At 48.7% G+C, this 71,741-nt stretch overlaps 1 protein-coding gene across 1 annotated transcript; it reads right to left on the bottom strand.

Annotated features, from left to right (window-relative positions):
• Positions 1-28,130: 28,130 nt before the first annotated feature.
• Positions 28,131-55,999, bottom strand: LOC128948612 (serine/threonine-protein kinase pim-1-like; the record flags this gene model as incomplete). Its single annotated transcript, XM_054293384.1, has 5 exons — positions 55,982-55,999; positions 29,634-29,714; positions 29,460-29,510; positions 28,893-29,259; positions 28,131-28,243 (listed from the first exon to the last, which is right to left on the bottom strand). Coding segments are annotated over exons 1-5 (630 nt in total), but the record flags the coding sequence as incomplete, so codon positions are not given.
• Positions 56,000-71,741: the final 15,742 nt, after the last annotated feature.

The following is a 71,741-nucleotide window of genomic DNA, read 5'->3' as shown; positions in this document are numbered from 1 at the left end:
CCAGACCACCCACTCCCGCCCCCCTAAGGACAAAATCCGGATTTTGAGCCATCGAATTGGGGCCATATTTACGGCGAGAACGGAGTGGGTGGTCACTCCACTCCAGTGCTCTTTGCCCCTTCTGCAACCGGGGAGCCAGGTTTCAAGCAATAAGCCAGGCGGCCTTTACCAAGGAATTTGTTTCACCGAATTTCGTAGGAGTTCATTGGTGACTTGGTTTGGAAAGACAGGAGTCTGCTAAGGAAGGCAGGAGCCTCCCCTGAAATGGAGAATGTAAACCCTCCCCACCCCTCTGAATTGCTATCAATTTTAAATTAAGGGGCTCTCAGGCAAATATATGGGAGCAGGAAATAACAGTTCTTTAAGGGGGAAAAGAAAAACATTAAAGGATGAAATAAAACAATGCAGTACACCAGAACAACACTGACAGAGTCAGAACCCAACCTGACGCCCTGTGGGTCACAGTGTTGGTGACAGTCCAATTGGAAATGTGGCTGCAGACTTCCTGAAGTATCATTTGTGGTTCTGTTGGAGAAAGTGGGATCTGTAGAGAAGGATGTATTCTTCTTCTGAAGACCCAGTGGTAGAAGAGACAGATGCTGTTCCTCTGGGGAATCCCGTGGAGAAAGCCGTGCCGGTGTCTCAAAAACCTCTGGATTATATCTGGGTAGCAATGCTTGGCTCCTCCCTCTGGGCGGAACATCTCACAATGGGATGTTATAGTTCTTATCAGTCATGCAGTGACATTCAATAGTCTGTTATCAGCAGATGTCCCCTCCCGAGGGAGGTGTGAATGTGGTCACTCAAAGAGAGAGATAAGGCAAACTGCCTACTTGACAAAGGTAATCTGCCATACAGATGGTAATGGAAAACATCTGGCATGCAATCTTCAACATTATCCACCCCTTTTTCTATTTCCATCTGCACCACAAAAAAAAAAAAAAAAAACCAAAACCAACAACAGCAACAACAACAACAACAACAAAATTTCACACAGTTCTCACTTAAGACTAGGTCTCCCTGTTGTACACAATGGCTTTCTCCATCTTTCTGCATTACCCACCAAGTGTAAACAGGTCATTGAGCAAAAACAATTCCATGGATGGTTTTGTCTTTGCCTGTGATGGGATCAATCCAAACAGTCCTTCCTAAAATACCTTTCATGTGTACAACAGGGACTTTATTTCCATCCACTGTGTGCAGGGGTTCAGACTGGGCAGGACCAGCTCAATTTATGGAGCTTCTGGTGTTGACCGTCCAGCTGGCTTTTGCTGAGGTCATTTCCCAATTTCTAAAAGTCCCCCCCCGAGTGCCTTCAGGGTTGTTTTAAGTAGTCTGTTACACTGTTCAACTTTCCCGGCAGCTGGTGCATGATAAGGAATATGATATATTCAATACCATGTACCCTGGCCCAAGCATTGATAAGGCCATTCTTGAAATGGGTCTCATTTTCTGACTCAATTCACTCAGGGGTGACATGTCTCCACAGGATTTGCTTTTCCAGGCCCAGCATGGTGTTCCAGGCAGTGGCGTGAAGCACAGGGTAGGTTTCCAACCATCCAGTGGTGGCTTGCATCATGGTCAGCACGTAGCGCTTGCCCTGGCGTGTCTGGGGCAGTGTGATGGAGTCAATCTGCCAGGCCTCCCCATACTTGTACTTGGACCACCACCCACCTTACCAGAGCAGCTTCACTCGCTTGGCCTGCTTGATGGCAGCACACGTCTCAGTCATGGATAACCTGAGAAATACTGTCCATGGTTAGATCCACCCCTTGGTCTCGTGCCCACTTATAGGTGGCATCTCTACCCTGATGACCTGAGGCATCATGGGCCCATTGAGCTAAGAACAACTCCCCCTTATGTTGCCAATCTAAGTCTATCTTTGACACCTCTATCTTTGCTGCCTGATTTACCTGCTCGTTGTTTCGGTGTTCCTCATTAGCCCGACTCTTGGGAACATGAGCATCCACATGGTGGACTTTCACAGGTAGCTTCTCTAACCGAGCGGCAACGTCTCTCCACTCATCAGCAGCTCAGATGGGTTTTCCCCTAGGCTGCCAGGTAGCTTTTTTCCACCTTTTCAGCCAGCCCCAAAGAGCATTGGCTACCATCCATGGATCAGTATAAAGGTAGAGCTTTGGCCATTTCTCTCTCTCAGCAATGTCCAGGGCCAGCTGAAGAGCTTTGAGTTCTGCAAGTTGACTTGATCCACCCTCTCCTTTGGTAGCTTGTGCAACCTGTCATGTGGGGCTCCATATGGCTGCTTTCCACTTCTGGTTCATGCCTATGATGAGACAGGAACCATCAGTGAAAAGAGCGTAGCGTGTTTCCTCTTGTGGCAGTTGGTTTTAGGGAGGAGCTTCTTCAGCACGTGTCACTGGTCCTTGTTCCTCTTCATCAGTCAGACAAAAGTTCTCACCTTTGGGCCAGTTTGTAATTATTTCCAGAATCCCAGGGCGATTCAGGTTTCCAACACAGGAGCACTGTGTGATAACAGCAATTCATTTACTCCATGTCGTGTCAGTGGCGTGATGGGTGGAAGGAACCTCGCCTTTGAACATCCACCCCAGCCCCGGTAGTCAGGGTGCCAGGAGGAGTTGTGCTTCTGTACCAGTCACCTCTGAGGCAGCCTGGACTCCTTCATAGGCACCCAAGATTTCCTTCTCTGTGGGAGTGGAGTTGGCTTCAGACCCTCTGTACCTTTGACTCCAAAATCCCAGTGGTTGGCCTCGAGTCTCCCCAGGCACCTTCTGCCAAAGGGTCCAGGACAAGCCATGGTTCCCAGCTGCAGAGTAGAGCACATTCTTCACCTCTGCTCCTGTCCTGACTGGGCCAAGGGCAATCACATGAGCGATCTCCTGCTTGATCTGGGCAAAGGCTTGTTGCTGTTCAGGACCCCAGTGGAACTCGTTCCTCTTGCAGGTAAAGAGGGCTCACAATCTGACTGTATTCAGGAATGTGCATTCTCCAAAACCTATGGCACCCAGGAAAGCTTGTGTTTCCATCTTCCTAGCTGGTGGAGACATCGCGGTGATTTTGTTGATGACCTCAGTGGGAATCTGATGCAGTCCGTCTTGGCACTTTACTCCCAGGAACTGGGTCTCTCAGGCCCGTCCCTTGACTTTGTCCTTCTTGATAGCAAAGCTGGCTTCTAGCAGAATCCTGATGATCCTCTCTCCTTTCTCAAATACTTCCATTGCCGTGTTCCCCCACACAATGATGTCATCGATGTACTGCAGGTGCTCTGGAGCCTCACCCTTTTCCAGTGCAGCCTGGATCAGTCCATGGCAGATGGTGGGGCTGTGCTTCCACCCCTGGGGCAGTCGGTTCCAGGTATACTGCACTCCCCTCACAGTGAAAGCAAACTGAGGCCTGCATTCTGCTGCCAAAGGAATGGAGAAAAATGTGTTAGCAATGTCAATGGTGGCAAAGCACTTTGCTGCCTTGGACTCAAGCTTGTACTGGAGTTCCAGCATATCCGGCACAGCAGCGCTAAGTGGTGGAGTCACTTCATTCAAGCCACGATAGTCCACTGTCAATCTCCATTCTTTGTTAGACTTGTGCACAGGCCAAGTGGGGCTGTTGAAGGGTGAGTGGGTCTTGCTGAGCACCCCTTGGCTCTCCAGCTCACGGATCATTTTGTGGATGGGGATCATGGCATCTTGATTCACCTGATACTGCCGGCGATGCACTGTCTAGGTGGCAATTGGTGGTCTTTGCTCTTCCACCTTCAGGAGTCCTACTGCAGACGGGTTTTCTGATAGTTCAGGCAAAGTGTTCAACTGCTTGGTGTTTTCTGCCTCCACAGCAGCTATGCCAAAAGCCCATCTGAGTCCCTTTGGTCTTTGTAATAGCCGTTCAGGAGGAAACCTATGCCCAGAATACACGGGGCCTCTGGGCCAGTCACAATAGGATGTTTTATCCACTCTTTCCCAGTCAGGCTCACCTCAGCTTCTAACAGGGTCAATTGCTGTGATCCCCCCGTCACCCAGGCAATGGAAATAGGTTCTGCCCCCACATGTCCCAATGGTATTAGGGTACACTGTGCACCAGTATCAACTAAAGCATTGTACTTTTGTGGTTCTGATGTGCCCGGCCATCGGATCCACACCATCCAGAAAATCCGGTTTTCCCGTGCCTCTCACTGGCTGGAGGCAGGACCCCTCTAACCCTGGGTATTCATGGTAGAGGTACCTTCCAGTGGATCTGACAGATCATACTCAGCAGCTCGGTCATGGGAGGTTGAGGCTGCCTTCACTTTACTGGAGTTCCCTTGATTTGTGTTTCCCTCCTTGAGCTGACGCACCCGTGCTGCCAGGACAGAAGTGTGTTTTCCATCCCACCTCCCCATGTCTTCCCCATGGTCACGCAGAAAAAACCACAGGTCAGCCCGTGGGGTGTACCCCCCCTCTCTCTAGCTGGGGAACGTTGGGCTCTGACTCTGGGGCCTGTGACTCACAGCAGTGCAATGTGGGAATTGCTCCTCCTCACCTCTTCCCTCACCACCTCCCTCATCTCCTCTTTGATATCCTTAATCACAGCAGAGACATGAGCCTGCATCAGTCCATTGATCATATTTTCATAATTCTTAAGCTTGTTAGCTACAGAACCCACTGTCTCTTGGTTGTTATCAGCATTAATTGTTGCAATAAAGGTGGTGTATTGGGATGGTCCTAGGTTTGCCAGTCTCCACAACATTTGCCCTGTGCACCTGACTTTGTCGGGGTCATTATCATGCTGTCCATCCCTCCCAAAGAGTCCCTCCAATACTGCCACTTCTCTCAGCTGTTGAATCCCTTCCTCAAGGGTCTTCCAGCACATTCTATGGTGCTGGTCCTGCATTCTCTCCCTGTGGACAAACCTCTCTCTGACACTCATTAAAAGCTGCTCCCAGAGGGAAAGAGACCCTGGCTCCTTTACAACAATCTGATTGATACCTGAGTCGTGGGTCAAGGGTCCCAAATTCCTTGCCTCACCATCATCCAGCTGGACGCTTGTACTCATAAGATCTCAGATGCGAAGTAGCCAGGTTGTATAAGCCTCACGTCCCTGTCATACAATGTCTTTGCACAGATTACGGAGACTTTTGTACATCAGGGACTCGGTGATGATCGCAACCTCTGGCTCCCCTGTGGGTTGTGAGGGCCTTCTTTTATCTGGGTGCTCTGCTTTTGTCTTAGATCTCTTTGTTTCTAGAGGGGCAACTGCTGCTGGCTGTGTCTGCCTTTGCAATTCAGCCGGAACCTGGACAGTTGTAACATCTGTGGGTTCTGCTGCCGCACTATTAGACTTTCCCTCTTCAAGGCAGAGGAAGGGCTTCTCACCAGCTGGGGAAGTGTATTCCTTCAGCATCCGGCCCATCTCACGTATCTCCTTCACCAGACCCCCAAGCCAATCTGGGTAGTTCACATCTGGGGTGGGATGTGGGGCAGGGTCAGGCTCTGGGGCAGCAGCATCCCTAGACTCTGGTGGCGTATTAGATTCTGGGGTTGGTGTCAGGGTGGTTATCCAGGTTAGTCACCCCTTCTCTCTAAATCTAAATAGAGCAGGCCTATCAGCAACACCAGCCGCTGTATGACATCATTAATATTTAGAGTGGATCTGAACCCTTCAAAAACTGGTGGGGCGGACCCAAAGAGATGGCTAAAGGGTTGGGAGAAGATTTCACCTGGTGTCATTTCCTTATAGCAGGTGCCATTATTAAAGTAACCTCAAAAACACACTGTTAGTATGTGATAGCTGTGAATCTGTGTGCCTGCTTTCCAGAGGAAGTTAAAAATCCATTAATTGCTCACCTTTTTCACCCATAAAACAAACCGGATAACAGATACAGTAGCCTTGGTTATAGGACCAATGTTTAGATAAGGGCCTATAAATGGGAGAAATACAGCCATGATCACGTGCCACCCAAACCAGGGCCAGCTGGACCACATGGCGTCGCATAATGAGGTTTCTATAGCTACACACAAAAATTAGATTACTCAAGAACTGTTATTCCTTTTTTGTTTCTGTGCCCTCCAGCCGCACGTTAGGCGCCAAAATCTGTCTTGGTTTGGAAAGACAGGAGTCTGCTAAGGAAGGCAAGAGCTTCCCCTGAAATGGAGAATGTAAACCCTCCCCACTCCTCCGAATTGCTATCAATTTTAAATTAAGGGGCTCTCAGGCAAAAATATGGGAGCAGGAAATAACAGTTCTTTAATAGGAAAAAAAAAATAAAATAAACAATGCAGTACACTAGAATAACACTGACAGAGTCAGAACCCAACCTGACACCCTGTGGGTAAGGGTGTTGGTGGCAGTCCAATTGGAAATGTGGCTGATGCCCTCCTGAAGTGTCAGATGTGGTTCTGCTGGAGCAGGGGGGATCTGTAGAGAAGGATGTATTCTTCTTCTGAAGACCCAGTGGTAGAAGAGACAGCTGCTGTTCCTCTGGGGAATCCCGTGGAGAAAGCCGTGCCGGTGTCTCAAAAACCTCTGGATTATATCTGGGTAGCAATGCTTGGCTCCTCCCTCTGGGCGGAACATCTCACAATGGGATGTTATAGTTCTTATCAGTCATGCAGTGACATTCAATAGTCTGTTATCAGCAGATGTCCCCTCCCGAGGGAGGTGTGAATGTGGTCACTCAAAGAGAGAGATAGGCAAACTGCCTACTTGACAAAGGTAATCTGCCATACAGATGGTAATGGAAAACATCTGGCATTGCAATCTTCAACACCAGCGCACACCAGATCTTGGAAGGGAATGTGCTGACACTGAGAAATTGTCAAATGTTAACTTTCTGTGCCAGCAAACTGCTGGAATTATGCTGTGCAGGCATCTGAAAAATTCCAGATCTGGGCACTGGTGGTGTTTGCAAACACAAGATTGGGCTGGTGTAGGCACCAGGTATTTGCCTGGTTTGGCTTTCTTTGCCAGCAAATTGCTGCACTTGGGCTGTGGTGGCACAGGGAAATGTCCAGATCTGGGCATGGGCAGTGCCATCAAATACCAGGTCTGGGTGGTGACAGACTTGGCACCAGGAAATTGCTGTGTTTTGTCTTCTTTTTCCAAAAAATTGCTGCTCCCCTATTGGTGCATCCTGTGTCACCCCACCTTATCTCCAGCCCTGGCTCCCTTCTCCATTGCATCATTTGTGCCCTGACCCCTCCTGCCTTCCTCCAGTTATATACCCTGGCCCCAGTCCTGCTCCTGGCTCTTCGCCTCTGGTTCCCTTCAGCAGATGTTGTGTTCCTGCTTGCTCCTGTTTCCCTCTGCACCCTCACTTCCCCTGGACCCTTGGATTTTCCCTTAGTAAACCCGGCTGGATCTGCTCTGCTAGGAGTCCTCTCGTCCCTCTGCTGAGGCTTTGATTGCACCATCTGGGCTCAGGATCTGCTGGGCTGGGGGAGTTGTCAAGGCAGTCCCAAGTGGAGACGCTTTCAGTGCTGCAGGCACCTGACAGCACCTGCCTGGGGAAGCTGCTCTGGCCACCCGCAGCAACCAATTCCTTTTTCCAAGCAGCAGCTCCCAGTGTCCTCCTCCGAAGCCCAGAGAGAGAGGGAGCAGCTGCCCTCAGCCCTGTCCTTTACCGCATCCCAATTCTCATGGAAAGTCCCCCCTCGGAGAGAAACTCCCAGACAAGAGAAGTGCTACCAGATCCCCTCCTCCCCTGAGCTTGATCACTTCTTTTGTTTCTTAAGGATCCAGTCCATCAGAGCGGTGGTATTGCACTGAGAGCTGGGACACCAGCAGGGGATCACCCCACACTGCCCAGTGTGCACCAGGCTCAACAAGGTCTGCTTCCCCCCTGATTCCACCAGGCCTCTTCCCTTGGATGTGGTTTTGCTGGATAGTGGGTCAGGACAGTGAGAATCTCCTTCATCCATTCATTCACTATTTAGGGCCCTGCAGACACTTCCTCAATTTCTCTCCAAGGTGACCCCACCCACCAATGATGTCACAGCTCTTGTCCATCTGGTCAAGAATCCCCCATGAGGACACTCTGGTGTCTTCTCCAAGGGCACAAAGCAGCAAAACCCCCTAGGAAAATCTTCCCCCTTGGGTCCTGCGCCTCCTTGGGTGAGTTCCAGAGCAAACAGTCAGGGCAGTGGCCTGAAATGTTTTCCCAGCTGAGTCATAAGACTTCTCTGATGGATCCACATTGTCCCTGGGGAAAGAGATGTGCAGAACCCTTCACTAATGCCCTGGAATGTCAAACAGGAATCACAGCCATAGACAGCTCTTCAGAACCACTTCACCGTGGATTTTCCTTCCTGGAAGCCCAAGATGTCTGAATGTCCTCCTGGTGCCTCAGGCCCTGGGTAAACAGGGCTTGTCAGAGATGCTGGCAGGGCACCAACACCCCTCCTCCTCACAGGGCACCTCTGTTACCCCAATTAGCTCTGAGTGGCGTCCTGGGGACAGGTGCCCACTTCCCCATGTGCCTGGGATGGGCACATCCTGCTCGGGGCCAGTGCTGGCCTGGGCCCAGAGCCAGGGCCATGACCCAGGTGCTCTGGGAGGGCTCCATGGCTGCAGGTGTGACAGCATGAGGGGCAGGGCAGGGCATATTCTCCTCTGGACAGTGCTCTGGGCATGGAGCTCGGTCGGGTTTGGCATCTGCGGGGAAAGGGGTATCGGGTTGTGTGGATGTGGGAATTGTCACTGCTGAGCCATTCCCCAGCCCTCAGCCTTGTCTGCAGGTGATCAGCATTGCCCAGTGCTCCCCAGTGTCTGCAGTGCCGGAGATGCCAATCAGCCATCTGATCACATGTCCCTTGTTCCCCTTGTTCTCCCACGTGTTGGGTTTGCAGCCGGGCTCAGCTCTGGGGTGTCCCCCAGGGAAAGCTCTGGGAGGGGAGGGGCAGCAGGAGATGGGGGATCTGGCCCTGGGGGCTGTTGGAGGATGGATTGTGTTGGACTGGGGGTTGTCCCCACAGGGTCCCCAGGTGCCTTTGACTCCCTGCCTGCCCCCCTTGGCCCCCCAGGTGCCTGGGCCCTTCCAGGGGCAGCTGCCCCGTGCAGGAAGCTGGAGGGATGCCGAGCAAGGGGGCTGGATCCGTGCCACAGGTGGGGTGGGATGGACTCTGTGCCAGTGCTGGGCTTGTGGCCAGGGCTGGGGGCTGTGCCAAGCCGGGCTTTGGCCTGGGGGCTGGCAGGGAGGGTGCGGGGAGGAGTCCCGGCAGGGATAAAGGTGCTCCTCACCTGCTGCAGCCTCAGGCAGCGCTGTCCAGAGCGAGAGGAAGATGAAGGTGGCTGTGCTCAGCGTGGCCCTGCTCTTCTCCATCCTCCTCCATCCACAGGCCAAGGTAAGGCACCAGCCAAACGCTGTCCCCACATCCTGCCCTTTCTGGCCTCCCATCCCACCCTTTTGGTCCCTCCTCTGTGTCCCATTCAGGGTCCCCAGCTGCCCTCCCACTGACCATTCCTGAGGCCTTTCCTTTCATGTCCCCCCTCAATCCTTCGCCTTTCTTCCTGGCCATTGCAGAGGGGTCCCCCTGTACAATTCCCTGACTCACCCCCCAATCCCACACCATCTCCCAGTCCTGTTGGTTTTGTCCCCACCTGTCCTCATTCTCCTGTCCCCACCAAGCCCCTCCCTTGCACTCCCATGTCCCTACACCTCAATTCCTTTCTCCTCCCCTGTACCTCACACGCTGCTCCTTCCACACCCCCAGCCCTGTCCCCTGGACTCTCAATGTTTTTGCGTCTCCCCCCACCTCAAACAGATCTTTTTGGAGGCCCTGAATTCCCATCCCTCTGCCTGCACCCTGCTCCCTGCACCCATTTCCCACCCCAGCCCCACAAGGTCCAGTCCGGACCCAGCCTTTGTTCTCCTTTCCAGGCACTCCTGGAAGGAACCCAAGATGATCTGTGGGAGGTGAGTGGGCTGCTGGCATTGGAGGACATCCCCTCAGGGAATTGGGGGGCAGTGCTGTCCCCCCATCCCTTGCTGGAGGGCATCCCCTAAGGGAATTGGGGGGCAGTGCTGTCCCCCCATCCCTTGCTGGCACCGGGGACATCCCAGTGACCAGCGAGGTCTCCTGGTCTCTCTGCAGTTTGATTTAGACAATGTCGCGGTCCTGGAGACACCTGTGGTGGGTACCATGAGTTCTGCCGGTGCCAGACCCTCCCATTGCATGGCCACCACAGCCCAGGCCATCCCAGTGTGTCCCAGCACAGCCCAGTGCACCCCTCCTGACAGCCCAGACAATGCCCTGCCCCAGGGCTCCTCCCCAGTGAAGCCTTTGCCCAGGGCCCTGCTGCATTCCACCCCTGTCACCCCAGGACCCCCTGGATGAGCCAGGACGCAGCCCCTGCCCCAGCTCTGGCTCTTGGCCAGGAGCCCAGTGCTTCTGGGCAGCAGCACAGCAGCTCCTGCACCCCATTGCTGCCACAGCCCCTTCCCCAAGTCCCCCCTGCTCTCCCCTGCCTCCCAGTGCAGCCCGGTGCCCCCATTGTGTCTCTAATGCTGCCTTTTCCCCAGCCCCCTGTGGCTGAAGAGCTGCGGGCTCTCCTGCGGCAGAAGCGCCTGGCTGCCTCTCTGGATGCCTAGGTGAGCCGTGCCTGCAGGGACAGGGCTGGAGACAAAGCCCATCCATGTCCCAGTGGGCTCCAGAGGTCACGTTCTGGGGTTTGTCTTTTAGGGTGTGAAGGACCAGTGTACTTTTTCCTCTGCAGTGGCATGAGGAGATGATCATCACTGGAGAAAACCCCTGAACTCTTTGAGCCCTGGGCCGTTTCCCCTGAAGAATCAATCATCAAGAATCAATAAATCCTTTGAGCAAAGCTTTGCTCTGTGTCCATGTGTGTCCATGGATCTGGATTTCCTCCTTTCCAGTGGTCCAGGGAAGTCAGGCCAGGTCTGGGCTTTGCTACCTTTACACAGTCTGTGCCTTCCCCCAGACAAATGGTGTGTTGGGAGTTGTGCAGAGTCCAGGGGGAGTGGGTTGATGGCGGGGGTGGATGTCCAAGTGGTGAGAAAGGCAGTGGTTCACTGTCAGCATGGTAGGAATGACCTGGGTTTAAAAGAAAAAGAAGTAATTTCAAAGAAACTTTCTTTTACAACATTTCTCCCTGTGAGAAATCACCATTTACTTCTCAATATTTTGAAAGGTCTATTAAAAACTTAATAAAACTTACAACAAAAGGATTAAATAAGGAAAAAGTTACAGCGCTGGGAGCCTCCCCCACTTGGTGGCTGGTAACCACGTGGCTGGCTCATCCACACAATGGCTGCTCTCCCTTTTATATCCTTGCTGTTGCAACAGGCAGCCCTAGCTCCTTCCAAAGGCTGTCTGTTGACTCTTGGTCACTGTCCATTGGTGTAGACTGCTTCCATGGAACTGCATTGGAGGGCAGGTGTTGCTAGGCCGTGCCTCTTAGGAACAATCTGCCCCTCCCCAAATGCCCGGACTACCAATATCAGCCCGGGATAACAATGCTGGGTGGGGGGGACACATTGCAGTAACATAACTATACATCTGTACAACTTCTCTTAACATACTTATCATGTTCACCCTTTAATTGGGAGAGCCAACCATCTCATTACTCATCTCTAACACTGTGGCATTCACATTCTCTGAAAAAATCCCTTTGCCCAGGATTTTTCTCCTGGGAAGCTGAGAAGCCTCAGAGAAAAAGGAAAACAATTCTTATCTCATTTACTTTTCCTGTGTTGTGCTCATGTGCAGAATGTGTTTGGAGATTGTTTACCCACAGGTGATTGTTTGATTGGATTCTGGTGTGAGTTATTTTGACTCATTGGCCAATTATGGCCAAGCTGTGTCGAGACTCTGGAAAGAGATACGAGTTTTCATTATTATCTTTTGAACATTCACTAAGAATCCTTTCTCTGTTCTTCAGTATAGTATAGTATAGTATAGTATAGTATAGTATAGTATAGCATACTTTATTATAAGATAGTATTATAAAGTAATAAATTAGCCTTCTGAGAACATGGAGTTAAATGCATCATTCCTGCCTTCGTTGGGCAACCCTGCAAATAGAATATTACACCCCCAAAATTCTTGATTTACTCAAAAGAATTTAAATGCCAAAAAAATCTTCCTATGTCAAAAGTATGTTGACATTATTTATTGGTCTTGAAATTTGGTTTCCTGGCGGGATGGGGCTGCTGGGTCTACCTGTCTATGGGGCACTGTGGGGCTCTGGGGTTTCCTGGGTGAGGGGCCCTACACGGTCACCTGTAATGCCTGGCCACGGTGGGGTAGAGCCACCGCAGTGTCCTGGAAAAGGGTGAGTGGTTCTACCTGGCTCTTGGGTCATTCTTGGCCGCTGGGTCCATCGGCTCCAGCAGGACTTGGGTGAATTTTGGGGTGGGCCAGGTGGATCAGTTGTCCCCAGCCATCCTGAGAGCTCACCAGTCATGTTCGCTGACTCCAGTTCCAATACTGAAGGAACCACTGGTGCCAGCATCGCCCCAAGGAAGCCTCACAGCAGAACTGGCACAGGGCATTCCCCTGGCAGAGGGGCAGGGAAAATGTCTTGGCCATGAGCAGCAGAATGGCCGGAAAGCCGCTGGTGCAGGAGTTGCCCACCCCAGCAGATTGAAGGCAGGTTTGGGTTGCATTCCTGCTGTCCTGGCAGTGAAATTCTGAGCAGAGGGCACAAAGGTGTCTTCTCCTCGGGGCTCACAGGTGACACCGAGATGCTGTGGGGGAGCTGAGCCCTGCCTGAGGGCAGACTCAGCCCAGCAGGAGCCCCGGACTGACACTGCGATGGACTACACAGCTGGCTCAGGGGTGCTGCGTGCCATGAATGGGGAACAGCTTCCCCTGAAACAGGGAGAGCTGAACCTTGGAGCCACCTGCTCCACAGCTGGAATGGTGTCAGTGTCAGGGAGCAGACTAAAGAGGAGAGGGAGGCCTTTGGTGTGAGATTCTGAGGAAGCTTTACTCATCAGAGGGAACAGGCACCAAAGAGCCTCAAGCACCAGTGTGCTCAGGATTTTATAGAGCACTAGAACTGTGGGTGGGCATGATCGCTGAGCCAATAGGGAATCAGGGAGGGAGGAGCAAAAGGAGGGGAATACATCTCAGGGACCAATGGGATAAGAGGGTGGAGAGGGCAGGTCACATGGGCCAATGGGGCATCATCCATGAGGGGAATTCCCAAGGGGCGGAACCTGCAGGGGAGGGGTTTACAGGAGACTGAGAGGGAAGGGTCCAGAACAGGGGCAGAGTTTACAGGGATGGATAGGGAAGGCAGTGGAATACAAGGTGAGGATTATAATGATTGAAGGGTAAAAGGGGAGGGATATAACCTGGGAATAATCCAGTTTGGGGAAAGACAACATACAGGGGGTGAACTGGAACAGACCATCCAAAAAGCTATGAAATAAAAGGGCACTGCAACAGCGCCCAATATAGAGGGATGCAGGACACGTTTTATGGTGCAAAAAGAAAGGATCGATCCTGTGCTATTTTTATACAGTCTTTTTATAGGCCTTTTCGTAGGGTTTTTTAAGAACATCCCCTGTCTATCCCCAGTTGGTCAGCAACAAGTTGTTACCCAGTATTGACTGGTCACTCAAACCCCTGGTGTGTATGTGCAGGAAAAGTTGTTTGTGAGAGATAGTTTTCATTTTTCTGTCTAAGAGGGAAAATACAGTTTATACGGGTGGCTGGTGTTTATCACAGTCTTACAGCTCTTTTTCAGGGAAAGTAGGTTGTTTTCCACAGTCCTAGAGCTCTTTCTCAGGAAAAACAAGTTGTTTTTCACTGCTCCACAACTCGGTTCTCACAAAGAGTTGTCAGCTTTCTCATGGCTTCTTCCTCTTGCTGGGATTTATTAAAAGGCCTTCAAAGGATTCACCTTGAGCAGGACAAGAGCCCAGTTGAGGCTACACTCAAAATGGATGACTGGTCAGGAGTTTTCACACTTTTATAAGGTTTGGTCCATTTAAATATTGGGGTTAGTTGTCCAGTTACAGCCTCAGATTATGCAGTCCCATCCCCCCGGTTTGCTTTCCGCAATTTGCTGTTGTTTGCACTTTTTGTGCCTGAAGCTGCAACAGTGTCCGGTTCTGGGGCTGGAAAAGGATTGTTTTGTCTGACTACACTGTGAAGAGAACTTGCTAACACTGTGTATGAAGTCCAGAGTTACAGACTAATGCAGTAGAGACTCTGGAAATACGACAGCTAAAACTGAAGGCATCAGCCTGTTCCATGTTCCCTTGGTTCCATGGGGATCCACAGCATCACAATGGCCACTTGTTCCCACGAGATTCCCTGATGTTACCATGGTGTCCTTGGACACACCTGGTCACAACTGACCCATGGTTCCATGAGGTTCCCCAGTGTCACCATAGTCACTATCAGAGGATGGATGAGATCAATGTCCTGAGACACCCTGGGATGAGCTGTCAATCAGTCACACAGTGGGTACAGTGCTAACCCAGCCCTGATTGCCTGTGTGATCAGAAATCCCACCTGGGGAGAGGCCCACAAAGGCCTGGAGGCTTAAAAACATGGAGTGCAAGGTCAGCCCCTGGTATGGACTCCGCCTTCTCCTGGGGTTTGTGTCTCACACACGCTGGAACCCTAGGAGCTGTTAGTCATATGTGTGTCTTTCTATAGAGCTTCTGTCTGTCTCTCTCTCTTTCTTCTCCTTCTAATGCTCTTTATATGGAACATTTTTGGGTACCTCAACAGCTTACGTGTTCATTGATTTCTATGTCAAATGAACTAAGTTAATGAAGTTATTGCTATGATAAGTGTTTTCTTTGTAATTGGATGTTGCATGAAATCCTCTTCCAAAGTTTCTTGGTTTTTTGTACTTTGCCTGTAAAAATTTGTGTAATTCCTGACCTCTTGCAGATATCTGGCTGGTGTTTTCCCTGTGCACCAAACTCGAGTAAAGGTGGCAGGTGAATTTGTGAGTTAGCACGCAAACCCCAAACGGAGCTCCGGGTGCGTGGAGGATCGGGGCAGTGTGAGTCGCACACAATCCCTGGAGTGCGGGGACACGGGTCCCTAGCGGGCTTTAGGGTGCCCCGAGTACAGCAGCAGCACTGAGTAGAGCCAAGAGGGCCCCAGTGCCCAGGGTGGGATGGCAGTGCTGGGGATTCAGTGTGCCGCAGGTCAGGTAGAAACCGTAAACCCACTGGAGGTCCCTGGGGGGATTGGGGTCGCAGGGCAGGGCAGGGTTGGGCTTACAGGGCAGGGCAAGGCTGGACCTGCCCCTTCCTCCACCACATACAAAATGTTTAGAGCCAACAATCTCCTCCAGTCTATCACAACAGGCAATGCTGGAGGTGAAATCCCAATTGTGCCCATGGGCACCTGGCTGAGAAGGATAGTTCTTTCCATAGGAAGGAAAGCACAGAGCCCCAAGATTTGGAAGGCAGGTGAGAGCCGCAGTAGGCCAAGGCCAGCTAGACTTGTCAGTAATTGCAGATTTTGGATTTAGGGAATTTGCAGGTGGAAACCCAGTCTCGACCATGGGCACCTGGAGAAGCAGGACAGTTCTTTCCCATGGGAAGGAGAGCATGGAGCCTTTCCCAATGTTTTGGGGACGGATGAGAGGTGACCCTTGTGAAACTACTGCCAGCCAGACTTATCCTGGCAATATGCCTATGGGAACAATCTCTGGATATAAGGAACTTTGGAGGTGAAATCCCAATTCTGGCCATGGGTGCCTGGAGATAGAAGGATAGTTCTTTTCCATTGGGAAGGAAAGCACAGAGCCCCAGTGTTTCAGCAGCAGATGAGAAGTGGCCCTCAACATGCAAAGGTCACTTGGACCAGTCAGGCAGTCCATGGGAAGCCAAAGCAGCCAGACCTGTTCTGTTTTCCCTTGGTTTTATGGGGCTCCATATTGTCACAATGGTTCCTTGGATCCATGGGGCCCCGCAGTGTCATCATGGTGACTTGATTCCATGGGTTCCAGCAGTGTCACAATGGCCCCTTGATTGCAAGAAGACCTGCAGTGTCACTGGCCCCCAGGTTCAATGGGGTCCCAAAATGTCACAGAGGCCCCCAGGTGTCATAAGGCCCCGCAGTGTCAAAATGGTCCCAAGGATTCCATGAGCCCTTGCAGTGTCACAATGGTCCCAAGGATTCCATGAGCCCTTGCAGTGTCACAATGGTCTCCGTGGTTCCCCAGGCCCCACAATGTCATGTGACTCCTCTGTTCCATGAAGTCTGCAATGTCTCAATGGACCTTTGGACCCTGGGGCTTTGCTGTGTCACAATGGTCTCCTCTGGCTCCACAGTGTCACAATGGACCACTGATGACAGGAGGCCACTCTGTGTCGCCCTGGAGCTTTGGTTCCATGCAGCCCTGCAGTGTCACAATGGTCTCCTTTGGTTGCCCAGTGTCACAATGGACCACTGATGACATGAGACCATGCAGTGTCACAATGGATCTATGGTTCCATGCAGCTCTGCAGTGTCACAAAGGCCTCTTGGTTTCACGCGGCCCCACAATATCACAATGCTCCTCTCAGGGTCACAATGGTCTTACTGGTTCCATGAGGCTTCACAGTCTCACAATGCTTTGCTTATTCCATGGGGCCTCATAGTGTCACAATGGTCTCCATGAGTCCCCTGAGTGTCACAATGGTCTCTGTGATTCCATGGGCCCCTCAGTGTCACAATAGCCCTTTGGTTCCATGAGGCTGTAAAGTGTCTTAATTGTCTTTTCATGGTTCCACGAGGCCTTGCAATGTCACAGTGAACCTTTGGTTCCATGGAGTCCCACAGTGTCACAATGGCTGCCTGGTTCCATGACACCACAAAGTGTCATAATGGTCTCCATGGTTCCATGAGGCCCGGTGGTATCACAATGGACCCTTGGTCCGATGCGGCCTCTCAATGTCACGATGATCCCTACATTCCATGGAGTCACACAGCGTCAGTACAGTCCCCTTGGTTCCATGAGGCCCAGCAATGTCAAAGTGGTCTCCATGACACCATGAGGCATCACATTGCCAAAATGGTCCCTTGGTCTCACAGGGCCTCACAGTGTCACAATGGTCGCTTGGTCTCACAGGGCCCACAGTGTCACAATGGTCCCTTGGTCTCACAGGGCCCCACAGTGTCACAATGGTCCCTTGGTTCCATGGCCCTGTGCTGCTGCATTCCCCCCTCCCCTTCTCAGGCCGCCCTGCCAGCTGAGAAATGCTCCTTGGGCCTCGGCCTTGGCCAACAGCCCCTGGGCTCAGCTCCTCTGCAGCTCATCACAAACACTGCTCCAGCCACTGCTGCTGCCCAACCAGCTCCTGGTTTCTGTAGGAGCAGCCCTGGGAACAGTTTTTGTTTCCTCAGTGGCACAACATCCCTGTTCTCACACTGCCAAAGAAAGCTGTTGTTGCCAAGTGCGGCCAGGATGAACCATTGCTGGGACTGAAGCCCCTCTCTTGGGGCCCTGCAAACAGCGCTCCAAAAGGAGCCCTTGGAGCTCTCCTGGGCCAGCGACTCCCTCTGAGTGAGGCCTCTCCCAGCCGGGAACTCTCCCGTTTGCTGCACTCGGGGATCCTGAACAACGACAGAGCCTGGGCTGATCCCCCAGCTCCTCCAGGCTCAACCCTTTGCCCACTGGGGAGATGCCAAAGGATCCACAGTGAGCATTTCCTGCCCTCAGGGGAATTTCTCACAGGTGCCTTGCACTGACTCTTGGTGTCTGTGTGCACACACGAGTGCCTGTGCTGGGGAAATGTGGCAGAAATGCTGCTCTCTGAGGGGTTGTTGTGCCTTGGATAGCTGAGTCAGTCAGGCCTGTAGGGAAGGTTAAATCACGAGGCCTAAGTTAAATTAAATGCTGCTGAGAGTTTTTCTTTTGCTAAGTGGTTACCTTTAATATAAGTTTTATGTTAAGTTCAATATTGTTAAATGTTATACCTCTGTTAAATTGCGAAGTCATAGGTTTAAGTTAGGTTACATGCTGTTACACTCTGCTCTTTTGCTAAATTGTGAGGTTGAAACTATCAGTTAAGGTTAATGTATAAGTAATGTCCGGTTAAGTTTGAGCTCTGTTAAGCTTTCAGGCCTTGTTCCTTTTATCCTTGCCCTTGCTGTCCTTGTGTCACACACACACAGACAGAGGGACAGTTCTCAGTTAATTTCTGGTTTGATTGCCTGGGTTCTGTTTGGTTTTGTTGTTGCTTTGTTTCCCTGGTGTGCCTGAAGAGTCCAGTGAGGAGCAGAGCGACTCTTGCCAAGGAACTTTGTGCTGCTCTTGGTTAATATTAAGTCTGGTTTTTGCTGCTCCCTTGCTGGGGATTTCTTCAGCGCTCTCAAGCCCTCGTTCGTAACAGGGTGAAGGAGCCCTGGCCCAGGCTCTGGCTCTGGGGGACACAGGGACCCTGCCGGGAGGTCCCTGTCCCCCTGTGCCACCCCCAGGGCCCCGGCCCCCATCCCCGTGTCAGGCTCTGGGGTCGATCTCGTGGAACATCCTCTGGGGGACGCTGTGGGGCCAGGGGTGGGGGGACCCGGGAGGACAGGGGACCCCGCTGTGCACGAGCAGGGTTGGACTGCTCTGGGGGGAGCTGTGAGGGGGGCCGGGGCAGAGTGACCTTCCCAGTGACCTCACACAGCTCCCGTGATGTCACACAGCCCCCATAATGTCACACTGCCCCTGTGATGTCACAGAGCCCCTGTTATGTCACACAGCCTTCTCTGTGATGTGACACTGCCCCTTTGATGTCACAGAGCCAACTCGATGTCACCTTGCGATGTCATACAGCAGTGCTGTGACATCACAGAAGACTGATGTCACAAAGTCACCCTCTGATGTCACAATCTGTTCTGTGATGTCACAGCCTGCTCTATGATGTTCCACAGCCACCAGGTGATGTCACAACCCACTCTCTGATGCCACAGAGCCACCCTCTATGATGGCAGACTGTGTTCTATGGCCTCAGACCCTACTCTGTGATGTCACAGCCAGCTCTGGGATGTCACAGAACCTTCAAGAACCCTCAAGAACTCAGTTCTATTGAAACACTGAAGTTTCTTGTACTTTGAAGAGATCCCTGTAAGGGACACGACAGGGAAAGTGTTCCCAGGCCCCAGGCAGAGCAGAGAACTGCAGGCACTGATGGCAGCTGCGGACAAAGAGAAGCCAAGTCTTGGTGCCCTGGGGCACAGCAGCAGGGTCTGTGTCACCAAGGGCTGGGAGGAGACACCTTGTCCTGAGGCACTGGGGCCTCCTGGCACAGCCCCAGGCTGGGCACTGTCACCCCCTTGTCCTGTCCTCAGCATCTCCCCCTAGCCCACATCCCAGTGGCCTCAAGGATCTGCTGGAAGGAGTCCCTGGGGAGCCTTGCTCAGCAATGGCCCTGGGGGCTCCTGAATGCTCCCTGCAGGGACTGCAGGTTTTTCAAAGGACTTGGAGTTTTGCTTTTGCTTTGGAGTCTCTGAGAGCTTTATGCAGTCATGGCCTCCAATTATGTGTTGTAGTTAGTTCTTAGAGAGGCTTTGTCAGTAACACCACTCAGTGGGGCTCATTAATGCTTCAAAGTACTTCAGTTCTTTCAAGGTACTTGGTGTTTCCCTTTGGATAGACTCTGGGAGATATTTGTCCAATCATGGCCCCAATTATCTGCGTGAATTAGTCCCTGGAGAGCTTTGTACTGACACTCAGTGGGGCTCATTAATGCTTTGAGACACTCAAGGTGCTGAAGGTGCTTTGGATTTTCCTTTCCACACTGAGTGTCTGAGAGGTTTTTGTGCCATCCTGGCCACCAATTCTCTCCTGCAAGGAGTGCATGAGGAGCCTGTGTTGGAGAGGGACCTCAGTGGGAGCCATGAATGCCTGGAGAAACTTGGGGTGTTTCCTCTGCCTTTGACTCCTGGCAAGGTTTGTGCAATCTCCTGCCAGGCCCTGATGTTCAAGGGCTCAGCTCCAAATGCACAGTGAGGCTCATGAGGATCAAGCAAGTCCTGACAAACCCTGGCTCTGCCTTGATTTCCCTCTGCTCCAGTGCAGTTCATTAGGACGGTTTCCTTTGACAGTTATGGAGAAATAGTTCAAAGAGTTTCCAGGAAATATGTAGTCCTATTTTAAAGGGTGTCTTTTATTGCTGTTCCTATTACACAAGAGGTGATTGCAGCATTCAGTGACTGATATTGATCCAGGGACTCTCCTAAGGAGCCCTGGCCTGCTCAGAGAAGCTGTGCCTTGAGCTCTGAGCCAGTGTAGACAACCTTGCTCCACATTCCCCAAGCCCATTGTGTCTCTCCTCACTCACCTGGAACCTGCTTTGCTTGAAGAACTGGCTGCACACAGCCAAAGAGGGATTTTCCTTCTTTGATTTTTGAAGCAATCTAAAACTCCTGAGTTTCCCCATTGCAAACAGACATCCTCCTCAAGTGTGTGCCAAGCCCAAGCTGCCACCAGGAGCACTCCAGACCTGCCCTGGGCCAGCTGTGAGGGTGGATCATCATCCCAACATGCAGTGGTGCCATTGCAAGGGACTGTTGCCATGGACACTGCAATGACCCCACTGCTGGGTTTGGGTGCCATGGCAACCCCCATCAGTTCAGGTTTCCTTGGAAACCAGCCCAAGGAGCCATTTCTGCAGCCAGGTTCCATGGCCACTTGCCTGCAGAGCTGTTGCTGTCCTCAGCAGCCATGGCAACCCTGGGACAAAGCAGTGCCAGGGCTGTTCCAGGTACAATTGCAGTGACACTCCTTGGTGCCACCAGGTGCCATGGCAATGGCCACGGGGACCCGTTCCTTGGTTTGGTGCCATGGCAACCAATGCCCAGAGCCCTTGTGATGGTTGGTGGCCATGGAAAGCTGCCCTGGGCCCTTGCTCAGGGCTGGTGTCAGTGCCCAGAGCCAGAGGGGATCCCTTGCTGGGGGCTGTGCCATGGCCACCTGTCCTGTGCCGCGCTGGCCGCTCAGGCACCAGGAACCAGCAGCCAACGGCACTGCCAGGGCCAAAGGCCAGGTCAGCCAGACAGAAAGGGGCAGGGCTGGGCACTGTTTCCATGGCAACCGGCACTGGGGGGACACCTGGGTCACCTGGCCTGGCAGTTGCCATGGAAACCCCTGGCAGGCACTGAGGGCACAGCCCCTGGCACTGAGACACTGCTGGGCCGGGTGCTGAGCACAGGGCTGAGCACGCAGAGATGGTTTTGTTCTTGCTGAGCTGCAGCACAGCCAAGGCCTGTCCTGCCCCTTGTCCAGCCACGCTGGGGAGGGGCTGGGGCTGCGGAGGAGCTGGGCAGGGACACAGCCAGGACAGGGGACCCCAACTGACCCCGGGGTACCCCAGACCAGAGCACATCATGCTCAGGGTATGAAGGGGGGAACAGGGAGGAAGGGGGGAATTTTGGAGGGAGGGCTTTTGCCTTCCCAGGGAACACTTAGGCAAGAGGGGACCCTGTTTCACCAGTGGGCAGGGTCACTACCAAAGACACAGACACCAACTGAAGGAATTGTGTCATTTATATCATGCACAACTGCAAAGATTTACAAAAGGATAAGCTCAGCAAAGCACATCATCATTAGCAATGAATTACAAAAGAAGCTCAGCAATCCATCATAACCCATCATTACATTTTGCTGACCAATCCCTTGGTGAAAAACCAGAGGTGTTTGTGGCAGACAAAGATTCTGGCTGACTATCAAGGTACATCTTACAGACATCAGCAGTACTTTAGTGATACCGTTCTTCATTCTTTCTTCTCAATCTCATTCCAATTAGGAACAAGAATTCTGTTGTGCATGGAGCTGGCACCTTTTTAATTCCAGAATAATGCCCCCAGGCCCTTTGCTGTTCAGCTTTACCATGCTGTCTGTGGCTAACAAGGCTTGGGGGGGCCCTTTCCCCTCTGGCTGGAAGGGGCCGGGTCCCAGTCCCTGAGGGGCACCCAGGCTCCTGGATGGAATTGCTGTGCAAGTCCCTCAGTGTCACAGCAGCCTTCACATGGAGCCCCGTGGATCAGAGCATTTCCCAAAGGGGCCCTTGGGGCAAACAGGGAGATCTGGTCTGGCAGGATGTGTAAAACCATATCCTGTCAGATCTCCTTGTTCTCACACAGAATCCTTGGATGCAGGGACACATTCCCATTGTTCCTGCCCAGGTTTCAGGACTCAAGAGTTGTCTTTCCCAGGAGTTGCTCCTTCAGCTGCCTTGGGAGGGCCTTTTGGCCTCGGGACCCATACTCTGGCTCCATTATTAGGACTGCTGCACCCAAACCCTTTATTTGCACAAACAGTGGTGATTGGAGGTGGATCTCCTTTTTTCACAATCATTCCTAAAAATGCAGTATCAATAATTGTACTACCCTGTCACAGGGTTGACTAATCCAATCCTGGCACTATTGTTTACAGAATTACTGTAATTTCTCCTTGATATTCTGCATCATTTCCTCCTGCCATGACAGGAACACTTTGCAAGGCCAAGCTCCAAGGGAGCAGTAACCAAAGCAAAGTGTCCTGGAGGAATCTGAATTCCTGTTTCAGAATTGATAGCTGTCATTGGCTTTGAATTTTTCCTAATGAATTCCAGTGCATGAAGGCCCAGCCCTGCAGCCTCTGGGCTGGCCCTGCCAGGGGCCATCACAGCCAGAACAATTTCCCAGGCAGCCCAAGTCTCACTGCCCATGGTTGGATTTGCAAATTGGGGGCAGCCGTGCACAGCCAGGGGGTTCCATTTCCCCAGTGGGCCATTGTGAAGGGCATGGAGCACATCTGGGAGATTGGTTCTCCATGGACAAAGGTTCCCATCTCCTTATTTTTCCAACTGCTCTTTTAACAACCCCTTCACCCGTGCACCCAATCCTGCAGCTTGTGCATAATCTGGTACATGAAAAACCCTGCAGGCAAAATCACAGTATTTTTCACAGGAACAGACAAAGCACCCTGCACCACAGTATCAGAAACCCGTCAAAAATAGCCAATTTTCTCCCTTTCTCCCTTTTTCATTGTATACAATCTCAAAAAGTTGACCACTGACATTAGGGTCCTGGCCAGTCCTGTTCTGTAGGGTATTTAGTGTTACATCCCTGAGCAGCCAAAGCTACCAAATTAGTATTGTCAGCACTATTTCACGTTATTATATAATTTCATAGATAGATAGTGATATAGAAATATAGATAGATACAGACATAAATAAATTTGTATAAATAGATATATTGAGGTCTTATTATACTATAAATACATATATAATTATTATGTATATAGATATTTCACTTGCACAAATGCATATCAGTTCAAGATTAAAACCTTCTTCTCTTGCTCCATGTGGGAGCATTCCAACAATCATTGTTCCTTCTGAAGGTGCTGTTTCCTATGTACTCTCAACAAATTCATCTTTGTCTGCCCAAACCCACAAGGTCTTTTCCGTTTCCATGTGCAATTTTTGGATGCATTTGAAGACATCCAGGGGTGCAGCCTCTTTTACCCAACTGCCCCACTGCTCCCACGGGGCTCCAACCTCAGCCCACTCCAGAGCCAGGGAACTCCAGGAAAGGGCTTCCCAGCTGGGAATTTCTGATGGGACTGATTCCTCACATTTACACTGAACAAGTGACATTTTGTTGGGATCTGGCCAGACTGTGCCAGTTTTGTTTTGCCAGTGGGCAGGGTCAGCACCAAAGCCACAGACTCCAACTGAAGGAATCAGTGTCATTTCCTGCAGTTCAGAGCAGCAAAGAATCGCAACAGGAGCAGCTCAGCAATGCACCCAACCATCCCCACCAAAGATTGCAGCAGTGATTAAGAAAGATCCAGCAGCATTTACCCTCAGCCTTTACCATCCCCCAGACCCACACAGCAGCTGGGGAAGCTGTCACAGCCAACGGCTGCAGAGCCACTCCTGGGCACTGGGCATTCCTGCAGGTGCCTCCAGCCCCAGGTGAGGCTCCAACCCCGCTGGGAGAGGGCCCAGCTCTGACAGTGCTGAATGAACAAACTGACAGCACTGCTAGTGTGGCAACATCTGCTTTCATCCTCCTCTTGGGTTCCTCCCAAAGCCTGGCCAGGGCTCAAGGAGGAACCAAGGGAGCTGACTTTGACCATACAGCCCCAAACAAGGCCAGATGTCAGATTTCATGGCCTTGTCTGGCTTCTAAATACACAAAGGTCAATACATGTTTCACTAATGAGTGGCTACATGTATCTCAGTGCTAATGACCATGCATATTTCATCAGGGAGCAGATACAAAGATAACCTTTGCTTGGAAGGTTCATCCAGAGGCCATCTTTGGCTCAGGGCCTGCTGTTCAGGCCGCACTCAGGGCTGGTGTCCAGACCTTGGCACTTCAGGGACGAGGTTTAGTGCTGGGCTTGGCACTGCTGGGTGAGCAGCTGCACTGGGTGAGCTCAGAGGGCTTTTCCAACAGAAAGGATTCTGTGGTTCCATGCTAATATCCACTGCATTCAGCTGGGGCTATTTTAGCAGCATTACTTTGCTCAGAAAGTCTCCTCTTGCCCAGCTCCTGTGGCCTGAGGCTTCAGCTCCTTCAGCTCCTGGTGCTGAGGTGCTCATGCTGAATGAGACGAATCGGAGAGAAGAGCACAGTCCATGCAATTCCTTCTGGGACACGGAGAGGGGAGGCTGTGCAAACAGGAGCATTGTTTGCTGTGGCCTCCTCTCTGCCCTTCACATCTTTCAGCGCTTTGAACCAGCCAAGAGCTTTCTCCAAGAGTGCAATGGAGCAGCTGTTCCTGCTCCCAGGCCTGGCTCTCTCCAGTCTCTGCCCTTGCCTGGTTCTGTCCCTCTTGCTGTGCCCTCTGTTCCCCCAGGGCTCGCTGGCTGCTGCCCAGGACTGTGGCACTGGCACAGATCCAGTGCTCCAGAGCCTCCTTTCTGTGCCCTTGCAGCTGCCTGGACACAGCCGCCTTTTCCATCTGGAAGCTCCCCATGGACAGGGAGTGCCCAGCTCCGTTCCCTGCACAGCCTCCAGGAGCCCAGGGCTGCCATCTCCAGTCCCTGCTGGCACTGGGGGCTCCCAGGTGCCTCAGGCTGCTGTGACACTGCTGCACATGGGAGGGAAGAGGGGCAGGGGCTGTGCTCAAAGTCAGCTCCATCTGCTGCTGCGGCTGCTGCTGCTGCTGCTGCTGCTGCTGCTGCTGTGGGGTCATTTGTGCAGCCCTGGCCCAGAGTCAGGGATCAGATCCTGCCAGTCTCTTCCAGCCCTGGCTGCTCAGAGTTTGGGCCTTGGAGCCTCAGGTGGCCAAAGGCAGCTGCTGCTGGTCCCTCTGTGTGCCCGTGTTCAGCAGTACTGCTCCATCAGTCTGTGCCCAGAAACAGGGAAAAGCCTCAGCCCTGCAGGGCCAGGAGCTGCCGGGCTCTGCCTGAGCAGCTCAGCCAGCAGGAAGGGAGCTGCTCCACACGGGAACCAGGAGCAAAGGACATTTCTTCTGTAGGACATGTTTTCTATTTAGAAGGAAAAAAACGAAAAAGAAAAAAACTAGGTAAATTGTAAAAGATAAGAATAAAATCCAAGTGTTAGTGAAAAAACATAACACAATGTTAGTGAAAAAAAACAAAACATAAATGCAAAGACACCTTCTTTGCATTAAGAGGTAAATGATCTTTTTCAAAAGAGAACTCAGTTCTTTACATTGTAAATGTGCTGATGGCATGGATCCATCTTACTGACCTCAGCAGCCTCTTAAAAGATTTTGGGCTTTGTTCCCAACACTGGTATTTGAAATTGTGCTCGAAGCAAGAGGAAATTGCTTTGTGCCCTTCCAGCTCCAAGCAGGACTGGGAATGGAAACTCTGTCAAACCCCAAATCCTTTAGAAGATCACCTTCCTTCTCACCCTGCAAATGAGCTGCACATTCCTGTTGTAACTGCCAGGAGTTTCTTAGAGACACGAAGTCCCACTGACAGCTTTTTGCTCTGGTTTGGCAGTGCAGAAGGGCAATTCTCCATCCATCAGCTCCAGACTGCAGTACCTCAGGAACACGGCCCACTCACCAGCTTTGGCCCACTCGTGGCACTGCTAGAGGAGGAAGAAAGTGCAATTGCACAATTCCAGCCAATCAAGAAGGAAGAATGGGACAGACAAAGCACCCTGTGCAGATCCAGGCGTTCAGCCGGGACTGTGGAGAGTTTGGGTCCTTGCCAATTGGATGTGTGTCCCCAGCTGCAATCTCTGGGCCTGCAGCAGAGTCTCACTCACCTGCCAAAGCAGAAAGCTCAGGCGCTGTGCTCGCAACGGGCTGGTCTGATGCAGAGCTGTCAGAGCAATGTGAGGGCAGAGCCAGCCCAGCTGGGCCCAGGGCTGAGCCCAGCAGAGCCCTGGCAGAGCCCAGAGCAGCCTCAGCACCCGCAGAGCCCGGCTGCAAGGAGAGAAAGCAGAAACCGCCCGTCAGCTGAGGGCTCCTGTGCCCTTGTGCCAAGGCCTGCGGTGCCCAGGCCATGCTGGCTGCACCCAGAGCTGTGCCCAGAGCTGCCCATCCCTGCTGCCTAAGGCACAGAGCAGGAGGGCAGCACATGTGCCCAGCCTGCAGCCAGCCACGGCACATCCAGCCCTCAGCAGCTGCCCGGAGCAGGATGCTCCTGTGCTCGCTGCCAGCTCCCAAAAGCTCTGATCCCACCCTGCCAAGCACACAGGGAACCCACCTCACGCCAGCCATGGCTGCAAGAAAAGCTGCTCCCAAACCATGTCCTCAGCCTTCTCCAAGGGCATGGCCCATCCACACCACAGCTGCTCCCAAGCACTTCCCCATCCACACTGGACCACCTGGAACGCTTCCTCTGGAATAACAAACAACACATTATTGAAAAGAGTTTAGAGACAAAATGGGAAAACAAGAAAATTGGTAAAAAGTCTTATCTCTGTCAGGGTCTTGAGGAAGGCCCAACCCCTGCATGCCAGGGAAAAACCCAGCCATGGCTGTGGGAAACCCACACTTTCTCTCTTCCCCCCTGCACTGCCCCCCAAAATCACGGTGACCCCAAAGCAAACAAGGGCAGTGGAGCAGCTCAAGCCCTTCCTTGCCTGCACAGCAAAGCAGCTGTGCACAGGTTCTGGAGTCCCACCTCTGCTCCCACCATGGGGCTTTGTTTGTGTCAGGCTGGCTGCCCCAGCCCCAGCCCCAGCCCCAGCCCGGGGCACAGTGGGTGCTGGGGGCTGTTGGCAGGGCCAGGAGCCCAATCCCATTTCGTACCCACCCCAGCCCATGCCCCACCCTGCCAAAAGCAGCTGGGCACCCACTGATGAATTACTTGCATCTGCCCCAGCAAAGGGGGAGCCTTTGGTTTCCGCGCTGGGTTATGCCCAGATCTGGCAGAATTTCCCGGGTGGAACTCATCTGCAAATTCCCTGTGGAGTTTGGCTTTGAAGAAGGTGCCAGAATCAAAGTGCACCACCTTCAGCCTCCAGTGGCCACGCTGAGGAAGAGCTTGTCATCCTTGATGTCATCCTCGCTGTCTCCAGCAGCAGCAGCAGCAGCAGCAGCAGCAGCAGCAGCAGCAGCATCCCCACTCGGTACAGCTTCTCCAGGGGCTCCTTCTCCTTCCCTGGGGGCAGAGCAGGCTCTCAGGGCTCTGCCCAGGGCCCCAGCTGTCAGGGAACCGGGACAAGCAAAACCAGCTGGGATGGCGGCCACCAGTGCTGCGCAGAGCAGCTCAGCCCCAGCACAAGGGCTGTGTGTTCCCATCCCATGACCCCAGTGCAGTGACACAGGCAGCACAAAAAGCTCTGGGTTCCTTTGCTTCTCATTGCCAAGGCATATGTGGAGCAGGAACTTACCAGGGCCCTGGATCAAAGTGTCCCTGTGGCTCTCTCCCTTCTTCTATGGCAGAGGAATATCCCACATCCAAGGATCACAGAACAGGTCTTCCAGTGCGGGTCTGTCCAAGGAGTTCACGGATAAACACCACCTGATCAGGTCTTTGCACTCTGGGAAGAGAAAGCAGAAACTGCCGGTCAGCCAGAGAAGGCTCCTGTCTGCTTTGCCCCACTATTCCCACGCCCAGGCCATGCTGGATGTGCTCAGAGCTGGGCCTAAACTTTCCCATCAATTCCCTGTTTTGGAGGAGAGCAGGACATGTGCCACCTCCTCAGCAGCTGCCAGAGCGGGATGCCCACTAGCCCGCTGCTGGCTCCCAGCACTGGGATTCCCCCCATGCCCAGAGAAGAGGATCCACCTTGAGAGAGCCCTTGTGGCAGCGGGAGCTGGCCCCAGCTGAGGTTCTGGCCCCTTCTGAAAGGGTGCTCCCCGCAGACCATCTGGTGCAGCAGGATGCCCAGGGACCAGACTGTTGCTGCCTCGCCATGGTACCAGCCAAAGTCGTTCCATTCTGGGGGGCTGTAGGACAGTGTTCCTATGGAATACAGATGGAGTTCATCAGGGGGATGCTGCTGCTCCCAGAGCCTGGCCCCAGCATCCCTGGGTGTGCGGGGGCTGCATCAGGGGCACACAGCGTGACCACTGCCCTCTCGCCAGCATCTGGGACTTGTGCACAAAGTTAGGGTTGGAAAAGAAGCCTCTGGTGTTGGAAGAGGGCAGCCCTGGCTAGGCCTGACCATGACATGCAAAGGAAAAACCCACTCCATGCTGGGGAAAAAACATGGAGTTTATCCTTATCCTCCCTGCCTGCATTTCCCCAAAAATATTATGAAGCCAAGGGAAACAGGGCGAGTGAAGCAGCCCAAGCCCTTCCTGTCATCTGCATACCAAAGTGGCTGGGGCAAAGGTTCCGCCCTCCCTCTCTGCTACCCCAACCCACGGGGCTTTTGGTTGGGCTGGCTGCCCCAGCCCAGCCCTAGTCCTGGGCAGAGTGGCTGGCAAAGGCTGCCAGCAGGGCTGGAAGATGGCTGCCCACCCAGCCCTGCTCTAAAGCAACTCAGCTGAAGATTCAGTGCCCTGACTGGCAGCAAAAGGGAGAATCCCTGCTGCCACAACCAACCTTGGCTGGGAGATGTTGGGCAATGAGATGTCAGCAGCGGGAGCACAGCCCTCTGCAGGCTCACCTGCAAAGTGAGTGTAGACTGTGTCCTGCAGGTAGGTGCCACAGCCAAAGTCAATGAGTTTGGCCTGCCCGGTGCCCAGGTCAACCAGGATGTTCTCTGGTTTGATGTCGCGGTGCAGGACCCCGCAGCTGGTGCAGTGCCGCACGGCCTCCAGCACCTGGCGGAACAGCTCCCGTGCCACCTCCTCAGGCAGGAACCGCCGTGCCCGAATGAAATGATGCAGGTCCTGACACTGCTCTGGCCGCTCCAGCACCATCACGATGCAGTTGGGGAGCTCGAGCCACTCCAGCAGCTGGACCACACCGGGGAAGCCAGTGGACACCCTGGCCAGCAGCACGATCTCCAGCGGGGCGCTGGTGCCGTCGGGCTGCGGGAGGAGCACGATGCCGTCAGTGGGGCCGATGCCGTGCCAGGCCTGGGGAAGCCCTCAGCCAGGCCGGGATGCTCTGCGCCCTGCACTGGCCCCACGCCCGCTCTCTCTGGGGGCGTCCTGGTGGTGGCTCCCACCGTGCCGGGCGCCGGCTCATCCCTGGCCGGCAGCCCCGGCTGCTGGCCCCGCTCACTCACCAGCTCGCCCCAGTGCCGGACGCGGTTCCGTGGCACCCTTTTGATGGCCACCTGCAAGCCAAGGGCAGCAGCGGGGTGAGCTCGCCGCCCGCACTGCGAGCCCCATCCTCCGCCCTCCGCCCTCCTCCTCCTCCATCCCCTCCTCCTGCGCCCGCCGCCGGCCCCGCCGCTCACCGGGGCGCCGTCCGAGAGCCGCGTGGCCGCAAAGACTCTGCCGAATCCGCCGCGCCCCAGCAGCGATCCCAGCCTGTACCGCTCCTGCAGGGCCTCCTGCGCCGTCCCTGCGGGCGGGAGGCGGCTGTCAGCGCTCGGCCCAGGGCCAGCAATGGCCCCCGAGCGCCCCTCACCCGCCCCGGGCCGGCCATGCCCAGGCGTTCCATCTTCGGAACGCGGCACGGGAGGCTCGGGGCTGGCGACCGCGCTGCCGAGCGGCGGAGCTCGGGCCGGGGAAGCCGCAGCGGAGGCGGCGGGAGCGGCCGCGCCGCCTGTGTCCTCCGCGGGCCGCGGCAGGAGCGGGGGCCGGGGCCGGGGCCGGGGCCGGGGCCGGGGCCGGGCTCGGGACTGGACCCTGCGTCGGGTCCGGGGCCGGGCTCGGGCCAGGCGGAGGCAAAGGGCGGCGATGCCGCCCCCGGCCCAGGCACTGATGCCCGCCCAGCAGCGCCACCGCCAGTACGGCCAGAGCCGGGCGGAGGCGAGACCGCGGCGAGACGGCCGGGGCCGGGCACGGGGCAGCCCCGCCCGGGGCCGGGGGCGGGCCGGGGGCATGGCCCGGCCCGGCAGGGGAGAGGGAGGCGGGGAGAGGAGACGGACGCCGGGCAAGGGACCCCGAGAGAAGGGTGCCCGACAGCGGAAAAGGGAGAGAAAGAGAAAGAGAGAGAGAGAGAAAGACTATTCAAAACTATCTGTTTTGCTGCTGCTGCCGCTACTGCTGCCGCCGCTGCTGCTGCCGCCGCCGCTGCTGCAACTGAAGCACCGGGGCCGTTCGTCCCCGTGTCCGTTCCCTGCTCGCCCCACGAGCCCCACGTTCGAGCCCTGCATGCCCCGGGGACAGCCCCTCCGTCTGCCCAAACACGGGAACTTTGCAGCCTTGAGCCCAGATGCAGAGCCCTGACTCCTGCACTCTGGCACAGCGATCTCCTTCCTCGCTGCTGTGCATTGTCCTTGCTGAGGGTTAGACACTGCCGGGCCACCTTCCCTTGGGGTAGGATTCCTACCTGACCCAAGCACTGCACTTACACCTCCAGTGTTGCTTTCCTGTGTGACAAGGAAAACTGTGTGTAGCTCATGGTATTTTAGAGTGTCTAAAACTTGCCAAGTCACAGATTTTAGAGGTGAGGTGCATTTGGAATGAATGGGATGGAGAAGCAGTGCAACATGGAAAAGAGGAGCATAGAAATAAATAGAGGAAAACATCTTGGATTGTTTCTTTCATTCTCATTTCCCTTCCGGAAAGCTGTTTCAGTTTTCCAGGAATCATCTGCTGTCTGCTCTTCTCAAGAATCTCTCATGGAGAACAAGGTTGAGTCTCCGTCACAAGATTTGCCACCAGCTGCAGCTTCTCTTAGCTTTCCACAGTGCACAGTGTGTGCAGCAGGACTTTTGCAGCAAAGCAGGACAAATGTTAGGAGAACTTTACATGTCCGTTCTTTTCCTGCTGGGCTGGGAGTTGTGCCACTGGTGAAGTTTTCATTGTGACTGTTTGTGCTGGTTTCAGGCAAATTTTGGGAGGAAACCTCCAAAAGGGGTCAGTCTAGAAAGCAAGTTCCAGCGGCCCCTCCCCCTACTAGCTGAGGAAAAGACTTCCCTCCAGAGCGGGTTTAAACAATTCCAAGAAAAAGGAAAGTCACAGTCCGAGGAACTTCTCTGCCCCAGCTAGCTAAAACGAAATTGCTAGACCTGGGCTGTGAAGGCATCAGGAAATTTCCAAGTCTGGGCACTGGCGGTCCCAGCAAACACCAGATCTGGATGATGCTGATGCCAGAACCTGGAAATATCCAAAGTTTGGCTTTCTGTGCCAGCAAATCCCTGGACTTGGGCTGTGCCAGCACCAGGAAGTTTTCAGATCTGGGTGCTGGCGCTGCCAGCAAACACCAGATCTGGGTGGTGTCATTGCCAGTGACAGAAATCTGCCAGATTTGGGCTCTGCTGGCACCGGGAAATTTCCAAATCTGGGCACTGGTGCAGCAAACGCAAGATGTGGGTGGTGCCAGACCCAGTAGCAGGAAGCTGCCACAGGTTTTAGCTTTCTGTGCCAGCAAATTGCTGGACATGGGTGGTGCTGGAACAGGGAAATTTCCAGATCGGGGCACTGGCAGTGCCAGCAAACACCAGTGAAACCTTCTGGTCCTCGTCCGGACCGTTGGCCAGTGGTTTCCCTGAGAACCAGCTCTGGCCACTTTACAGACAGAGACTGCTTTCATCTGGTTGTGTGGAAACAGAACTTTACTGAAGGCAAACACAACAAGCAGGATGGCGTGCACAGTACAGAGAGCGAAGCAGAAAAAAGCCTGGGTCCAGGATCTAGCAGGGATATTTATAGATTTATTTATGGGGAGGGGTTAAGGTGGGATCTGAGGGAAGGATCCAAGAGGAAGGAATGATTAAGAATATTACAATTTTGCGGCAAAAAGTAACCAATGGTAGCAAAGAGAACTCAGAACTTTCTAGTAACAATCTGCATAACTGAACAAGAGGATTATGGGTGGGAGCTCTGCTCACCCTAAAGAGGGTTTTCCCACAGCCTTAAGCCGAGGTCTCCTTCTTTTAAACCAACCCAAACACAGCAGATCTGGGCGCTGCCAAGTTTGGGCTTTCTTTGCCAGAAAATTGCTGCCTTTGGGTTTTGCTGGCATCGGGAAATTGCCAGATGTGGGCACTGGCAGTGCCAGTGCACACCAGATCTGGGTGGGGAATGTGCTGGCAGCGGGAAATTGCCAAATGCGAACCTTCTCTGCCAGCAAATTGCTGGAATTATGCTGTGCAGGCATCTGAAAAATTCCGGATCTGGGCACTGGCGGTGTCAGCAAACATGAGATTGGGTTGCTTTAAATACCTTTTAAATCCAGGTATTTGCTTGATTTAGGCTTTCTTTGCCAGCAAATTGCTGGAATTGGGCTGTGCCAGCACCAGGAAATTGCCATGCCATGTTTGGACACTGGCAGTGCTGGAAAACACCAGATCTGGGTGGTGCCAGCCCCAGGTATTTGTCAGGGTTTTGATTTCTGTGCCAGCAAATTGCTGCACTTGGGCTTTGCCAGCACTGGGAAATTTCTGCATCTGGGCAATGGCAGTGCTGGGAAACTCCAGGTCTGGGCAGCAACAGAGCCAGCAGTGGAAAATTGCCAGATTTTGGGGGTTTTTGCCTGCAAATTGCTGCACTTGGGCTGCACCAGCACCAGGAAATTTCTGCATCTGGGCACTGGCAGTTCCGGGCAACACCAGTTTGTGAGAGCTGAAATGAGGGATGTGGGACGCCAGGCGGCTCTTCAAAGTGCAGTTTATTGTATCCAAGGTGATACAGCAGTCCAGAGTCATGGGTGACAGAGCTGTGCTACAGCTGTCAGCTCCAGCTGCAGGCCTGGAGACCCTTAGTTTAGGTTACAAATGCATTATATACTTTTCTTTGCTGAGCATCTTCACAAAATAGAACCAATCTATACCTTAACTTTTACCTATAGCCAATCATAACTACTATCATTACCATATTCATGTTACTATTCTCCAATCACTAAAAGTTAGTACATTAAAGTTTAAGCTAAAAGTTGTTTTCCAGTTTTCTTGCAGTGGAAAATTCTGAGACCTTTTTTCTACTTGCAAAATTTGCTGACTTGTTTGCCTGTGCTATCTTTCTGCTTGGTAAAATCTTCTTGTTTGAGGTGGGCTTATCCTTTGCTCTAAGTCATAAAAACCCCTTCTAACTAACATACACTTTGCCTTCTTAGCTATCCAAAAAGACTGGCTCATCAATTCTTTTCTTTTATATCAAAACTTGCTTTCATTTATATTCGTCTTCAGACATTACATTCAAAAATCTTTCAGCCAAGCATACATATCTGTGAGACTTTCTTGTCAAACTGCATCCCTGTATAGTGGTCAAGTGCCTGAGGCCAGGAGCACCTGGACAATGGGGACAGTTCTTTCCTATAGGAAGGAAATCACAGAACTCCAGGGTTTTGAAGGCACATGAGAAGCAGTCCCAGAGGCCAAGGCAAGCCAGATCTGTCTGTCCTTGCAGCTTTTGTCTGAAAGCAACCCTTGGATATATGGGGAGTTTTGGGGTGGAATTCCATTTCAGCCATGGGTTCCTGGACAGGAATGACAGTTCTCCATAGAGGGGCAAGGGCCCCTCACAGCTGCTCATGGTCCCTCACAGCCCCACATGGCCCCTCACAGCCCCTCACGGCCCCTCACAACCCCTTGTGAGATGCAAAGCTGTGTTTCGTGTCAGGTACAAACAGGCAACGTGTGTACTTGTGAATGAGAAATGTGTGGATACCGACAATGGGATAGTTGTGAATTCTAGTAATAACTGAGGAAAATAAAGCATGGAAAAAGACTTTTGAACCTATCTTTTGTTTGCAAATTAACCCTAGTTGATTTAGGAACATTTGAATTAAAGTGTTATAGATGTTGCTTTTTGCTTGCATTTAATCCATAAAGAGTTCTGCAATAATAACCTTTTGAAGTATAATTTTAGAATATTACTTGCATTATTGAAACTGTAGCTTTGGAATATATATAAAGGAAATATGCTTATCTCACGCCTTATTGAAGCAGAGAAAAACAGCTTGAAAAAGGAAGATGAACATCACCTCAAGGCTTTATGGTTTCGACCAAAGGGAAGCTGGACATCACTGTTATGAGATTTGGAGTCTCTGCAATTAAAAGGTGGACCCATATCTGGGGAGCTGGACTCCACCAGATGGAATTAGTCTTTCTTCTTTTGGAAACTGGACCGTCACCATCTGGGAATTCTCCTTTGAGATACATCCTGAGAAATTAAAATCACAATAGTTTATAGAATTGTGATGTAATAATTTGGAATAAAAATTGCTGATGAGTAAAAGATTGGAAATAGAAACTGCTGAAAAAAACTGATGGGTACCCCTGTAAATACCTGTAACCATCAATTAGCGGTATGCAGTTGGAGGGAAAACTTCCCCCACTGTACCTGGCGCTGTATTGCTCATACTTTACCATATTAAATAATAAATTGATTGCTGCTTGAATATTGGACTAGTCAAGCTTCTGATTCATAACACCCTCACGGCCCCTCACAGCACCTCACGGCCCCTTACAGGCCCAGTCCTGGGGCTCCTCCCAGAGGAGGGGTCGGGCCCTGCTTGTTCGCCTTTCATTTCAGTCCCTTCGTTACAGCAACAAGCAAAGAAAGCTGAAATGGAGCGTTTCCCCAGCATTTCCCTCGGGGTTAACTGCGGGCTGAAGCTCTGTGCTGGCGCTGGCCCCAGCGCCACCATCCCTGCAGCCGCCAGGCCTTTGCTGTCCCCCCGTGTCCGTTCCCTGTCCCCGAGTCCCGCCCGGCTTTGGCAGCAGCAGCAGCCGCAGCGCAGGGGGCGCCGGCCCGGCCCAGCCGGGGCTCCCGGCCAGGAGCAGCAGCAGCGCCGGCCCCTTCCCGCCTGCTCCTGCCTCAGCTCCCAAGGGCTTTTAACAGCTCAATTCTGGAGCAGAGCAGCCAGCACCCACACACAGCCCTGACTGCTCAGGGCCCACCTGTGCTGCCCTGAGCCAGCCCTCAGAGGAAGAAAGGATCGGGCTCCAGCGCTGTTTTCAAGGCTCTTTTCACTCACCCTGAGCTGACAGCAGGAGGCTGCTGGTGACTTTGCCTTGGCAATTGGAGATCATGGTTGCTCTTGGCCCTCTTCTGCTTGCCACCTGAATTTTATCAGTACAACTGCACTTGCCTCTTTCAATCACTGCTGCCCACTGTGCTTTTGTGATGGTGAACTCAGTGTTTTTGTCACAGGCATCATGATTAGCAGAGACTGAAATGCTCACAAGTCCTTGAGCACCAAGTCGAGGGGAATGAAAGCATCACAGACCACTTTTGCAGCACTCAAACACAGCCCTGCTGCTGGTGCTGTTGAAATAGAATCAACCTACAGAGACCATCACAGAAATTGCCTCTGGAGTGGCAAATCAAATGAAAAAATCCACCAGGAGAACGAAAATACTGAAGTTGGCTGGCTTCATTGCTTCCTTGGAGCAGCAGAAAATGGAGATGCCCAGAGGTATCTTGCACTGCTGCTGATCCCAGTTGGAGCCCTGCCCTCTGCAGAGTCCCAGCGGGAACCTGAGCCCAGCCCGGGGAGCTCCCAGAGTGTCCTGGAGATTCTTTCTGCATTCGATCAGGCTTGCATTCCCCAGCAAGTCCCCAACAAAACCTCCTGTTTTCTTGGGTTAGAACAGGCACAATGAAAAACTCAGCAATGGCACAACTGCCCAGCCCACAAGGAAAAGAAAGGACAAGTTGTCAAGGAATCCAAACATTTGTCTTGCTTTGCTGCAGAAGTCGTGCTGCTCACGGTGTGGAAAGCCAAGAGAAGCTGCAGTTGGTGGCACATCTTGTGACAGAAGCTGCACCTCGTTCTCCAGGAAAGGTTCTTGAAAAGGGCAGACAGGAGTGTGGAGAAGATTCCTGGGGAAGTGAAACAGCTTTCCACAGGTGAAATGAAAATGGAAAGTGTTATGTTTGTCCAATTATCTCATCATAAAAAAACCCAATAATATTAAAAGTAGTAGCAATTTTAATTGAATAGTTAAAATAAAAAAAAATTTAAAATTGGATACAATATAATTTGATAAAAATAAGAGATAATTTGGTTCCAATAATAGCGCATAAACAAACGATAACCGCGGGGTACGGAGGGCAGGGTTCTGGGACTCTTGCTACCTCACGTACAAGCTTGCCAAGTGAAAATCATCCCTTATATGTCCTGTGTCAATACCATCTCTTCTCATTTTCGGTTCATCATATCTCTATCTCCGCCCTCATTACCACCCTTATCACCCACGCGCCACCACTCGGTTTGGTGTTCACACAAGTCTTTGGGGGTCGTTTTGGATGAAGACATCTCCTCTTCCTCTTTGTCTTTTAATTCACCTTTGGGTTACACATGCGCATCAAGCCAGTACAATGTAAGCCAAGACTAACGTATCACTGCATCTACATATCAAGGCAATAAATCTCTTATAATTAGCATTTTCTGGTACCCAAGCAGGTTCTTGGTCATTTTTAGCAACTGTATCTTCAGCTTGTTTCCTGTGGTGCTTGAGAACATCTGCTGGGGGGCGGGGGAGTGGAGCCCCTCCTCTCCCTCTCTTCTTTGGCATTTAACTATTTTATTATTCTCAAATATTAATTACTGTATCATTATTGATTACTGTTTCAATCTTTATCAGCACAAATCATACCTATTTATCACAAATCTCTCATTTCTCTTTTTGATCATTATGATTCGTGCTGCATTTAAAAAGCTGTGCCCTGATGTCTTTTATATTTTTCAGAATTTTGGTTTTCTTGTTGTCTCTTTTCAGCTTCAAACTTTTCTAGCATTTCTATTACTGCTTCTAGTCTTTCACACTTTCAAGTTTAGTTAGCATGTCCTGGTCTATTTCAATCTTTTTAAGTCCTTTTTGTCTTTAACAGGGGTCGATTTAGCTTTTAATACCATTATAGATCTTGGTTTTACTTTTTCTGCTGATTCTGAATTTAGAGACATTGTTGAAATTTGCATCTTTTGAATCCCTGAGTGAATTAGCCTAATAAAATACAAAATCATACAAGGCAGAAACATAAGTCCTAGAATTGAGCATAACAACATGAACTCTAACATTTTCCTCCAAACACTTCTAAAGAGGTTACCCCACCAATCTGTTTTCAAGATTGAATTCCACTTTTGTACCGGCACATGAGCTACTCTTTTATTCTTTTTTGCAAGTTCTGTGATAGCTTCTCCATAATTATTAATTTCTACATAGCACTCAGATTCATTAAATCTCCTACAAACTCCTCCTTCTTTTGCTAACAGATAGTCTGGGGTGATCCTGTTTTGGTACACAAACACCCACATTCATGTATATTGCCTGGCCAACATTTTTAAAGCATCGGAGGTGCGATTTGAGACCACCTCTACTACTGCTTGGAGCCTTACTAATCGATTCAACAGATAAACTGGGGTCCTATATCTCCATGACCCATCCTGAGCTCATGTTGCTGGGTCATAATATGCTATAATTCGTTCTGCAGGCTATTTGTCCTCCCCCCAGTTTTGATTCCCTCCTGCTGTTGGAAAATTTAAATTCAAATCTCCTTTATTCCACTGCAGGGTTTCATACAGTGGAGTTCCTAGCACATTGCTCCTAGACCTCAGTAAAACAAAGAAGGAGGGTTGTATTACTCCCAAAGTACAAGTTCCTCCCCATTTTTGAGATAACTCACTGTATGCTCGTTGCCCACAAATTTAATATATCCCATCTGGGGCTTTCCATTTCTTATCAGTTTTCTCCGGTTGTTCCCAATAAGACCTCAGGCCGTTGATGGACTGGTAGGGGTTAGCTCCAGGACTTCTGTACCAGCATACATTAATCTGTTCATCTTATTCACAATTTATTTCTTTTATTGGTCCCCAATATCCGATGGGGTTTTCAGGTCGCCAAATTTTTGAACGATTATCCATATTAACCACCAACGTGGATTGACAAGGAGTATGCCCTACTATTTTATTAAATTTCCTTCCTTCTCAAGTTATACAAATGGTTCCAATTACTTGATGGCTTAAAATCCATCCTTCAGGTCTCTTCAATGTTCCAGAAATTTGGGTGTGGTTCTACTTTAAAAATTGCTCTGGAACTAAGCTCTCACTTTTCTACGGCCATCTTTTAGCCATTTTTTAGACCTCTACAAATCTCACATTTGGATAATTCCAATTCTGTAGCAATCCTTTGCATCAATCCTACAAACCGATTCTTATTCAAGGCTGGCAAATTCCAATCTTTGTAGTACTGTTTTAGCTGTTTATACAATTCAGCTAATTCTGTTGACTCTTTTCTCTTGTTCTTTCTTCTATTCCCCTTTGTTTCTTTTTTTTTCTTTTATTTTCTTTTTCAATTTTTCTTTTAGTGCCCGGCCTCCTATTCTTATACTTGGATCATCTTTATTATGATTTCTTTCAAAACAAAAAAACCTTTCATATTGAGGGCCAATCTGATTACTAGGGGGATAAGGAGCTCGTCCATTATATCCCAATTTTTTTTCTACCCAATACATCTTTCCTTCCTTAATACAAACATCTATAACACTGCTGCGATTGTAGCAGGCAGAACTAGCATATGGGTGTGTTACAAACACAGATTCCACCTTGTCCTTAATCCACACAGGTTGATTACAATAGTCACAAATGTTGAAATTGCTGGGACTTGGTTTTTGCCTTGTTTGCTTTTTCATTGCTGAAACTCTGTCCAGTGTGGCTTTCTGGCTTTGGCCAACTGCCCAGGGTACCAGAATGATCACAGTGAAAATAATCCTCAGGAAATCTACCATTTTACCTTTCTCAAGGCCCCTTGGGTTGCAGCCAAGGGCCGAGATGCCAGTCTTCTCGGTAGCAAAGGTAATATCCCGGCATCTAGTCACCGGTGCTTTTAGTATTTTTGGTACCCATAGCCCCACAGAGTTTGCTTGTCTCTTTTTAAATGCCGTTTCCCAGTTCTAGCTGGTTAAGAAGCAATAATTAAAACAAAAAGAACAGGGAAAAGATTAGGCCGGAATACCATAAACCTGTATTTTCCAAAATTTCAGGGATGTGCCAACTACAAGAAGATTTTTCTAATTATTTTGTGCTTCAGGGGCGGGGAGTGCATTAAGTCACCATCTCCAATAGGCACACTCGCGGCGCCAATGTGCCCCTGGAATGCGCCTATGATGTGGTGTATAGACTTCTTCTCCGCCACAACTATCAATTTTGAGACACTGGTCTATAATATTATGAGTTGCTCGTTCTCTTATTTGTGCTATAGCAAATATAGCAAGAACCAATTGATCTAAGTTTTCTATTAATCTAATTGCTGCTGGAAGGGTCTCATCTCCCAGTCTCAAAGGTATCCCAAAAAAAATTACTAACAATACGTTCTATAGTTAGCTGGCTAAATACATAACCATAGCAAAGCAAGCAAATAAATTGTCTCTTCTTTTCTTCTCTCTTACTTTCCACCATGAGTTAAAGCAAAGTGTGCAAACAATACATATTCAGGGATGACACTTTAAACCATGTTTACTGCACTCCCAATGTTTTACTTGTCTCTGCTCTCTTTCAACAACAGCTGTTATCAATCGCAGTTTCTGGAATTGCAGTTCTGTAATCAATTCTAATAATGTTGCTGGTGCATGACCCTGGAGGAGATCTTCAATCTTTTTAGGCCGTTCCCACTGATTCAGAAAGTCTTTTATTCTTTTTCCACCGGCGTTCTTCTGCCTCCGAGCTCAAGGGAATTGCGGTTAGCAGCCATCCAGGATGCCTAGTTCATTCTTAATAAATCAGGGTTAATATAAATCAACTTAAATCCCACCATATTATCACATTCTTGGAATTTCATGTTCCAACAATATTTTAGCTACAGTTTGAACTGTAGCCCGAGCTGCTGGAAATGCTTTAACCCACTGACAAATATTAACTACAAATATAACTAACAAATATTTCCACCGACCCACTTTAGGCAATTCTATAAAATCAACCTAGATCTTTTCAAATAGCTTGTAGGCTCTTTTGCATCCTCCAGAGGGAGGGGTTTTTAACACTTTATTTTTTACTTTTTGACAGGTGAGACACCCCTGGGTAATTTGCTTTCCAATTTCAAATATCCTTATACACCCATAAAATTTTAAAAAGTGATCACAAAAGGCTCTTGTTCCCCAGTGTGTCTGTCTATGCAAGTTATCTAAGATCTAATGTGCCACTGGTTTTGGCATCATAATCCTGCCATCAAGAAAAACTCACTTTCCCTCCTTAAATGTTGCTCCTAATTTTTTTATAGTTGCCAGTTCTGCTAGCGGAAGGGAAAGTGTCTCCTGCTGAATTTCTAGTTTTTGTAAGATCATTATTTCAGTATCTCTTTTTCTTAAGGACACTCTTTTTGCTTCTTCATCAGCCAAATTATTTCTCTGACCCTAATATCCCTCCCTCTCTGGTGTTCCTTTACATGAACTACTGCTATTTTCTTTGAGCCTTTTAAAGCTTCAAGTATCTGAATTATCAATTCCCCGTGTACTAACCCTTTCCCTTGAGTGCTTATAAGTCCCCTTTCTTTCCAAATTTTTCTAAAAGTATGTACTACGCTAAAAGCATACTTGGAGTCTGTATAAATAGTCCCTTCTTGCCCTTTTAGTATTAATAATGCACAGAGTAATGCATACAATTCACAGGCTTGTGCTGACCAGGAGGGACTAAGGGGACCAGACTCCTTTACCCTAAACTTTTTCCCACTTCACCTGAATGCCAACCCGTGTCATTAATTTCTAGATTATCTTCTTCAGTTAAAGAATAAATTTTAAGTTTTCCTTCACAGGGTTTTATCTGTCAGTTTAAGGCTATTATTAGATCTCTGCCTTACAAATTATTCTTGGCCTCTGATATCAACAATAAATCATTTACTCCAAATTTATCATCTGTTTTAATTTGCACTCCTTTTATTACAGGAACAGGGAAAGCTTCTCTCGTAATTCCGATTACTGAAACTCGCTCACGACTTATCTCACATCCCTAGGATAATTTTGTCACTGTCGACTGAGAAACTCCTATATTTACTAAAAATATAACTTATCAAGGGCTCTTCTGGTGGCGTTTCTGTCGCCTTCATTAAACAGAGCCCCTGACCTCCCTGAAAAGTTTCCTCATCGTGCTGTTTTTTCCCGCAACTTTTTTTGTAGGTGCTCCTTTTTATAATAGTAAAAACAGGTGGGTCCTGCACCCTTCAAGGCAGGGCAAGAATTTGGTAAGTGCCCTTTCTTGTGGCGGGAAAAAACACACAGGTCCTGTGTTCTTAAAAATAGATCCTGACATCTGCAATTTGTTTTTCCCTGCGGATTTTTTTTCTTTTTTTTCTTTTTTTCTGTATTCAAAGCTGCCTGCATTTCTCTAACTGCCACCACCAAAATTCTGGCATCTGCTTTCTGCTTTTTCTCATCTCTGTTCACATACACCCTTTGTGCTTCTCTCAGTAACTCCTGAAGTCCCCTGTCCTGCCAGTCTTCTAATTTTTCCAGCTTCTTCCTGATGCTGCCCCTCAGGACTCTAAAAGGCAGCATACTTACTCTCTTCCTGATTAACAGGGTCTTTTGAACTCACATATATATTTAGAGCCTGGCAAATCTAATCCTCAAATGATCTGAACTTGGGCCAATATAAATTATCTTTCCGGATCATTTCTTTTGTCCATTTAAACATGTAATACTTAACTATTTTCTGTTTACTTTTTCTCCTTTGGGATTCTCATTCATCCCAAAACCGTATCATCATCCCCAGTGGGCTGTCCTGAGGAATGCTGCCCCCTGAGAACCCCCCTCACAGTTCCCAGATACCTCAAACCACTGCGAATTTTTCCTACAATCCGCAGCCCCTGGGTCAAGGAACTTGTTCCCTGACCCATTTCTGGCGGCAACAAACTAAGAAATTCCTGGTACCAGGAGAGTCTTAGTTTCCCACACTCACCTCATGACTCAACTTCCTCACTTACTACTCTGCCACACTGCCTTTTTAATCTACCTGTTCCACTCCTATCTCTCCCTCTGCAATCTACTTGTTCCACTCCTATCTCTTCCTCTTTCTCAATCTATTAGCCCCGTCCTCTCACCATCTAATCACATACTAAATTGCCTGCTACCAACCCATCCAAAGAAATTGAACCTCTTCATTCACTCTCTCAATCTCCCCACTGAGTCAATCCCTCCTGCCCAAGGACCTTCCCACAGGTGCCTGGACCAGGGATCCCCTCCTTCCCCCTGGGTCAAACCCTCCCGGGGTCCCCACTCATTCACTTTTCTTTCATTTCCCTCCTTTCCCGGCCGGCCTCCTCTCGGACAGCGTGAAAACGCGGTACTGGGAGGTCCCACTCACTTCGGGGGTCCGGGACTGCCCAGCCCCCATCTCAGACACTCCACACACACTCACACATGCATACAGCCGCCCCCCAACCCAAAACCTCATGATACTCACAGCCTCCTTTTCTCACAAGGGTCTTCGTGCACAAGGCAGTTTTCTATGGGTACTCTCTCTCCTACAAGCCGGCACTCTGATGGGAGCCTTTCTTGCGCGCTCTTAAAAACTAATTTGCTTATGCATTATTGTAAAAATGACTCTCTTTTCCCAAGGGAGAGTGGTCTAGCCTTGGGACCACTTAAAAGTCTGGTGGGGAGCTCCTTCCCAGAAGCTATCCACCTCCCTGGATTTAAAAGAGTCCCGGGTATTGGCACCAAAATTGTTACGTTTGCTCAATTATCCCATCATAAAAAAGCCAAACAGTATTAAAAGTAGTAACAATTTTAATTGAATAGTTAAAATAAAAAAAAATTAAAATTTGATACAATATAATTTGATAAAAATAAGAGATAATTTGGTTCCAATAATAGCGCATAAACAAACGATAACCGCGGGGTACGGAGGGCAGAGTTCTGGGACTCTTGCCACCTCACGTACAAGCTTGCCAAATGAAAATCACCCCTTATATGTCATGTGTCAATACCATCTCTTCTCATTTTCGGTTCATCATATCTCTATCTCCGCCCTCATTACCACCCTTATCACCCATGCGCCACCACTCGGTTTGGTGTTCACACAAGTCTTTGGGGGTCGTTTTGGATGAAGACCTCTCCTCTTCCTCTTTGTCTTTTAATTCACCTTTGGGTTACACATGCGCATCAAGCCAGTACAATGTAAGCCAAGACTAACGTATCACTGCATCTACATATCAAGGCAATAAATCCCTTATAATTAGCATTTTCTGGTACCCAACCAGGTTCTTGGTCATTTTTAGCAACTGTATCTTCAGCTTCTTTCCTGTGGTCCTTGAGAACATCTGCTGGGAAGGGGGAGGGGGAGGTGTAGTAAACCTCTCAGCTTTAGCCAGGGCCCCTTGGAGAATAGAAAGCTGACACAGCAGCAAAGAAGTTTCCTGTCTCCAGGGACATCCGCCTTGTACCTTATCCCTATAGCCATGTAAGGCAATATGTTGTTAACCCTACTATTGGTCACTTATGGTCACTCTAACACCTTTGCCATTGGTCAGGATTGGATCCAGGCCAAGGGTATAAAAGTAGCATACTGTACCCCTACTAACTCGGAAGAAGAAGAGCTGAGACCCTTCACGAACCCCTCCAATAAAGCCATACTTGTGGAACAGCCGGCATCTTCTTCTCTCTCTACCGTCTGCTGGAGCCTTAGGCCAAGGGAAAAGCTACCTAGCAAGCAATGCTGAAATCACAAGAGCTGCCTAATCACTAAGAGCTGAATATTCCCTGCTTGCTAGGGCTGTCCCGCGGCCTTGGTCTGAGAGCGAGCTGGCTTCTGGCACCCAGTCCCCTTGGAGACTGAGCTCTGGAGCTGTAATAGCTTGCCTAGGATAAGACCAAGCAAGGCTCATTTTGGGGGGGGGTGGAGCCCCTCCTCTCCCTCTCCTCCTTGGCATCACAACTTTTAACTATTTTATTATTCTCAAATATTAATTACTGTATCATTATTGATTACTGTTTCAATCTTTATCAGCACAAATCGTACCTATGTATCACAGTAATATATCTTGCTAATTCTGCACTTGGAGGAATTACTCAGGTCTGCAGTCTTTATTACACACCCTGTTCTAAAAGACTTTTATGCTATTTTCCCTCTCTCTGTGTTTTCACACTTGTTCAACAAGGTTTTCTTTCTAAGAATATTAATCACAATATCCCAAAGGATTAAAAAATGCTTAGGTATTTTTTCCCTAAGTATTTACTAAAGAAAACCAATAATAAAAAAACTGTATACATGCTAAATATAAAATACAAACAGAAATAAATGTCGGAGGAAGGAGACCCAGACACCAATTGGTTCATCCAAGTCCAATTTATTGATCGAATACAGCGGGTTAAATACAGCTCTTAATAAGCTTCATACATATTGCAAAAGTTGAGCTCAGGATTGGTTAGTTACATATCAGCAACTACACCTACTTCTACATTCTTGTGCTTATTCTTTTGTTGCATTCTGCAGATATTCAGGACTAATCTCACCTCCCTTTCCTCATGTTGCAGCAAGGTCATCCGGTTCTTGCCTGTCAGCAAGAACTGAATCAGAGATTGCTGACCTCCCTTTCAAGCTTAACCAGCGACATTATGTCAGTATGGCCTTTCTCAGCTAACCAACTCTTAATAAAATCCTCCACATTTCCCCCGTTTTCTTCTTGAGCAAGAAGACTAGTCTGCATTTTTGCTATCATACGACTGACCATGTTTTGAATACAATTAAAGACACAAGGCAAAATAAGCAAAAACATTAAGATCACACCCAGTAAGCCGATAGCATATGTCACAATGTTCCTTAGCCATGGTCCAAGCCCTAAGCTTTTAAGCTATTCGTCAATTCCTAAACCTTCTTCTTCTTTGAGATGGTGAAGTCCCTGTTGCAGTTCTTTTATCTTGGTATGAATGGACACCAAATGATCAGACAAATTCATGCAACACATTCCCTCAAACTCTTCACATCCATGCCCTTGTGCTAAAAGCAAAAAATCTACAGCAGCTCTATTTTGCAAAACAGCATGGTTAACACTTTGCACATCTGCAGTTAACATGTCTAGAATTTGGGATGTCTTGTTTAGCTCATTTCTTGCCCAGCACCCTAATTGCTTTGCTAAATTCATAGACTTATTGGCAGATCCTCCTGGCAAAATAGTTGAAACTGCTACTTGTCTGAATGTACCCCAAAACTGTGGATCTCCTATCTGGCTGCAGTCTAAGTCATGCATGCTACGCCTCTTTCTATTTGAATTTTGACTCAACCGCATTAGCAAAGACACATTAGGATGAAACAATGACAATTTTCCCAAATAACAGGGTCCACCCTGTGGTTTAGCTGGTATACCATTCCATGCCCTGTCTCCACAGATCAAAAATATTCCTGTGGGTAATTTCATTGGTGCCGTGATGTTTGTGCCGTTACATTGACTGTAATGCTGTGGAGAGAATTCACTCAAATTCAGGGATGAATCTAAGGTGGCCCATGTGTCTTTAGGTTGATTTAAATTTTGAACATCCAAGGGTTTGAAACTAAACCATCTGCCAGTTGTAGCGTTAGATATACTGGCATTTGCACTCCCAGAAAGATCCAATTCCTCAGGAGGAGAATGCAAAGAGGTGTTAAGTGATTGGATTAGTAAACACTGACGATAGCCATCACTCTGACCTGCAGTATACCCTTGCTGTGCTGGCAATGTGATGTTTGACATGTTATACATACATAAGGTTCGATTATTTATCAAACTGCAAAATTCTCCAGGAGACCACACCGGAAGTCCCACCAGGCGTGTTCGAAATGGGTTAGTGACTCCTCCAAGACTAAGACAAAGCGATGATTGGTAATCTGTTTAGCAAGTGTTACCCATAAATTTTCTCTTGGCTGACTAAAGTGTGTTATTCCTACTGCTTCACTTGCTACAGCATTGAGCTGTATAATAAAAACAAACCTCATTTTTCTTTCTGCTTTCTCTGTTTTTCCTTTCTTCGTTGTCTTTTCCCTGGTTTGTTAAAATGTCTATTGTAAGGCTGAGTCAATTTTTGAATGCACTGGTCTAATTCCAAATCAGCATCCTTGCTTACAGGTATAGCATGAGGTAAGTTTAAAGGCAAATCAGCTTTACAGCGAGCTGCTATAATGCGTGAGGCACTAGTAATTTCAAACTCTCTAAGTACTTGCTGCAACTTCCATCTAATATGTGCTATAGCCACTTGTTCTGCACTCTCAAAAAGCTTTAATCCTGCCCTTCCTGGCAGGCCAGTACTTTGCTCAAGAGCTCTAACCCAGACAAAATCTTGAATCCACTTCCCAAAACAAGGTCTACACCATAAATTTCCTATTGATCTTTGTGAGTACCAATAAACCTTATTACAACCTGCACAATGCACAGCTATCCATGCATAGCACTTATCAACATCCCTTTTACAAACATAACAAGGAAGTGAATGTAAGTAAGGACCAGTATAAAAGTCTGGTTCTTCAATCCAATACAACCAGTCTAATCGTGGTGATTGCAAAGCCTCTTTAGCTTTCTTACTGTATGGGGCTAATAGTTCAAGCTCTTTCTTTAATACAAAATGTATCTTATCTCGTAATCGCTGTTCTTGTTCTTCAACACCTATAGCATGCCACGAAGCAGGGTCCCATGGAGCTACAGCATCCCACAAGGCAGGGTCCCATAGATGTGAAATTGCCCTAATCATAGAAAACTAATTAGCAACCACTAATAACCTTATTTAGATGAGGTCGTTCCCTATCTTACCTTCTTTTTCTTATCTGTTTTCAGTTTTGCTGCTCCTAACTTTACTGGTCCTGTTACTTGCAAACTTAACTTTTGCAACTTTTCAATGCAGCAGTCTAGTGCTCTTTCAGGATTCCCTCTGAAGGGCCCTACAATCGAACGTTGCGTTAAAGGTACTAATTTTCTACACCTTACAGAGACTATACGTGATTTACTTTGAACCTTAATTCTATTCACAACACATTGTACTTCCCATTGATAATAAGCAAGAATTTTCTGTTCAGGAGACTCATAAAGATTTAAAGCTATATATGCATTTTGCCCTGTTTGTCTCCTTAATTCATCTTGCCAGCTTTTACCCCACGTGTGCTCGTGCTCACAAGTGTGACACCATAAATCCCATAATAATGATTGTTCTATCCAAAAAGTTCTATCACAACCCCCACAACGTAGGGCTATCCAGGCAGCACAATGTGGATTGTAACAGTCAAGGCAATGTTCCTTTGCTGGATTTGTAAAACGAAAAGTCGATAATGAGTCAATAAAACCAATCAGCTCCTGGGCCGTCCGATAGTGACATGTCAGTGCTCTGTCCACCGCTTTCAAGTGTCCCTTCAACTGTAACAGTAGCGGTCGTAGGACTAGAAGCAGTTTCTTCCCCAGTCGCTCCTTGTCCTCCTCCGTGAGGCGATCCACCAGAGGCTGTATCAAAAACAGGTTTAGTCCACTTAGCAGGCACCCACAAAGGCCCTGTAGGTGAGGAAACACAGAGATATCCCCGACCCCAGTATAATACTTTTGCAGGTTTTTCCCATAATCCTGTAGTCGGGTTTTAATTTCCTGACCTGACCTCGGATGATGTTTAATTGCAGGAGGGATATTGTCTTCCCCAAAAATACATAAATGATTGATCACATACAGAACCTTAGCTAAGCATGATTGTGGGTCTGTTAAATCTTGATGCTTCTCAATATACTGCTTAAGGGTACCGTTTGCTCTTTCCACTATTGCCTATCCAGTAGAAGAGTGTGGAATACCTGTCACATGCTTAACAGACCACTGATTCAAAAATTTCTGGACCCTAGCACTTACATAAGCTCAACCATTATCCATTTTGATACTCTTTGGGACTCCCATAACAGCAAAACAACTTAACAGGTGCCTGATAACATGTATAGCTTTTTCTCCTGCCTGAGCCGTAGCCCATATGTAATGACTATATGTATCTATAGTGACATGCACACACTTAACTTTACCAAATCTAGCTATATGTGTAACATTCATTTGCCATTTCTCATTTATTTCTAAACCTCGAGGATTAACTCCCATGCCTAAACCTATTCCACCATTATGATAACTACATGTTGGACATGCTCTAACAATGCTTCTGACAAACTCAGCTCAAAGTGCTTTGCTAATCCTTTTGCATTTTGATGATATCTACTATGTGCTTCTCTGGCCAATGTATGCTTATCAATAGGACAAGAGTTATCAATGGGTAGGGTAACCAATTTATCTGCACGTTCATTCCCTTCTCCTAAACCTTCACACCATTTATGACTCCCAATATGAATCACAGAATACACTGCATTTCTCTCTCGTAAAGCTTTCCTTATTGTATCAATAACTCATACAATCGTTTATTATTCACTTCCTTAATTGCTGCTTCCTCTATTCATCTGACTACTCCTGCAGCCTTTCTCAGCTAACCAACTCTTAATAAAATCCTCCACAAATAAACTTGAGAGTTCTCCCAAAAACCTTAAGAAAAAAACCCCATGTATTCTATAAAACCCAGAGCATTCATCTACAGCATACAAAAATGAGCATGTTCTAGAAGAGAAAATTTGTGCAATGGTTCCGCACAGAATTCTATGCTTTCAAGCTTTTTGCCCTTCAGGGACAGTGCCATTCTCGGAACCGTAATGCTCTGAGCATGTTCTGCTCACCAAGGCAGATTTCTGCTCTGCCCTGGTACAGATCATCCTCCCAGCAAAGGGGGAGTGCAGCCACCACAACTCGCAGCACCTTCCCACACAGCAAGAACCTGAAGGACAGAGATGGCTTTCACCAGCTGCTGCAGGTTCTAACAGTGCCACCTCTCAGCTGCCGAAAGCCTGAATTTCTGTGTTGCAGTGCGTTAGTTTATTGAGTCAAATGTTCTGTTATATAGTCGTATGTTCAAGTGTTCCCCGAGTTATTACAGTTAGCTCCTCCCCTATGTTATGCCCTCCTACCCAAGTGTCCCTCAAGGAATCCCCTCCCTCCTCACCAGATTTTTCCCTGTCTGTCAAGACAACCCAGCCCCTTTGCCCCATCCATCAGCCCAAACCCTACCCTTTGCTCCAGAAAGTTCCCTGTCCCTCACCGTAAGATCCAATCCCTATGCCAACGCTCTCTCCTCCCCTTGTTCTGATTTGTTGTAGCCCTCAAAACCACACCCCAAGAGTCACTTATTGGTTACTGTATGGTGTCCACTCCGTGTTTTGAAAGATTTTAAAAATTCAGTCACAGGGATGTTGGGGGTTTTTTCAACATCTGTTCCCTTTGGGAATTCTTGCCTGCACGACCTTCCCCCCGCCTCTCCTGATGAATTTGCTGCACTTTACACAGCAGAAGAGCCTCCTCTGCTTCCTTCACTCGGTCCTCCAGGGTCTCTACTGCTGGCATTTGGCCTAGAGGTTCTGGCTCAGGCAAAACCCTAACCTAGCCAGTTCCCCACTCTTGCCATTGTCCCTGGAGCATCACAGAGCTAGCCAGGGCTGCGGAGGGCAGTGACAGTGACCCATGGACTGGCATGTCACAGCCCCCAGAGCCACACCTGCCAGGCCACAAGCCCCAGCCCTGGTGCCCACTGCCGGCCTCAGGGGCCCCTGGGCACCCTCAGCCTGAGTGCAAAGGCAGCCTCAGGAGCACCCCAGGGCACTCTGGATCCAGGCTGCAGACACCCTAAAGCCATCACTGACAGGGACATGGATGGGGACTGCAGCTGGATCTTCCAGTGCTCACTGCTCCTGACTACTCTCTAAGTGAACCCAAACCTCATTTGCAGCACCTTGAGCACATTGACCCTGCTCGCCCATCCTGGAACCTGGTGTTCCCACATCCTACACCAGCGCTTTGCAGGGAGTGACCAGCTCCCAGCTGCTCTGCTACCCTGGCCTTACTTTCTGTTTGCCAGCAATGAACTTAACAGATACACTCCTGAGAAACCTAGCACAACATTTGCTTCTCAGGAGCTCTTCGGCAAAAAAACTCCACTAATCCCTAGATTTTCACAGAGAAGGAGGTCCTGACAAAGCATGAGGCACAGGCAGGGCTCTGGCATACGAATTCCTGAGCCGCAGGATTCCACCCATTGTTGTTCCTGAGATGGATAGAACCTCTTCTTCGTTACGCAATGGACCACCATGTGATTGGGAAATACATAGTTGGTTAACCATATGATTGTGATTCAGAGATGCATGGTCCACCATATGATTGAGAAATAGATAACCACATAACCTAAAAATAATATATATCAAGTTACCATTGCTTGCTATAATTCAATCATGTATTGCACAAGTACTAACCATGCGAAAGGCAAAAGGAGAACTAACCAAGCAATAGGAATCAGCCAAATATTCCCCATATAAGGAGAATGAGAGCTACGGGGTCAAGAGTACAGGCCCGAGGAAGACTTCGAGCCTTCATCCAACGACCACCAGAGGGTAGAAGACGACCCCCTAGCAACAACTGGAGCATGCGCCAAGAAAAAGAACACATCTACGGAAGTGGATTAGTATAAAAGGGGAACTTGAGAAGCACTGAGCGCGGCAGTTGGTGGAGCGGGGACTCCCCTGTCGCCCAGCGCTGAATCTTTTGCTTATGCTGTATGCAATGGATTAATAAATTCAAATTGGAAATATTGCTCCTTTTTGAGTCTATTTATAACAATTTGGTGCCGTGACTCGGATGGTCATAGGTGAGGAGGCAACGGTGTTTGGGAGGCGCCCCACCCCATCTCTGGGTGGCCCAGCATCCGACCTTCCTACCTCACGACCACCGACGAACTTAAAATTATACTCATAAGCAAAAGGGAGATACCGGTGAACCCCTTAATCTTCTGTGCACAGAGTCCGGACGAAGACGCAGGACACGTAAGTCACGTAAGCCGTAAAGGGTCTCGGAGTGCAAAGGCACTCCGGAAGAGACGAGATCCGTCCGGTTGGGGTTGAGATCCTGGAGCAAGGATCCTAGAGTGCAAAGGGGCACTCCGAAGGGATGGAACAGGGGGAGAAGCCTCCTGCATGCTCCAGATGAGCCCTTGGAGGGCGAAAGATCCTTGAGTGCGAGTAAGTGAGGTGTGCATGAGAGGGGAACCGACAGTCGGATTCCCCAAGTGAGTGTGGACCCTCAGTAGTGCGGTTCCCATTAGTCCGCGAGGACGTGGGCCACGAACCAGGGGAAGCGAGTGGTGTTCTGTGTGTGAGAGGCACTCCCAAAAGGATGGGACAGGGGAAAAGCAAGCCCCCTACTTCTATTAAATTTTCTCCAGCACCAAAAGATAGTTTGTTGGAGTTTATGCTAGAAAATTGGAGATATTTTCCGGACATGATTCAGTACGAGGTTGAGCTTGATAAGAGGAAGAAACTTTTAGGAGTGTATATCGGCCCAGCAGTAAAAATCCCTTTCGATAGTCAGGAAGAAAGTGATTATGTAATAATATGGGTCGAGCAACCAGGTACATCGATGCTTAAACTGGCGAAATGAAAGGAGAGGGAACCTCCTGAGGAAGACCCCTCACTCCCACTAGACCCAGACTCACCGCTCGGGCAGGCACTGTTACGATTGCATTCTGTAACGCAGGCATGGGAAAACATTAGGCAAAGGCTGGAGAAAGTAGATAATTGGCAAGGCAGAAGTCGAGATGAATTGCTGCAGGAGATACAGCGCGTGTTCGCACGAAAAGATGTAGCCCAGGGGTCAGAAGGAAATGGATTTGGAAAGCGAAGGCATGGGGATGGTCAGGACGCTGGGATGAGGGAGCCTAAAACCTGCTTTTATTGCGGAAGGAAGGGACACTTCAAACGAGAGTGTAGGGTCAGGATCCAGGATAAGAAAATCTTTCAGGAGAATCAGAGAGGGCAGGAGCTAACGAAGAGGACCGAAGAAGGGGCCTTGATAATAAATCTAAGAGTAGGTCCTCAAGGCGAAGAACTTGCATTTTTGGTAAATACAGGAATTTCTCGGTCAACAGTGGCAAAATTACCCCAGGGATGTGAGATAAGTAGTGAGCAAATTCCAATAATTGGAATTACGGGGGAGGCTTTCCCTGTTCCTGTAATAAAAGGAGTACAAATTGAGGCAGATAACAAATTTAAAGTGAATGATTTGCTGTTGCTGCCAGAGGCCGAGAATAATTTGTTGGGCAGGGACCTAATAATAGCCTTAAAATTACAGATAACATCCTGTGAAGGAAAACTCAAAATCCATTCTTTAACTGAAGAAGATAATCTAGAAATCAATGATACAGGAGAGCATTCAGGTGAAGCGGGAGAAGTTTAGAATAAGGGAGTCTGGTCCCTTTAGTCCCTCCTGGTCAGCACAAACCCGAGAGTTTTATAAAATGGGAAGGAGACTTAATCAGATATTGGAAGCTCTAAAAGGGGTCAAAGAAAATAACATCAGAAAAAAGGGAGGGATATTAGAGCTAGAGAAATAATTTGGCTAATAAAAAAAAAAAAAAAAAAAAAAAAGGCAACCCTAATTGGCAGTTATAGGAAAATATATAAACAGACACACTGGGAAACTAGAGCCTCTTTTTGTGACCACTCTTTAAAAATTTCATGGGTAATATTTGAAATTGGAAATTAAATTACCCAGGGGTGTCTTACCGGTTAAACCGCAAATAAGAAGGTGTTAATGTAACCATTAAAACTACAGCTTTGTAAACCCCTGCTGAATTCATATATGGAAAGTGAGGCGCAGAACCATAACTTGTCTTGTTATGATTATTTATGTATTTAGCTAACTAATTATGGAACATACTGCTAGGATTTATGATTGGGGATATCTTTGGGATGGGGAGATAGGACTCTTCCGGCAGCAACTGGATCGATAGGGAGCCTAGAGCAATTGGTTCTGAGGGGAATGATTGCTCAGAGATCTCGTTTGGATTTTGTACTACATCAGGTAGAGCGTGGAGATTGGGTCCTGGTCCGCAGCTGGAAGGAGAGCCCCCTCACACTACAGTGGGAGGGACCCTATCAAAGCCTTGCTAACTACGTCAAGCTTTACTAACAACGGACACCGAAATCAAAACTCACAGAAAAAGGCTGGATCCATGCGAGCCGAATAAAGGACCAATAGAACTATCACCTCGATCAGGGGGCCAAACTATCAAGAACTTTATATGGGAAGTCAGCAAAGTACCAGGAAACTTCAAGGTGAAACTGAGAAAGAAACAAACCTTGAATGCTAGGACTGGGCAAAGATAAGTGGGATGGTTTGCACCACTACTACCAGGGTAGTGATGGGTGTTATTATATGTGGGAAGGAAGAATACCTGTAACGAATTGTACAACAATATGTATACGGCTACCTTTAGGCCCATCATTCCTTACTACTGATGAAGTATATCGCACTTTTCTCCTGATTAATAAAGAATCAAGAGAAGTAATCGAAGATCCGTGGGGAAAAGTGTTGTTAAGTTCAAAAATAAGGGTCACATGTAATGCTCAAGGGTGTTGGGGAAACTGTAACCCATTTGTATGTATTGTCTGTAGAATATGTAGAGAAAGGTGGTGGACCCATTGTCGTAGCGGTTATCCTCCTAGGGGAGCCTGCCATAATTGTTACAAAGAACAGCGAAAACTAACCGAACAGACATTGGTAACTCGAGTAGCATCTGGAACCCTTAAAGTGGGCTCCAAAAATTGGTGGAACATTTATACTAAGGGAATAAACCCCCAGTATTATTGTTGCCACTCAAACGAACCAATACCATTCGTAGCAAGAATTGTTGCAGGGGTTTGCCGGAGGTGGATCCCTGATCTGGGCTGCCTAGCTCCCCAGGTGAAAGACACAAAGTGGTCTAGATACCTCCAACGAGCTAGGAGGAAGGGGCACCAAACTCCTCCTGAAGACCACCCTTGCTGCCGAGAAGATGGATCACCCCATAGCTCGAAGCAACTGAGTTGATGGGCGAGGCAGAGGGGCTGATAACTGTGGGGGAGAGGACCCTAGAATAAGACCTGAACAAACTTGGGATCACTCTAAACATAAGCAACCATATAAGAAATGACAAAATTTGGAACAAGAAAATTATGGCAGCCGCTATGATAATTGGAAAAACGACCTTAGGGTTTTTAGAACGGTTTTTAGAATGTTTTTAATAATATTAATGATCGGGAATTGTAAATCTCAAACACATGAACCCTTTAAATGGTCATTAATTAGGTGGGAAGATCAGGTTGTGATCAGTAACATTACACTAACGGGACCCCCTTCGTTTAAAGTAAACCTGACGCAATTAATCACCTCCTGGGGAACTATGCTCCCAAGTGTCGGTTCCTACATTGGTTTTTACATGTGCCCGGCCTCTAACCCTGGAAAAGCCTATTGCAATTACCCAGGGTATAATTATTGCGGATATTGGGGCTGTGAAACAATAGCTCAGGGATTCACCCCAGGGGGAGGACCTGACAGGTTTTTACAGGTTGGGAGAGGCCCTTCGGGTTGTACCCCTCCGCAATATGCAAATGACGGATCAATTTTGGGAGGGGAATATTCAGGATCATGCAAGTTTGTATATATGAATGTTACTCAGCCAGATGATCCAGGCTGGTTAATAGGAAAAACCTGGGGAATCCAAATGTGGCAACCTGGAAGAGATCAAGGAGGTATGATACTCATTAAAAAGGAAATTGTTCCCCATGACCCTGAACCTGTGGGACCCAACCAGGTGATAGCAAACCTAGGTAATAGTTTAGGAGGACCCAACTCTATGATAGCAGATTCAGGTAATAGTCTAGGAGAGATGAGGAATGAAATTAAAATCAACAAGACGCAGGTAGAACAGATAGAAGTGACTTCGACTGATGAGAGAGATAACATACTTTGGAAAATCTTACACACTACATTCGAGGTACTAAACAGTACCTATCCTAACTTAACAAAGGAATGCTGGTTATGCTACAGTGCTAAACCTCCTTTTTACGAAGCCATAGGAAACATGCGAGGCCCAAAAGAATAAATGGGACTAATCCTGCACAATGTTTGTGGAAAAAAGGACAGGATAGAACTCCGGGAATTACCGTATCACAAGTAACTGGGAAAGGGAGATGTATTGGAACCGTTCCAGAGAATAAGAAACATTTGTGTCAAATAACTAAATCAGTGCAGGATACCTTAAGGCCAGCTGAGTGGTTAATTCCGGCAGCTAATATCAAATGGGTGTGTAATACCCTAGGCTTGACCCCTTGTATCTCTATAGCAGCCTTTGATGAAAGTCGTGAATATTGTATACAGGTGGTAGTAGTCCCCAGGATTATCTATCATCCTAAAGAATATGTATATTCTCAGAGTCGCACTTCAAAATATCATTTGCAAAAGCGAGAACCCTTTACAGCCCTCACGGTTGCAGCATTACTAACTATCGGGGGAGCTGGAATAGGAACAGGCACGGCGGCGCTTGTACATCAGCAACAGGGGTTTAAAGCCCTAAGAGCTGCTGTAGATGAGGATCTTAAGAAAATTGACAAATCTATTAATGAATTAGTAAACTCACTCCGATCACTTTCGGAAGTAGTTTTACAAAATCGAAGGGGGTTAGACTTATTGTTTTTGCAACAAGGTGGCCTTTGTGTAGCCCTTCGGGAGGAATGCTGCACGTATGTCGATAGTACTGGAATAGTAGTAGACACCATGGCCGAGTTACGTAAACAAATAGAAAAAAGAGAAAAAGAAAGAGAATCCCAACAAAACTGGTATGAATCTTTATTTAACTATTCCCCATGGCTTACCACCTTGTTGTCCACCATCGCAGGACCAATGATCTTGCTGTTGTTAGGATTGACCTTTGGGCCATGTATATTCAATAAAATAGTTAGTTTAGTGAACTCTCGATCTGAAGCAGTCCATTTAATGATGATGAAGGCAGAGTATAAATCTCTGGGTGCCGTAGAAGTGGAGGACTATTTGGACTTGAGTAGAAAAGAACTTCAAAGGTTCAGTGAACAGAATGATAAGTAAGGGGAATACTTGGAACTAAAATTGATTCGAATTAACCAGATTTGACGAACAAGAGGATAAAAGAAAAAGGGGGGATTGAGATGGATAGAACCTCTTGTTCGTTACGCAATGGACCACCATGTGATTGGGAAATACATAGTTGGTTAACCATATGATTGTGATTCAGAGATGCATGGTCCACCATATGATTGAGAAATAGATAACCACATAACCTAAAAATAATATATATCAAGTTACCATTGCTTGCTATAATTCAATCATGTATTGCACAAGTACTAACCATGCGAAAGGCAAAAGGAGAACTAACCAAGCAATAGGAATCAGCCAAATATTCCCCATATAAGGAGAATGAGAGCTACGGGGTCAAGAGTACAGGCCCGAGGAAGACTTCGAGCCTTCATCCAACGACCACCAGAGGGTAGAAGACGACCCCCTAGCAACAACTGGAGCATGCGCCAAGAAAAAGAATACATCTACGGAAGTGGATTAGTATAAAAGGGGAACTTGAGAAGCACTGAGCGCGGCAGTTGGTGGAGCGGGGACTCCCCTGTCGCCCAGCGCTGAATCTTTTGCTTATGCTGTATGCAATGGATTAATAAATTCAAATTGGAAATATTGCTCCTTTTTGAGTCTATTTATAACAGTTCCTAGCTACTTTGCTGATATTTTAGAGCCAGTTCTGGACAAGGGCTGCTGCTGACAGGATAGGAAAACGTGGAGAAAAAAAGGTGCAGGAGACAACAAAAAAAAACCAAGAGGGAAAACCCTTAGAAATACAGAGCACAATAGAAGTCCTTGGAGATGGTTCAATAGAAAATGCCAGCAGCAGTGAGCAGAGCCCGAGGTTGCTCACTGCCACCCCAGGGGCTCCTCAGTCCCCTGCTGGTTTGTGTCTGATGCAGCCCTGCCTGGAAAGGGCTCCAGGCTCTGGTGTTCCCAGCTTGCTCCAGGCTACATTCTTAGCAGCACTGAAAGATGAGGTGAAACAACGAGCCATTTTCTGTCCTGCCTGCAAACTCTTCTCCTTCAGTTCCACTGCCAGAGATCATCCCTCTGTCAGCTTGGCACTGTGCCTGCTGCATCCTTGTCCCTGTCCCTTGCATCAGCTCCTGCACATCATCAGCACTCGCTGTCCCACATCATGAACAGAGAGAGCTGTGTCAGAAGAGCAAGGAGTGCATTTTCTTGGCCTTTCTAACAGACACAAGAAGCATGAGTCCAAATAACTTTGTTGTTTGTTCCTGCCCTCCTTTTCGATAACTCTTTTCTGCTTTAATGCAAAAGCCTCTTTTCCTACATGGATGGAATGATCTGGAATTGGCAGTTGCCTCAGGCTGTCAGGCACCATGGGAGTTTTCTCTTGTCTCTGATGAGGATTTGGTGAATTTTCCATTGGTCACTTGGTGGTGTCACCATGGGCTGAGCTCAGTGGCCGACTCTGCTGTCCCCAGGGGATGCATTGGGACGCAAAGCCCCTCAGGGCTGGAATTCAGGGTTGGGCGGGCTCGGAGCGCCCAGGGCCTGGGCCCGTGAGGAGCTGCTGCTGGCGCTGGCTGTGCTCAGCCCGCTGTGCCGAGCAGCCACGGCCATGGAGACACAGGCGGGAGCTGTGGTTGAGGCCGGCAGGCGGCCCGGGCCGGCTCGCAGCTGCGAGGACGCCGGCAGCCTGTGCCCTGAGGCCGAGGCCATGGCGGGCGGTTTGCGGGCAGGGCTTTTCCGAGCCAGCCGTAATGTGCTGCCTCCCGTGTGAGCCCGGCTGCGGCAGAGGCAGGCGGGAGCGCGGTGGGGCCGGCAGCGACGGGCAGAGGCCGCAGAGAGCAGCAGCCCGGCCGGGCCCGCTGTGGAGCGGCAGGGAGCTGCCGGGCAGCCCTCGGCCGTGTCTGTGCGCACAGGGCAGGAGCAGAGCCCGCAGCAGAGGCAGGAGCCGCGGCAGGAGCCGGCCATCGCAGCAGCTCGCCGTGCCCGGGGCCGCAGCCGCAGCTCTCCCCTGCCGGCCACAGCAGCGGCCGCTCGCCTCCGAGGTTCCAGCGCTTCCCGAAGACGAGGGGCCCGGCCCCCAGCACGCCCTGGAGCCCCGCAGCGAGAGGAGCCGCCGGCGCCGCAAAGGGCAGCGCAGAGGGCGCAGGGTGAGGAGGAGGACATGAGGCTCGCTCTGCGCCGCGCTGGGGCAGCTCTGCCCTGTCACCCTTCGCTTTGAGCCCTTTGCTTCTTTTCCATGAGCCCTGATCCCCGTCCTTGGCCAAGGGCCCCCGCAGCCCTTTCCAGGGCTGCAGGAAAAGCTGCCTCAGTCACAGACTCACAGAATCACTGGCTTGGAAGACAGACACTTTCAAGATGATCCAGTCCAATCTGTGGCGTAATACCTCAACTAAAGCACGGCACCGAGTGCCACTTCCAGTCTTCTTTCAAAGGCTTGCAGGGATGGTGAGTCCACCAGCTCCCTGGAGGGGTCTGTCCCAGGAAGAACCAAGATAACACTGGGGCCTTCTATCCCCTGGCGCTTGGAGCTCTGGAAGTTTGTCTTTCTGCTTAGGCAAAGGCCATGGAAAAGGACTGGGAAAAGTAGTCACTAATCGAGTAGCCTACAGAGCTCTAAATTGATGGGCAGGGAATACAGAAAAGACAGAAAAGAAAAAAGGCAAAACTCAAATGCCATCAGGAAAGTCTTGGGCATGAACACAGAGCTGCAAAGGGTCTTCTCAGCCCTATTTCTTTGTATTTCTGGGAACCAGAGGAATCCTGCTTGAGCCTCTGGGGAGATGGGTTTGGGAGGTAAAAGTTCATGTCTTTTTTCTCCTTGGGGCAGCTCCTGTTGCTAGCATCAGCTGAGCCTCTCTCCAGCCTGATGCCTGTTCTGATTGTTGCAGCAAAACAACTCAAGGCAGACAGAAGACACTGACACTTGCAGAGACGTGGCTTTTCCAGTGCCAGCTGTGAGTGCGAGTCAGAAGAAAAACTCCCGAAAGCACAACTCCATTGGAAGATTGCCTTCCTTTTCATTGCGTAAAGAAGCTCTAGATCCACTTGTGAATTGTCAGTTGTTTGTTAAGGATGGGAAGTTTTCTTTCATGATTTTTTTTCATGTGGTTTGGAAGTGGATGAGGCTCTTGTTCATTCACAAACTCCAGACCAAAGCGCCTTTGGAAGATGGCCCATGTGGCAGTTTTTGCCCAGCCATGGTACTTGTGGATATAGAAAAGCAAGGGCAATGGTATTTGCAGCCAAAACCCAGCAAAGCTTGGCTCAGCCAAAAGATCCTGGGGAGACAGAGGCCTCCAGCTGTCCCTAGAAATGAGCAGAGTTCCAGCCAAATGGTTGTGTAGCACTGAGTGCAATCTCTTTGCCTGCATCAGAGCCTTGCTCAGCTGAAGAAGCAGAAGGATCAGCAAGGAGATCTCAAAGGCCCATCACATCATTTTGATTTTGCTCATCTTGTGTAAGTTTGCAACTAAACATGTGTTTGCAGTTGTGCTAATGAGAGAAAAAAAAAAAAGTAAATAGAGGCTTTATGGTAGGGCCATGATATTCCACAAGAGGAATCACTGGTGTGCATTTCATTGGAGCTCTCTCAATCCTATAAAAGTATTGTAGCCCTGATTTAAAATAGGCCGATATGAACCAACTTGGAGTAACAGAGACTAAAATGGCATATGGGGTTTTTTTAAGAGTGAGAAAAACTACCCAAAAGGTGTTGTTTTGTGACATTTTAAAATATACTACCTCATAATTACCAACTGCAATAAATCAAGAGTTTAAAATGGAGTGTTTAGGTATATGAATAATTAAAACCACAAAAATGTGCAGATATGAATGCATGTTTTCATAAAAATAATGAAATTATAGACAAAAAAACACATGCCCTGAACTACAATGCAAAGGCAGGTAGAACTGTACTTGAATGATCTCTTTTTAGATTGCTGGAGTTTTTTCCTTGTGAAGAGGAGCTAGGGTATTGCTGAAGAAAAGTGGCACAAGCAGGACGGGGCAGCGTGCTGTGCTCCGTGCAGAGGCTGCCAGGGGCTGCCCGAAGAGCGCCCTGCTGCAGCCAGAGCCCTCCTGGCCTGGGGCCCGGGAGCAAAGGGCCAGGGCAGGCACCTCCTCCTCGTCCTGACCCTGCCAGCGCTCCCTGCTGCTGCTGCTGCTGAGGGGAAGAGAAGACTCTCCTAAGGCCCCATGAATAAATGCACTTAAGCAGCCCTGGAGATGCCAGTGAAGGAAACCATGTGTCACATAATGCATGTGTGACCAGAGTCACCAAACACCACCTAAACATGGAATTGTTGCACCTCTCTAGGAGAGGCAGAAATTTATAGAATTAACTGGGGACTTGAGGGCAGAAGAGGCCGGAGGAGGAAAACAACTCTGAGGGGAAAAAAATATCTGGAGGGGAAAACATCTCTGCCTGCTCAGAATTGGTCGAGGGAGCATGTCGCTAATCCTCTCCTGAAAGGGATGCTTTAGGTGAGCTTTGCACCTCCAACTTCCTTGGACCAGAGCTAGGAAGATTCAATTATGTAAATGTTACATAGATAGATAAATAGATAGATAGATGGATAGATAGATAGATAGATAGATAGATAGATAGATAGACAGACAGATCTCATTACTGAAATCTCTCTTTACTGTCCCCTCTGTTGCTACACACATCAGAACTTGGTAGCCAGTGCCCCACTCAGCTACAATCCTGAACTTGCTCTCCTGTTGCTTCAGTAACGCGCACTCTTGGGGAATCTGGAGCATGTGGGTCCCTATGGAATGCAACCAGACACCCAGAGCATTGCACTGGGAACTGCACTCTTTGTGCATCTGTGCTCGGGCAAGTTCCTCTCTTGGACTCGACCACACTGATGGTGCTGAAGTGGCTGGAATCAGAAATGCAGCCCAGCCCCTCCCAGCTCCTGTGATCTCTGAGCACCAGCTGGAATGCAAGGGCATTGATTTCCTGCTCAATTCCCAAACACAATACACACTGATTCCCTGGGCAGCCAAAAGACACGGGAGTCATTAACCTGAAAGTGATGTGTTTCTGCCAGTGCTGGAAAAGGGTAGGAAAGATTGAGAAAAAGCTCCCTTGCTCCCTGCAGAAGGAGAAATTACACAAGGCTTCCCCTTCTAGCAAATAAAAAAACAAATAAACAAAACATGAAAGTGTTACCTACTCCAGTGTCTTAAGCACTTGGATGCAGTGAAGGGATTTTTGGCAGGGAAACAGCCCTTGTGCTGAGCATTGGCTCTATGGATCTAAGGCAGGGATCTATGGAAGTCTGCCTGAAGGTCCCTCAGGAGACTCCCATTGTGCAGGCTAAAGCTCCCTCAGCACCTCCTCCCTGGCCTTGTGCTGCCCCCCCTTGCCCAGCTCCCTGTCCTTCTGTGCACACACAGCAGCCCCTCCATGACTTTCTGCTTCCCAGGGCCCACAGCTGCACACAGCACTCCAGCTGTGGCCGCAGCGCTGCCCAGCACGGGCCACGCTCACTGCCCTGCTCCTGCTGCCCCACTGCTGCTGGCACAGCCACCGTGCCCTTGGCCTTCTTGGCCTCCTGGCCCCACGCTGCCTCATCTTCAGCTGCTCAAGGCCGCCAGCCCTGTGTCCTTTTGGCCCACGCAGCTCCCCAGCCACAAAGGTGCCCAATGCTCTTCAGATACTGCATGTGCCGTTTCAAGATAGCCTTCCTTTTCCACCACCTCATGTTCCAAGTAGATATCGTGAAGTTTGATAGGAATAGGAGTCTAAGTCACTCTGTTTAAATTAAAATTATCTAATTCAACTGTACAGGAAATTGCTCTTATTTAAATTTTCCCTATCTGCCTGCAGCAAGCATCGTTCTCTTTTCAAAACTAGGTTTTTAGTTCTTCAAACTCTGAGAAGGAAATTTACAAATACCTATCGCTGCCTTTGTTACTTTTGTCTCAGGCATGGAAATGGATTTTCTTTCAGCCTCCCTAGCAGGCCCTGTACAGTCTATTGCTACTGGCCAAGCTCACATCTTCCTCTACAATTCTTAAACACCAGGAACATGAAATGTTCCTTTCTCACTCACCTCAGGATCTTCAGCACTGCTGAATACACGCTTCAGGTGACCTGTAGTGGGAAGGGAAAATGAACCAGATGCTCTCATGAAACTGCCTGGGCTGCTGAATCCCACAGAACAAGTCAACCCAAACAGAGATGATTTCCCGTTTCACAACATGCCTCCAGGAGACACATTTCATTCACACAGCCAGTAAGGGATATGGACAATATTCTTGGCTGTGCCTACACTGCAGCCAGTTTAGCCAGTAAATGAATACAAATATGATCAAGAAAATGCAAATTGTTCTTTAACACTCAATGCTCCTGTTCTACCAAAGACATAAAACAGCTTCTGAAATCCTCTCCTTCAGGTACTTTTTTTTATTTTTTCCAATCAGTTACATGCACTAATTCTCATTAACTTGCAGGAAATGGTTGCCCAGAAAAGCTTCCCAAAATTCCCCTGAGCAGCGGCAGTTTGATTTTGGAAGAGCACAGCAGCACCTCTAGGGTTCAGAAGTAGACACTCACTGCTTTAGAGTTTGCACTTCCTTTCAAAGGGAATAACTATTTTAGCACTCAGTAAAAGATTATTAAGTTAGACAGTCAAATCCTTTCATGACAAAATTTAAGAAGAAAGAAGCTTTCTCTGAATTCTGGGAACAACTGCAGAGTTTTTGGAAGGCCTTAAAGAAGGTCTGCCAGTCTACATTTTCAAAGGTGTCCTGCTTGACCCAGCAAACTGAGGAAATGACAAACTCTGCTGCCACAGACTCTCCCGTGGAGGGAACGGAGCCCTGCAGGTTCCCCTGCAAATGCTGCCCCTGTGGCTACAGAACAGACACCCCCTTTTTAGCTGAACCTCTTGACAGGAGCTTTACCAAACCAGTGGCATCCTAATGCTCTTTCTGTTTCAAAATCAGAAACTCAGCTACTAAGAAAGAACAGGAAGACATACAAAAGCCAGGTTAGGATGCAACCAGACCTAAGTAGAATGGAAAACTCTGCTTAAAAACAAAGTGTGTCACGTAATACGCGGAAAAACAAACACCATAAGCAGCAAAAGCTGCCGTGGCCAGATGGTGAAACATGGTAGCAGTGTTTTGGGAGTTCACCACAACACTGAAAGACACAAGACTCTTGTCAGTGGGCAGCTACCCACTGACAAATTACCCAACCAGGAGGATTCTCCTGATGTGAGCAGCACTAGAGCTGCTCTGACATTCAGGCCTTCCGTGCACCAAGGCAACCTTCTGATGTCACTACGACAAGGTGGCAACCATGCACCGACATCACAAAGCAAACGCTCCGTGCTGGTCTGTGAATTTATGCAAAGCAATAACCAACCTTCCCTACAGCAAACACAAAAGAGTCTGGGAAGTTCTTCTCTGTCACAAAGCAGCACAAAATTCCCCTCATGGGCCAAACCTTGTTGTTCAGGGGATCCAAGAGGAACTCCAAGAGTGTCCCATAGACCTACAGCCTGTACCCCAGCTGAGCACTCAGATGGGACACAAGCAAAGGAAACCAGGCCAAGAAAATGGCCCACAGCATTGCACATGTGAGAAATGACTCTCACTTTTAAAATTTTAAAGGTTTAGTAAACCTCAACAAACGACTGACTAAGGAAAAATTGCAGCATTTGGAGTCTCTGTGACTAGCAGCCATGTGCTCATCTACAAAAACGATGCTCTGCCTTTTATACCCCTAGCTCCTCCAAAAGTTTTGTCAGTCAACTCTTTCTCTGCTGTTCCATTGGTGGAGATTACTTTCTTGCATCTTGACTGGAGGTCAGGTGTTGGTGGGCTGCCTGCTGGTCACAAGCCAGCCCTCCCCAAATGCCCTGACTACAAGGGGGACGGGAAAGAGGACTATGGGAGGATATAATACAATACCATGGCTACACATTTGAACATCCACATAACATCTACTTCTTAATTGTCAGAGCCAACCATTGCATTACTTGTCTAGAACACACAGAACCAGGAGAGAAGCCACTGTTGGCATCACAGCTGAAATGCTTCCTAACAAATCTCCCCACATATTTGCACCTTAGTTGGACATGCCCAGGGCTCCGGTGCGGGTACATCTCTGCCTTTCTTCCCCTTTGGCAGCAGTCGAACTAGCAGCATCTGCCCGCCAGCAGCAGCTGCTCCAAGCTGGGAACGCCACTGGCGGTGCTGATTTCCAGAGGCTTCTGTGTGCCAGGGGAAGCCAAGGCAGGAGCGGGTTCAACGGCGCTGGCGCTGCTGCTGCTCTGTGCCAGAGAGCCCCGGCTGGGCAGGGCATGGTGCCCACTGCGCTGTGGGCTCCTTCTCCTGCCACAGCTGGGCATACCTGGGAACAAGGCATGACAACCTGTGGGCAAGCCAAGGAGTTTCTGGGGCTCCACTGCTCTGCACACACCCAGGACACCTGCAGCACAGAATTTTAACCCTCAAACAGGTAAACCAAAGGGAAACAGCTGGAAAAGATTTCATTTTGACCATTCTTACCTGCTCAACATAGGTCTTCAAAATGAATGTTACCAAGCAAGGCCCGATCCCTGCTGCCAGCTCAGGGTTAGAAGAGAGGCAATCCTTGATCTCAGCATTGGGTATGTGGGGAATCACTTCCCTAACACATGCACCCCCAGCAATCTCACTTACTACTTTGTATCCATGGATCTAAGACATATTCAATACTTTGCTGAAACTCACAGGCTAAATATTCCCCCAAATTATTTGATTTACTCATTGATACTTATTGACTTATTGATACTTAAATCACTTCTCCGAATTTACTCTCATGAAAATAGGAGCGTCCTGTAGGTCCCTGCCGGTTTTGACACGGGTTCAGGAGGAGACCCATGCACAAAATAACCCAGGACAAAACTGGGATTGCAAAGCAAATTCATTCTATTTGTTGCAGTAGCAAATAATACATACCAAGCCCTGGATTCCTAAAAATTTGCTGAGCAGGAGAAGGAGATGGAGCATGGTGCTCAGCAGCAGGGGCAGGTAGGCAGTGCACTTTCAGGACATCCCCTGGATCAAAACGCTGTGCATCTCATTCTTCTCACCCTTCCAGCTCAGAACCAGGCCTTACATCTCCTGCTCAAGAGTGGAATTTCCCAGTTATGGCATCGGCTCACACATGGCTGGCATGTGAGATGAGGCCAATGAATCAAAGATTTAAAAGAACTGGAAGAGTTAACATTTTAGCAAGATTTAGTTTGGGGGAAAGAGTATAGCAAGAAGAGTAGAAATAATAAGGGATGGTTAATTTTTAGCAGATAAGGTAGTTAAGGCTAGGGTGATATATCACTTGCCTGTCTTTACTATGTTTAAAGAAGCGGGATGGGATGCGGATTTCTTTGTGACAAAGAAGAGGACTGTAGCCTGCACCTGGGCCCCAAAACTTCAGCTATAGCCAAGGGGTTCGAAAGCCTGCAAACAGGTCATAAGGAAAGAGGTCAAATTGAGGAAGACATCTTGGCCTTCATCAGAAGGAGACCATTTGCCACTTTAAAAGCCACCAACCCATTTGAAGTGAAAGAATCCGCAAATGTGAAGGAACTTTGGACTCAGTTATAATACATTTGAATACAAAGGGAGCAGGTGGGGTTACCTAATGAATATGTATTAATAATTTTGGAAATTATATTAATGTGTAAGACTTTTTTAGATAGTAGAGAGGCAGTGATTCTTCACACATGTCTTTAGGAGACAACTCCTTGTGTGCCTGGCTGTAATAAACATACCACCTTCTACCTTTAACTGTGGTGAGTTCTATTCCACACCTCATTTGGTGACCGTGCCAGGAACGCTTCTCTGCTCCAGTGAGAACAACCGGGCTCTGGATGTCTCTGGGTGCTACCAGGACATTCCTTTCCTGGAGGCACCTCCGCTCTCGGCTGTTCCTCGTGGGGGACAGACAAGACTGCTGGGACTGAGGAGAAAGGGAACGTTTAACTCTGTATAAAGTAACCTGTAAGGCATACACAGGGGAAGGGCTGTTCACAAGTCACACAGAGATGTCCTGTGCACAACGTACACCTGTACCGTTTGGGTTTGGGTCTGGCTGCTGGCAGAAAGCATTTGCTGTGTCAATAAGGACCTGCTAGCAATTCTGGGGGTGAATTGAGCAAATCCTGTTTTATTGCTGCAATTTTTCCTGTGTGTTGTAATTGTGGTTGTGTTTTCAGTGTGTGAATGTTTGAGGAAGATGATGTGGGTGGATGCTGATGTGGTGGATGGTGTGTGTTGTGTTGAGAAAAGTGAGCACTCTGTCCCCTCGTAAAGAGATACTCCTTTTCCCATGAGCCTGTGTGTGTGGACTTTCTAATTGCAGGGGTTGGTGCTCCCTGTGACACCTGGTGCTTGGGTATACAGGGGGGTTGAGTGGTTTTTCTCCCACACTGTGGTCATTTGGGACTGCACGGTTGTGTTTGGGGAGATTTTAGGATTTTGTTTGCAACAAGTGCAGCAATTTATGCAGAAAACTACAGTGTGGTGATTTATCATGTTGAACTATGGCAGTTCCTTTCTACCACCCCCTTCCCCAAGGGTTTAAAGTCTTCTGCCACGAGGTGGACGCTCTGTTTCCTCCCCTGGACATCCTCTTTCCTCCCTTGGACACTCCTTTTCTCTCCTGGAGCTGTTCTCCATTAAAGCTGTGGGATTTTGGTCCCGGGAAGAGAGAGCGCCTCTTGTCTTTTGCTTTTGTCCTTGTCAGTGTCACTGGGTCCACAGCTCGCCAAACTGATCCCCCACGAGATGAAAACTGACAAATGGTCCCACATACACAGCTCAAAAATTGGCCACATTTTTGATGGACCGGGATGTTCGCCACACTTTTGGAATTCCCTATTCCCATGCAGGTCAGGAAATTGTTGAAAGGATGCACCACTCTAAAACCCATTCTAGATCAACAAAAGGGGGAATGGCCGAAGCAATACCCCAGATGAGGTTGAGCAAAGCTTTAGACGTCTTTATGTTTCGAATAGCTCATTTGCAGGACCTAATCCTCCAATTTTGAGGCACTTTTCAAACAGCACACAGGCAAAATTGAAAGGAAATCCTTCAGTTTTGATCAGAAACCTTCAGTTAGGACAAATTGAAGGACCATTTGCACTAATCGCTTGGGGCAAAGGGTATGCTTGTATTTGCACAGGTGCTGGACCTAAGTGGGTCCCCACGAAGGATGTGAAAGAGCACAGCGACAATTCCACCAGCAGGGAAATGAGCACGCAGACGTGAGCTGCACGGAGAAGCTACGGTTCATGCCAGACGTTCCCTGTTCAACCTGTGAAAGCTACAAATCTTGAGTTTGATGTTGATTTTTGGACTGTGGAAATGGTTTGTATCATAGAGCTCTTTCAGCAAAAGCGTGGTGTCCATTGTGTTCAAAAGAAGTCTAAGATATCCAAATTTGTAAAAATTGAAGGTTAGTGCCCTATAGTTGGCCAGTCCCTGAACAAGTGCTAAAAGATTTGCTTGAGAACTGAAATAGATGGGGAAGCTTTTGCCAAAAAACAGCTGAACAGGAACACCGAGTTTGATCAAATGATATACTGGCACTTGTTGGTTTTGCTTGCTTGCTTTTGCATGCATACATGCCTGTAGATCAACCAAAAATGAATGTTTGCCTTGCTTTAGCCAAGTCAGCAGGCTCAGACACCATGTGTTTGACCAATTTGAGCCCAGACAAATCCTTTGCAACCTGTTTGGTCGGTGTGCCTGTGCCAGCCAAGGAGTAGCCAATACCCAATGGTGACAAATATTGGTGTGAGGCTGCCAACGAGACCAATCCCATAACCAGCTGGCATCACTGAGCCCCTGATCCTCTTAAAGCACCTTCTGAACCTCAAGAATTGGAATTCCTGGTTCATTGGTGATGGAATTTTGTGCTGAGTTTCAGTACCAGGGAGATCCACAGTTAAATGTTACTCCCCATCATCCTGAGGACAGATACTCAAGTTTGGGGTGCAATTGTACTACCCCAGTGTCCCCTAAGGGTGAAACTGCTGACAAGTAGATGACCTAGATGAGTCCCCATGACAATAAGCAACAGAATATTGGCTCATTTGTGGAGATAGAGCCTGGCAGGACATTCCCTCAGAAATTAAATGTGGCCCATGTAGCATCAGACAACTCACTGTGATAGCACCTAGTGTTAAGTAAGCCATCAAGAGAAAACACAGAGAAAAAAGATGTGCCCATCATTAAAAAGAAAACTGTAATAGCAATTTCAGACCCTAGGGCCCTGCAAAATGAGGTACATCAACTTGATTTCTCCATCAACTTGCCTCGGGCGAGGCATGAAACCACTATACCGATTGGGGTGTTGTCTGAAGAAAGAAGACAGTGCTACTTCCATTGCAATTAGTGACATGATGACTGATGTTAGTGCTGTCAGACATGCAACTTTACAGAACAGAGCAGCAATTGATTTTCTTTTACAGGCACATGGACATGGTTGTGAGGAATTTGAAGGATTGTGTTGCATGAACCTTTCTGATCACTCTGAATCCATCCACAAAAGCATACAAAAGCTCAAAGATTTGACAGCTCCAATTAAGGAAGATGGTGGGTCATGGTTAGATGATTTGTTCCAAGGACAGAGCTTTGCACCTTGGCTAAGGGAACTTTGTAGAATAGGTCTCTGTAGCAGAATGAGGCCTCTGTCGGGGATGAGGCATTTGTCGGTAAGGGAAAACTCGGACACTCAATAGGAGTGATAAGCAAGTTCCGTTTATTGAAGAGAGCATCCGACACTTATACAGCAAGTAATAAGCTTATGAATATTCTGTAAGCCAAGCAAACTATTGGTTAAACTATACCATCAACTCTTCCTCATTTGTTTGGGCCTACATTCCCTATTTCCCACGTCTCTCTGTCTACTTGTTATCATACCCAGCTAGGCCCAAGGACACGCTATCTTGCAGGTGCAAAACTCAAACTAGCTGTGTTCGGTACTTTCTCAGCTCCTGGTTGGCTAACAAGCAAATGTCTACGTGACCTCTGTCATGTAGCCATTTCTCCAAAATTCCCCTGTTTTCTTGTTGCACAGGCAAGGTTTGATGGGTTAACTGCGTCATACTCTTTGCAATACAAGAATAGGCAATTCTAACAACTATTACATTACAAGCAGTGTTCTCCACTAGCAAGGTTTCTCTCTTACAAGGGATCTAAGCCAGGGAGACAAACCGAAAAGGCTATCACTATTTATAGGATATGCCATAAGACAGATACAAAAAGGATTCTATGCTGCTACAAGGCTCAAACAAAACTCAGGTGTGCCAATACAACCTACAAAAATAAGCTACAGGAGCAACATGTGCGCAGGTTTCATCTGCGTCGATTGTCTGGTAAGTTTGCTTTCCATTCTCAAACAGCAGATATACTTCAAACAGGAGTGGCTCTACTCACAAATGCTTCTGATTGTCTCTTCTAACTAGAGTTTCTCTGATGTTCACGACAACACCTTGCACAAAAGTCATAAAATAAATGCCTAGCATAAAAGCATAAATCTGTATAACATCACTTAAACTTAATAGCACTTAGACTTAAAATACTTAAACTTAAAATATTTAAACTTAACAGAACTTAACATCACTTAAACTTATCTTTACTTAAACTTAACAGAAATTAATCTCAACGAACTTTAACTTACCATGACTTAAGTTTAACAGACCTTAACCTTAACAAAACTTAGCCTTAACAGAACTTAAACTTAACAGATTTTCAAATCAACAGAACTTACATGTAAAATCACTTAAATTTAACAGAACTTAATTTTAACAGAAATCAACTGACTTTAAATTCTACATAACTTAAACTTAATATAATTTAAATGTTACAGAATCTAACTTCACTTAAACCTAATAACACCTAAATTTAACAGAAACTAAACTGAACAGCACTTAAACCTAACAGGACATAAACTTAACAAAACAACCTTAACAGTATTTAACATTTATTGGCACTAAATAGATAATTTAACTTAAACTATTAGCAACAGATAGAACCTACTATAGAAATAGAATAGAATGTAGAATTTACTATAACTTACTTACAGGCCTGACTCTAAAATACTAAGCTAAAACAACTTCTTTCATGTGTTTGCTACAGCATTTTTACACTTGAATGCACCTAAACATAAGGAGTTTGTCCAAGGTGTAGCTGTGGAAAAATTCTTTTGAATTCAGTGCTTGCTTTTACATCTACTACATCCAAGCAAAGCTCAAAGAATACAAAAAGTACACTTATTACATCTTGCTTATACAATCGCTTTAACATGTCTTTAACATTTTTAAATTTTTCAAAATACAATTTCAGAGTTTGATATTCCACCGACTGAGTTATCTGGGCTTCTGATGTTAAAGTCTGTGTTAATACAGGTGATTTTAAGGCAGCAATAATGGATGCTAAGCCAAATCGGCCGAAATTTGGCCCACGCATTCACTACTCATTCTATTTCAGTCTCTGACAGGAAGAACAAAAAGTCTTTTTAACTTAGGTGAGGAACGTCTTGATAGTAATGCTCCTTGGTGTCGCTTATTTATTATCACTGGTTTCTTAATTGCAGTAGGGATCTTTTCTTTTTTTGACAAGAGTCACATTTATTACGGCTGTTAGGTCTAAAACTGAAGCTTCTGCCGGCCGCGGGGCGGAGGTGGGAAAGTAGTCACGCTTGGAAGGCCCTGGGATTGGGCCGCTGCTGCTCGTGTCGCTGTGGTGCAGTGGGTTAACGGAGCTGCTGCTGGACGCAGCACAGCATTTCGGCGGCGCGAGTCGCAGCCCCACGGCAGTGGGCCCCCCCCACCGCGCTGCGCCCTCTTTGCGCCGTCGCTGCCGTCGCTTCAGGCTGCCAGCAGGGCACGGCGGCCCCCACCACGGGCTGCCCGCCTGCCGCTGAGTTCCGCACACCCAGCCTTGCCGGTGCGTACCGCACCGCACCGCGGGCACGGCACCACCCGCCTCGCTCGGGCTCTGTGGCTGTTCATATTGCTGCTCGCTGAGCGCCAGCCGGCCGCACCAAGTTTTGCGCCCCGGAGACACTGTCCATGGCGGCGCCAGCTGAGCTGCGCAGCTATACTTGGAGTCTGTTAAGGTACAGTTTGTTTAGGTTGCCAAGTCGAAACTAAGGCCCCTGCTGGCTGCGGGGCAGAGGGAGAAGCGCTCGCACTGAAAAGCGCTCTGGTCTTGCGCCGCTTGTGTCGGAGCGGGTGAACCCCCTGCGCTGGGCTCCTTGTTTCGCGAGACTCGCTGGCAGGCTGACTCACTGCCTGCACCGCACCCAGCACTGCACCCATGGCGGCGCGGGTCGCTCCCCCAGTGGCGGCTCCGCTCCCCCTGCGGCTGCCGCCGCTACCGCCGCTGCAGCGCAGCATCTCAGGCGAGCCGCCCGCCGTGGCTGCTCCCCACGGCACAGTGCCCATGCCGAGTTCGGAGTGGCACAGCCCCGCAGGTGCCCTGAGCCGTGGCTGCTGCCGCCATCACAGCAGGGTCGCTGACCCACTGTGCATATACTTG

Source organism: Melozone crissalis, unplaced genomic scaffold (genome assembly GCF_028551555.1).
Source record: "Melozone crissalis strain CALT ecotype California unplaced genomic scaffold, PUWL_Pcris_2 ptg000139l_1, whole genome shotgun sequence".
NCBI classification, from domain to species: Eukaryota; Metazoa; Chordata; class Aves; order Passeriformes; family Passerellidae; genus Melozone; species Melozone crissalis.
The sequence above is the reverse complement of the archived record's forward strand: the minus strand, read 5'-3'. Positions and strand labels throughout refer to the sequence as shown.